This window comes from Nicotiana attenuata, unplaced genomic scaffold (genome assembly GCF_001879085.1).
Source record: "Nicotiana attenuata strain UT unplaced genomic scaffold, NIATTr2, whole genome shotgun sequence".
NCBI lineage: Eukaryota > Viridiplantae > Streptophyta > Magnoliopsida > Solanales > Solanaceae > Nicotiana > Nicotiana attenuata.
Window position 1 is genome coordinate 40,466 of NW_017673856.1, and position 70,437 is coordinate 110,902.

General features: G+C 40.3%; 3 protein-coding genes and 1 pseudogene across 3 annotated transcripts; 2 read left to right on the forward strand and 2 right to left on the reverse strand.

Moving 5' to 3' along the window:
- The first annotated feature begins 10,589 nt into the window (after positions 1 to 10,589).
- On the forward strand, positions 10,590 to 12,620 carry LOC109217465 (annotated as a pseudogene).
- An 8,490-nt stretch (positions 12,621 to 21,110) lies between these two features.
- On the forward strand, positions 21,111 to 22,472 carry LOC109217463 (zeatin O-glucosyltransferase-like). The gene has a single exon (XM_019381719.1). It carries the CDS (start codon positions 21,111 to 21,113, stop codon positions 22,470 to 22,472), a length of 1,362 nt encoding a protein of 453 aa, XP_019237264.1.
- Positions 22,473 to 30,893: 8,421 nt separating this feature from the next.
- Positions 30,894 to 34,574, reverse strand: LOC109217464 (IQ domain-containing protein IQM1-like). The gene is made up of 9 exons (XM_019381720.1): positions 34,457 to 34,574; positions 33,068 to 33,567; positions 32,867 to 32,981; positions 32,705 to 32,770; positions 32,386 to 32,474; positions 32,209 to 32,296; positions 31,873 to 32,103; positions 31,687 to 31,788; positions 30,894 to 31,576 (listed from the first exon to the last, which is right to left on the reverse strand). Exons 2-9 carry the CDS (start codon positions 33,502 to 33,504, stop codon positions 31,142 to 31,144), a joined length of 1,563 nt encoding a protein of 520 aa, XP_019237265.1. The 5' UTR covers positions 33,505 to 33,567; positions 34,457 to 34,574; the 3' UTR covers positions 30,894 to 31,141.
- Positions 34,575 to 42,503: 7,929 nt separating this feature from the next.
- Positions 42,504 to 43,959, reverse strand: LOC109217462. The gene is made up of 2 exons (XM_019381718.1): positions 43,485 to 43,959; positions 42,504 to 42,937 (listed from the first exon to the last, which is right to left on the reverse strand). Exons 1-2 carry the CDS (start codon positions 43,957 to 43,959, stop codon positions 42,504 to 42,506), a joined length of 909 nt encoding a protein of 302 aa, XP_019237263.1.
- Between the last annotated feature and the right edge of the window lie 26,478 nt (positions 43,960 to 70,437).

Here is a 70,437-nt window from a genome sequence, read left to right on the forward strand (position 1 = left end):
AGCCTTTCATACATTGGAGAGGGCCGTAGCCTTTCATACATTGGAGATGGCCGTAGCCTTTTCATACGTTGGAGATGGCCGTAGCCTTTCATACATTGGAGAGGGCCGTAGCCTTTTCGTACGTTGAAGATAGCCGTAGCCTTTCATACATTGGAGAGAGCCGTAGCCTTTCATACATTGGAGATCAAGCTAGTCCAGTCCCTTTATCATGTCGGCCTGGAGGTCGTAAGGAGAGGTTGATATGATAAACTTATTCCGCAAGTATCTCCAAGTGTCCCCTCTGCCGCCTCGTTAAAAACCTCCCCGAGAAAACCCAATTGGGACAAAACTCGGGTAAGGGAAAAAGAGTACGACTCGGGAGACGCCTTTCAGAAGTGAATGTTCCAGTTGTTTTGGAGTGTTTTCCCTTCCATTGTTTCCAACTGGAATGCGCCTTTGCCGGCTACTGCTGTGATTTTGTAGGGTCCTTCCCAGTTGGTGCCCAGTTTCCCTTCACTTGGGTCTTTGGATGCCAATGTCTTGGCTTTAAGGACATAGTCTCCCACCTTGAGTGGTCTTATTTTGGCCCTCTTGTTGTAGTATCTTTCGACTTGTTGCTTTTGGGCCACCATTCTGATATGGGCCATTTCTCTCCTTTCTTCAGCTTCGTCGAGGTCTTGGAGCCTGTTTGTGTCATTTTCTGTTCCACTGGTGTGTGAATATCTTAGGCTTGGTTCGCCGACCTCGACGGGTATGACCGCATCGGTTCCGTAGACCAGCGAGTACGGTGTTTCCCCCGTGCTGGATTTGGGTGTGGTCCTGTGTGCCCATAACACTTCGGGTAGCAGCTCGGGCCATAGCCCTTTGGCGTCCTCAAGTTTCTTCTTTAGTATGTTTAATATTGTTTTGTTGGAGGATTCCGCTTGGTCGTTGGCGGCAGGGTGATATGGCGTGGAGAGTATCCTCTTGATGCGCCATTTCTCGAAGAATTCGGTTGTTTTTTGGCCGATGAACTGTCGTCCGTTGTCACAACTGATTTCTTTGGGGATGCCGAAGCGGCATATAATATTTTTCCATATGAAGTCGATCACTTCCTTTTCACGTATTTGGGCGTACGCACCTGCGTCCACCCACTTGGAAAAATAGTCAGTTAAAACTAATAGAAATCGTACCTTTCCTCGTCCCGCTGGTAGGGGACCGACTATGTCCATTCCCCATTTGATGAAGGGCCATGGGGAAGTGACCGGGTGAAGTGGTTCTCCTGGTTGATGTATCATGGGGGCATACTTTTGGCATTGTTCGCATCGGCGGACATATTCTGCTGCGTCTTTCTTCATAGTGGGCCAATAATAGCCGGCTCGTATTATGCAACGCACGAGGGCGCGGTTGCCTGTATGGGCACCGCAATGTCCTTCATGTACCTCTTCGAGCACTGGCCGCGTTTGTTGCGGCCCTAGACACTTGGCCAGGGGTCCGCCAAACGTCCTTTTGTAGAGCTCGTGATTTATTAGGCAATACCGGGCGGCTTGTACGCGGAACTTCTTGGCTTCTTTTTTGTCGAGGGGGAGTGTTCCATCCTGCAGATAGGATACAAATTGGTTGCGCCAGTCCCAAGTCAAATTTAGAGAGAGTACCTCGGGGTGATCAATGGCTGAATGGAGGAGGGTGACCACGCTTTCTTTGTTGAAGTCTTTAGTGGCTGCGGCTAATTTTGCTAAGCCGTCTGCCTCGACGTTCTGTGTTCTTGGAACTTGTTCGAAGCGGCACTCGTCGAACTCGGTCATTAACCTGTGGATTTCTGACTGGTATTTTTGCAACCTCTGCTCCTTGATTTGGTAAGTCCCTGTGACCTGGTTCACCACGAGCTGAGAGTCGCAATGGAGAACGAGTCGTTGAGCTCCATACTTGATGGCTAGTTTCAAACCTGCAATAACAGCCTCGTACTCGGCTTCGTTGTTAGTCATCTCGGGGCATCGTATGGACTGGAAAATTGTTTCGCCCGTGGGGACCTCGAGAACGAGTCCCAGTCCCGATCCCGAGGCGTTAGCGGCATCATTAGTGTAAAGAGTCCATAGGTCGGCATTGGAAGGGGCACGGCGTGCCTCCAATGCCGCCTCTGGTAGTATCTCTGCGCTGAAGTCGGCTATGAAGTCGGCAAGTACCTGCGACTTGATGGCGTTCCTTGGATGATATGAGATATCGTGCTCACTGAGCTCTATGGCCCATCGAGCGAGTCTGCCTGATAACTGAGGCTTGTGCAGGATACTTCTCAGGGGAAAGGTCGTTACTACCTTTATGGGGTGGCATTGGAAATAGGGTCGGAGCTTCCGTGAAGCTACAACCAATGCCAACGCTAATTTTTCAAGGTGTGGATACCGTGTTTCGGCGTCCACTAAGGTTTTTCTAATATAGTAAATAGGAGATTGCGTACCTTCATTTTCACGAACTAGGACTGCGCTAACGGCGACCTTTGATACGGCTAAATATACCAGCAGTGGCTCGCCTGGGTTGGCTTTGGCTAGCTGTGGCGGTGAGGATAGGTACGCTTTCAATTTCCTTAGGGCCTCGACGCATTCCTCATCCCACTGTAACCCTTTGTCCTTTCTCAGCACATTAAAAAACTTATGGATCTGTCGGAGGACCGTGAGATGAACCTAGACAAGGCGGCTATTCGCCCCGTCAGCTTTTGCACCTGCTTTTTGCTGTTCAGTATCTCCGGTATTGCGTCTATTGCCTTGATCTGATCTGGATTGACTTCGATACCTCGTTGTGATACGAGAAACCCTAAGAATTTTCCTGATGCCACGCCGAAGGCGCATTTCTCGGGGTTCAGTTTCATCCCGTATCTTCTCAGCATCTCGAAGGTTTCTTTCAGATGGTCGATGTGGTCCTCTTTTCTTGTCGACTTTACCAGCATGTCGTCGATATAGACTTCCATAGTCTTACCGAGCTGCTCTTTGAACATTTTGGTTACCAGTCTCTGGTATGTAGCCCCCGCATTTTTGAGCTCGAAGGGCATTACCTTGTAGCAGTAAGTTCCTTGGTAGGTGATGAAAGTTGTCTTCTCTTGGTCCTCCTCGGCCATCATGATTTGATTGTAGCCGAAGTAGGCGTCTAGGAAGCTCAGTAGCTCATGTCCTCCAGTGGCGTCGATCAGTTGGTCGATGTGGGGTAGTGGGAATGAATCTTTTGGGCACGCCTTGTTCAGATCGGTGAAATCCACACACATTCTCCACTTCCCGTTTTTCATTTTGACCATGACAACATTGGCGACCCACTCGGGGTACTTTGATTCTCTGATGGAGCCGTTGGCCAGTAGCTCGTCTACTTCCTTACCGACCGCTTCATTGATGGCGGCGTTGAATTTTCTCCTCATCTGTCGCACGGGCGGATGTAATGGATCGACATTCAGCTTGTGGGTGGCGATGTCTCGCGGGATTCCCGGCATATCTGAATGGGAAAAGGCGAACAAATCTGCATGGTTAGTTAAGAATTCACAATACTTACTTGGGTTGGCGAGACCTTGCCCGATATAGGCTTTCTTCGTAGGATTGGTTTCGTCCAATTAGACTGGTCGAGGTCTTCGACCGTTGCTTTACAGGCTTCCACGATGTCGGGGTCTTTGATGACGTCCGTTGTCGGGTTGACCTTAGTTCCCGACACGGCTAATTGCTATGCCTCCGCGCTCGCCCCCTTTAGGGCGCAGTCTTGGGCTATTTTGTAGCATTCTTGTGCGGTGCGTGGCTCGTCTCGAATACTGAATACTCCCCATGGGGTAGGGAATTTGATCACTTGGTAGAGGCTTGAGGGGACCGCTCGCATGGCGTGTATCCACGGGCGTCCTATGATGACGTTGTACGCCGTTTCTTGGTTCATCACGTGGAAAGTTGTTTCCAGCGTGACTCCTCCCGCTAAGACGGGCAGTGCTATTTCTCCGGACGTCCGTTCCACTGCATTGTTAAAACCGGTTAGTGTTATGCAGTGCGGTATTACCTTATCCTCGAGTCCCATTTGTATGAGGACCCTTGGGTGGATAATACAGGCGCCACTTCCGTCATCGATCATGATTCTTTTAACATCCGTATCAGCGATACGTAAAGTGATAACTAAGGCATCATAATGAGGGAAAGACAAACCGTCGGCATCAGACTTATCGAAGGTGATACAATCTTCGAAGTCCTCATACCGTTCATGGGCGATGGTCCGCTTTAGTCTGTGTGGTGGCGAGCTTGACGTGATTGATCGCTGACTCGTCGCCACCTCCGACGATCATGTTTATCGTGCGCGCTGGGGAAGGTGGCTTCGGCGGCCCGTAGAGTTGTTCCCGTCCGCGTGCAAAGTTGATTTTTCCTTTGTCTGAGTAGCTCTCTCAGGTATCCCTGGTTCAGCATCCTGACCACCTCTTGCCGTAGGCCTATGCAGTCTTCGATTTTGTGTCCTCGTTCCTGATGGAACTCACATAGGGCATTTGATTTCCTTGTGGCGGGGTCTGATTTCATCTTCTGCGGCCAATGCACCTTGGTGCCTAGCTTCTCCAGTGCGTACACTATCTCTGAAGGAGATACACAAAAGTTATGGGCAGTTAATAAAGGGGGCGTACCTCTTTCGTTTCGCAGTGGGGCGACGTGTCGCTGTAGCGCGTCTGTATGCCTTGGTGGCGGATGGGAGGATCTGGTGTATGGCTGATGTCGATCTCTGTTGGAGCGGGGGAGTTGTTCTCGTCGTCCTTCGTTCCGTCGATCTCTCCTTGTTTCTGAGTGTATCGCTGTTAGCCATTGGGTCGGCCCATTAAGATCATCCTCGTCCGCTCGTACCTCGGCGCAATAGGCGTTGTGGATTTCCTCCCATGTGGTAGGGGGATATTTCATGAGGCGGCTCAGCAGCTTCTTGGTTGCCCTCGAACCATCTCTGCTTAGCCCGTTCTGGAAAGCGGCGACTGCCAGACCTTCCGATACGTTTGGTAGACTCATCCTTACCCTGTTAAACCTTGCCAGGAAGTCCCTGAGTCCTTCTCCTGCGTTTTGCCTGATGGCGAAGATGTCGTTGACCCTGGCCTCCGCTTTCTTCGCGCCTGCATAGGCTGTGACGAATTTATCCGCCATTTCCTCGAACGTTGATATTTCCTTAGCCGGTAGCTGAGAGTACCATGTTAAGGCCCCTCCTGTCAACGTCTCGCCAAACTTCTTCAGCAGTACCGACGGTACCTGTTCTTTCGATAGGTCGTTGCCCTTCACAGCGGTGACGTAGTGGATTAGATGATCCTCGGGATCTGTGGTTCCGTCATATACCCTTAAGTAGGGTGGCATCTTGAAGGTTTTTGGGGTGGAGTGAGGAGCAGCTTCTTCGGTGTATGGTTATTCAAGAACCTTCCCATGTCGCGTTTTGGTAGCAACTTGGGAGCATCGGGGATCTTGTCGACCCTCTCCTGATGTTCCTTCATCTGACCACGGAGCGCCTTGTTTTCGTTTTCCATTTCTTCCATCTTCTTTAGGATGGCTGTTAGCGTGCCATCGTTGGTCTGGTCTCGATGGGTCTGTTATTTACTAGTGTAGCTTCCGGTTCACCCACGGCAGCAGTGGTACCCACCGTTGGTGTACATACAATGTTATTTTGCGGTGACCTCTCAACCAAGCCACTTAGAGTGCTTGTTAGCCATCTTTCCAGTAGCCCTTTGACCACTGAGGGTGCTTCCGTAGCTGCAGATATGGAAGCTCCTTTTTCGTGCAAGATCGTCAGGCCTTCGGATGGGGGAGGTGAGATCTCTGCACCTGGTGTGATGCTAGGGGTTGCATTCAGGATGCCACCGTTACTGGCCTCGTTGAGAGGGCCCAGGAGATTGGTAGTGACACCCAATATGGCTTTCGATCTTGTGCTATTTTCTGCCATTTTTCTATTTTTGTGTAGTGTAGAGAGTGGTAGTTGGTTGATCTCTAGGTGGATACTATGATTTTGATTCTCGAAATCCCCACACACGGCGCCAAATTATTTTGCTCAAAAGTTAACGATATACTTTGTAAGCGATAAAACAATCAAAAATAAAAAAAGGGGTAAATCGTAATCAAATATAATAAGCCTAGAGATGCCAAGATGATAATATTGTTGTAGATCTGATATTGCAAAGTGATAATGTTTACCAATAAGATATTTTCGTTAGAGGTAGAGATATAGAGAGAGAAAGCCAGAAAAATGAGAGAGTTGTATTAGATCAGATCCCCCTTTTACAATGTGGAGGTCTCCTTTATATAATAGGAGACCTTCCTCGAAAGAATCAAAAAGTTACAAAAATAGGTAACGTCTCCCTATCGTGGACGCTGAGTTCTAAACGATGTCGCTTTTGTCCTCGCGGCCGAGTCGTACCCGCTACGTTGGTCGGCGTACACTCATTGGGCGTACCCACTGGCGTAGAGATACTGAGGGCCAAATTTGACCCTATACACTAGCCATAATTAATTCGATTCAGTCAATACAATTTATAGGAATCAATTCCACATGAAAATACTAATTTTCCAGCAGAATCTAAAATTTAACTCAAAAATCGCCTGTGGGGCCCACATCTCGGAATCTGACGAAACTCTCAAAATCCAACAACCCATTCGATTACGAGTACGACCATACCAATTTTATCAAATTCCGATAACAACTCGACCTCCAAATCTAAAATTTTCATTCTTGAAAAGTTTTGCAAAAATCTTGATTTCTTCCATTTAAATTTGAAATAAATGATGAATATAACCATGGATTATGAAATATAATCACTTTTGGATATAGGACACTTACCCAAGTCGAAGTTGTGAAGAAATCATCCAAAATCGCCCAAGAATCGTGCTCCAAAAATCCAAAACGAAATGAAGGAAATGACCATTTTCGGTCCTTAAGTTTCTGCCTATCCGTCAGTAAAAGTCCATTTTTCGTCACTAAAGTCCACACCAGAACTTGCTTGCACCAGCAGTTATTTATTTTCACTAAAAAGGCTCTAAATCCATCATACGAACTCGGAATTCGATGATCCTTGTTCCTATGAGTCACAAATAATAATACGAACCTAGTCATTCAATCGAAACTCAATTCGGAGCTCATTTGCTCAATGTGATACCAATTTCGCTCGTTAAACAATTAACTCATGTTTCGCGCTAAAAACCCGATCGTGACTTTATGCAATTAGACCAAACTTTCCAGATCACTCCTATAATTCATTATCAAAATTATGAAAGTCTCGAAATCGATTTCGATCTCTAGAACTAAAAATGGACCTTTAGATCATTACATGCTTATGCTCAAAACACCAAACTCTTCCAAAAACTCTTCCAAAACTCATCCGAGCACATGGGACCCCAACCAAGTATACTAACAAGTCCCATAATAAGACACAAACTTAGTCGATGCGTCAAGTTATATTGAACAACACTAAAACACGAATCGCACCCAAATTCAAGCCTATACAAAACTAACAAATTCCAAATTCTACATACGATGCTGAAACCTATCAAATCGATTCCGACTTACCTCAAATTTTGCACACAAGTTATAAATGACATAACGGAGCTGTTCCAATTTCCAGAATCGGATTTCGATCCCGATATCAAAAAGTCAACTCCTTGGTCAAACTTTCAAACTTAAATTTTCTATTTTAGCCATTTCAAGCCTAATTTAGCTACGGACCTCAAAATAAATATCCGGACACACTCCTGAGTCCGAAATCACCATACGGAGCTATTGGGATCATCAAAATTCTATTCCGGGATCGTTTACACATAATTCACCATCCGGTCAATTATTTCAACTTAAGCTTCCAAAACATACTTGTTCTTTCAATTAAGTCCCCAATCATTCGAAAACCAAACTCGAACACCCTCGCAAGTCATAATACACATTTCAAAGTTGCTCGAGACCTTAAGCCACCAAACGGAATGCAAATTCTCAAAATGACAAGTCGGGTCGTTACAATTACAGATATACAATATAATAGAGGAAAGAAAAATATAAAAAAAAAATAACAAATGACAAATAGAAAATTGGAGGTAGCCGAAAAGGAAAATAGTTGGACAAAAGAAAATAAAAATCACAAAGAAAGGGGAAGCCAGACAAGGTTCACGATAAATTCGAACTTGAATTTTACACACGAGAAAAGCTTTCACAAAGGTCTACCGGCCATGACACCTTTATCTAGTTTGCGAGTGGAGCGGTAGAATCAAATATTTAACTTAATTTAAGAATTTTTTTACATAAGTATATGATAATGCTACCAACCTAGTGGGTGTCATACCACCTCACCCTAAAGGGTGGATCCGCCTTTGATTGATTCACATGATATTAACTCAAGTTTTTTTTTTTAAGACGAGGGTCTATCACGGTAGCTTGCTATTGAACCTAACGAAATCAAGGTTGATGATAAAGTATAGTCCGCCACTAATTAAGAGGGAGTGAGTGCGAAGAGAAGACAGGTGACAGGGATAGATTAAGACATGTTTTACAAGTTAATTTCTGCACTATCAATTGCTTATGGTATAAACCACACATTTTCAAAAGGTCTGGATTTGCTGGCCTATTCTTTTTAGTTTTCACCTACACAAAACGCATGTAAGTCAATATGATATATTGGTTGAAGAAATTATATTTAGGTTTTAACGAAACAAACGTACACAATGGCGGAGCCACATTCAATCAAGCAGTGTCAATCGACACCCTTTCGCCAAGAAAATTACACTGTATTAATAGATAAATTTTTTGTTTTATATATATTTACTGTATGTTAACTCTCCTTAACTTTTCGGTGTATCTAGTTTTTTATATTTTGATACCTTTTGATGGAAATTCTGGCTCCGCCATTGAACGTAGATATCAATTACTAGTAGCTAAATTTTCATATACTTGAGCAAAAGTGAGACATTGTTTGTTACAAATAAACAAACAAGGCAACATAGTTTCTTCCTAAGATGAGCAAGATTCTCAAGTGGCACAAGTTTGTAAGAACTACAATAACTTCAAGTGTTACACAAGACTTAATAAAGTAATAGACCATCCATTTTTACACAAATAGCCGGCCGAATTCACTTTTTACTTTTTTTAGCTCGGTATGCATAAATGATCCAATAATTATATACGTTTATACACATATTATACATCACCGACAATTTTTAATTTAAGTTGTATGAGCGACTGTAGGTTAATTCTTCTTTATGTGTAAAATATAGAAACTGAAACTCCAATATTGTAACAATTCGCAAAAAGAGTAAAACAGTTATACATAACACATGACTAAAAAACTGTTTGACCAAAAAATAACATTATTGGTTTAAATAATTAAATTTATATGATTATGGGTTAAACCTAGTAAATAATAATTTTTCTAGATGCAACTTCCGATGAATTGACTAGTGCGGAATGGGCCGGACAGAGTGACGAAAACAGTATGCAATAACTATTCTCTAAAGCATGAGCAATAACATGACATCTAGAGCTCGATTGGCTTAGCTGATTTAGAGTAGCTGATTAGCATTAGGTGCTGAAAAGCACTTTTAAGTGCTGAAACTGATTTAAAAAATAAGCAGTACGATAAAAGTGCTGAAATTAATAATATGCAGCTGAAGAACTGGGTATACGAAGAGTTTTGTTTTAAAAAGAAATATTTTAGGGATAGAATAGTAAATATTTTAGTCAAACTTAAACTCCTTATAAGCTGAAATTTGATAAGTTGGGGGAGACCAACTTATGACTTTTGGCTTATTTTTAGCTTATAAGCTCTTAACTTATAAGCACTTTTAATTTTATCAAACGCGTAAATATGCAAAAAGTACTTATAAGCTAGTTTGACCAGCTTATAAGCTTAGCCAAACACCCTCTTAATAGGAATGAATGACAATAAATGGAATTAAAGTAATTAAATAGGAGGGGTGATTCGCCCAATAAAGGGTGAACTAAACAGTTGCTTCTCCTGACAATAATGAATGACAAATGAATCCTTGATTGATTGAATTATTCTCGGATCTGATGGTTGTGTATGGAATAATATCGACAAAAATCTAATTGGAAAGATGATGTTTGTATCTTAGTAAAAGAGAGAGAATCTTTTGTCAAAGTCTTTTCTTACAAATGAATATCACATGCCCCATATCATTATCCCTTTTTCCTTTTATATGAGACAGATTTCTAGTAAACCCTAATATCACTAGAATATTCTCTTTAATATTCTACTTTAGAAAACTAGCCGTTACAGCTTCGTCAACGGTGCTCGACCCCGACCATTACTGACATCTTGACCACGGCTTGTTGTCGACTCTTCGGCTATGAGTCTTGTTGCTGCCTGGACCACCTCGACCAATTATGAGTCGAGAGTCCTTCCTTTACCGTTATCTTATCTTAAATATTCTTGGCTGGATTCTGACCCATACAGAAACAAGGACCTATTAGGTTGAACGTGGAGTGCAAAGCACTCATATATATGAATGGATATTATATTATGTCTCACAAGATCGAACAAATTGTATGACGTAACGATATACGACATATTATTTGTACATATCAATCATTGCCGATCGACTTCAACGGAAAAGGAACTGAGACAGTTTTTTTTTCTTATATATATAGAACACTTCAAGAACATAATTTCCAAGTCTTGTTCTGTCCACTTTTGTTCAATTCTCATAGACTAGATTAATACAAAAGGTTGAAATACCAAAAACCTGTTTTTTCTTCTTAATTCTATGGGTAGCTGTGAGAATTTACCAAACCATGAACTTATTAGCTGCTTGAAAAAAGATGAAGTAGCTATAATCATGGTTCCATTTCCAGCTCAAGGCCATCTCAACCAACTTCTCCAACTTTCTTGTTTAATCTCCTCTTATGATCTTCCTGTCTACTATGTTGGCTCAGCTACACATAATCGTCAAGCCAGAGTTCGAGCCAACGCCTTAAATCCTTCGGACATAGCCAAAATCCATTTCCATGACTTACCAACTCCTGAATTTGCCTCCCCTGAACCTGACTTTAATTCCTCAAGCAAATTTCCCGCACATCTTCAGCCATCATGGGATGCTTGTATGCTTTTGCGCGAGCCCATTGCTTCCTTCTTTCGCGATATTTCTTCAAAATCAAGACGAGTTGTTGTTGTTCATGATTCTTTAATGTCCTACAATGTTCAGGATGTTAAGTCCTTTCCCAATGTGGAATCTTATGTATATAATTGCATTTCAGTATTCACTTTGTACTGCTTGATATGTATAACTAGGGGGTTGTCTGTCCAACTTGAGGAAGAATTGCTTAAAAAGCTACCTTCCCTTGAAGGAATAATGACAGATGAAATCAGGGAATTTGGAGCTTCTCAGAAACCGTATATGGAAATCGGATCAGGTGATATCCATAATACGAGTAATGTAATTGAAGGCAAATTTCTTGATTGTTGGCAGAAGTAAGAAGTGAACAGAACAAGAAACAATGGGCAATTGGACCAATTCTCCCTACTAAACTAGATCATATCTCAAATGGGAATAATATATGTTTGGATTGGCTTAACAAACAACCTCCAAGATCAGTTCTTTATATATCGTTTGGAACAACAACTTCATTTCCCTATAGAGAAATCAAGGAGCTCGCGATGGGATTAGAACAAAGCAAACAGAAGTTCATATGGGTGTTGAGAGATGCCAATAGAGGAGATATCTTTACTGGAGAAGCTAGAAAAGTTGAGTTGCCAGAAGGGTTTGAAGAAAGAGTGAAAGAGGTAGGTTTAGTGGTTAGAGATTGGGCACCACAACCAGAAATCTTGGCTCATTCGTCGACAGGTGGATTCATGAGTCATTGCGGATGGAATTCTTGCATAGAGAGCATTACTATGGGAGTGCCAATAGCTGCTTGGCCTATGCACTCTGACCAACCAAAAAATGGTTTTTTGGTGACAGAAATATTGAAAATAGGAATGCTTGTTAGGGAGTGGGGGAAACGCGATGAGCTGGTGACTGCATCCACTATTGAGAATGTCGTGAGGAAGTTAATGGCATCAGAAGAAGGTGATGTGATTAGGAAAAGAGCAGAAGAACTGGGAGAGGCCGTAAGGCGGTCCACAGAGAAAGGGGGTGCTTCTCGAAAGGAGTTGGATTCTTTCATCGCGCATATCACAAGATAGACTCGTCTTCGTCTTTCACCAGAATCTTGGATGGCCAAGGTTTTTAGCTCTATCTTCTTTGTTTTTTTCCTTTTTCAAGTATTTTGGTTACTTTCTCAATTTTCTGTAAACCTGTCACTTGTCTGTTTCTTGGCTCGGACTATTGTATATTACCTTAAATTTCTTTGATCAATATCTGATTCTGACTATGCAGATTACAGGGTTGATGTGGAGAATAATCTTGTATTCTTTTGTCAGTTGTTTGCATATGCTAAAATGGCTATACCCCTATATGTCCTACATTGGACGGTTTTATGACAAAGGACTTGGTTCATAGATTCCTACGCACTGTGTTGGTTTTTTCTTTCTTTTTCAATGATGTTTGATTTACAGGTACCCTGTACTTAGATAAGTTTAATGTAAAACAATGTTGATACTTGTCATCTAGAATATAAGAAGAACATATATATATATGCTTTGAAAACTTCTGATATTGCCAACATTTCTGTTACATATATACTTCTGATAATAAATTATCTTTTTATATATATTCTGAGGACATGCATTTTACAGTTTGTTTGGATGGTTGTTACCTATTGTATTGTATCGTATTGTTACTTTAAATACAATATTTATTTTGATTGTTACTTAAATTTTATTGTATTGTATCGTTAAATCCAATGACGAAAAGTATCACTTTATGGAACGACGGATTTGGTGTTGTAGTGTCGTTACCTTACTTTTTTCTATCATCTTGTCCTTCTTTATTATTAAATAATCATTTTTATCCTTTACCATACTTTTTTATATAATAATTCTACTCCGTCTCCTATTTTTTCTTAGTAATATTGCAAGTTTATTTTTCATATTATTGGTGCGTGGCATCATGATACGAAGACAAACGATAACCACTACTAGAATTCCGGAAAAAAACGACCAAAATTTTGCGACCAACGTTGGTCTGTCAAGAAAAGCGACCAAAGTTGGTCGCTAAATTGGAGAAAATAATTAAATAATTATTCTAAATATATTAGCGACCAAGCTTGGTCGCTTTTTGGTCGATAATTTAGTCAAAATGTTGACCGGACTGGTCAGACTTGCTTGGTCAAAGAAATACAGAAATTAACGACCAACTTTGGTCGCTAAAGGGGGACCCACTTATAAAATTTTAATAATTATATTATTATTTAAAAAAATTTATCAAAATATAAATAAATATAATTCAAAATTAGCGACCAAAGTTGGTCGCTCACGAAGGGGAAGCAGATAGAGACCAACTTTGGTCGCTAATATGGGACCCAGTTATAAAATTTTAATAAGTATAGTATTAAAATTTTAATAATTATATTATTCAAAAAAATTATAAAATATAAATAAATATAATTCAAAGTTAGCGACCAAAGTTGGTCGCTTACGAAAGGGGAAGCAGATAGAGACCAACTTTGGTCGCTAATCTAGGATCCAGTTCTAACGTTTAACAATTATATTATTATTTTAAATATTATATAAAATATAAATAAATTTGAATTTAAATTTAGCGACCAACTTTGGTCGCAAATTTGAATTTCTGGATAATTAGCGACCAACTTTGGTCGCTAATTTTAATTTCTGGATAATTAGCGACCAAAGTTGGTCTCTTTTCAGGTCAACATTGGTCAAAATTAAAAATTACTTTTGTATTTACTATCTAAATAATATAAATGTAATCCGTTAACACTTTTGTAATACAAGGGATGAATACACTAAAATATACTCTAACATGCTATATATGTAGTTAAAGTAGTACAACGAAGCGTGTGTGTGTGTGTCTATATTATTATATATGTATCGTTACTTTTAAACCATAGGGCCGGGTTCTTTTAAGTTTCGACNCACTTGTAAATTGATTCATCGACTTATAACCTACTCAGATGCGTGTATATATATTAAAAACAAAACGTCTCGACTTATATCAATTAATATGTTATAATTGATTCATCGATTTATAACCTAGTGATGAATGAATGTAATTCATTAACTCCGTTAAAATAAGTCGATGAATCAATTATAACATATTAATTGATATAAGTCGAGACGTTTTATTTTTAATCAATACTATATATATACATACATACATACATATATATATATATATATATATATATATATATATACACACACACTATATTATACTATATATATCGANATTGATTCATCGATTTTTAACCTAGTGATGAATGAATGTAATTCATTAACTCAGTTACAATAAGTCGATGAATCAATTATAACATATTAATTAATATGAGTCGAGACGTTTTGTTTTAGTCAATACTCTCTCTCTCTCTCTCTCTCTCTCTCTCTCTCTCTCTCTATATATATATATATATATATATATATATATATATATATATATATATATATATATATATATCCAAAAAGAACCAAAATAGTAAAAAAAGTTTTAAAATATTTTTTTAGAAATAGCGACCAACTTTGGTCGCTATTTTGGTCAAACGGTCAAAAAATAGTGACCAACGTTGGTCGCTACTTTGGTCAAACAGTCAAAACTTAATTAGCTACAAAAATAGCGACCAACGTTGGTCGCTTTTTGTAAATCCAGAGTCAAAAAACGGGTTCCCCTTCCCATTCTCTTATTTTCTTCCCAAAATTCCCCAAACTCTCTCTCAACACTATCCCCTCCCCATCTCAATCCCACCACTGCCCCGCGCCACCACTGTGACCGCGCCACCACCGCCGCCACTGTCCGCGTCACCACTGTCCGCTATCACCACTGTCCACGCCACCACTTCCCGCACCACCACTGCCCGCGCCACCACTGCCATTGTTGTTCAAGGTTAGTAATCTACCTTATTAGCTTTTTTTATTTTTATTTTTGCTATATAATTTTATGTAATTTTTTTAGAGTTTTTGTCTATTTAGTATTAGGGTTTTTGGTTTGAACTACATTAGATTTAGAATTAAAGTATAAAACTCAAATTAATGAATTTAAATTATTTAATGTATAAATTATGAACTTAAGGTAGAAATTATGAACTACCTTAAATTATGAACTTATGGTTCTTAATAGAACTCAAATTAATGAATTTAAATTATTTAATGTATAAATTATGAACTTAAGGTAGAAATTATGAACTACCTTAAATTATGAACTTATGGTTCTTAATAGAACTCAAATTAATGAATTTAAATTATTGAATGTATAAATTATGAACTTAAGGTAGAAATTATGAACTACCTTAAATTACGAACTTATGGTTCTTAATAGAACTCAAATTAATGAATTTAAATTATTTAATGTATAAATTATGAATTTAAATTAACTAAATTAATTTGTTCTTGTTTTATTTTTATAGATGGAACATCGTACTTGGATGTACAATAGGAATTATCCTAATCGGCAGGGATTGCGGGAGGATTTTGTAAAAGGGGTGGATGACTTTATTAGACATGCAATGTCACTTCCACCATACCTAACTGAAGGAGTAATTAGATGCCCTTGTGTTAGGTGCGACTGTATGAAGTTTGGAAAACCCGCGGAAGTTAAGCATCATCTTTATAGAAAGGGGTTTATAGCAAATTACTTTGTGTGGACTAATCATGGAGAGATCGATGGTAGCCATGGGATATTTCATAACATGGTTGTGGGTGAAAGTAGTAGGTCGGTGGAGAATACAAATCGTGATTCTGGAATTCATGATATGGTTGCGGATGCTTTTGGGATGCACTTAGGGGGTGAGCCCAATGAAAATGTTGAACAAACTCCTAATGATGACGCAAAATGTTTTTATGAACAGTTAGAGGATGCTAGTCGTCCACTACGTAATGGAAGTCCGCACTCTGAGTTGTCTGTTGTAGTTAGATTACTAAGTATCAAATCTGATTGGAATATTTCTCAAGCAGCCATGGACTCTTTCATTGACCTTATGAGTGAACTAGTTGACCCGGATATCAAATTACTTGGTGATTTCTATAAGGCAAAGAGATTAGTTTCTAAGTTCGGACTTTCGCCAATGAGAATTGATTGTTGTGAAGATGGTTGCATATTATATTATAAAGATGATGCAGCTTTAGACAGTTGTAAATTTTGCGAAAAGGCTCGTTTCAAGAGGCTTTCCAGCGGGAATATGGTCGCTATCAAGTCGATGCATTATTTACCTCTTATACCTAGGTTAAAGAGGTTATATGCGTCGATGAGTTCTGCTCCTCATATGAGATGGCACTTTGAAAATAGAAGACCACCTGGTGTTATGTGTCATCCTTCAGATGGAGAAGCTTGGAAGCAGTTTGATAGGACATATCCAAATTTTGCTAGTGAACCAAGGAACATTCGGTTAGGTCTGTGTGCGGATGGCTTCATGCCTTTTTCTGTATCTGCGACACCATATTCATGTTGGCCTGTCTTTCACCTTATAATCTACCACCCGAGTTGTGCATGACTAGTCCATATATATTCTTAAATTGTATTATCACCGGTCCACGTAATCCGAAAAGTTTGATTGTTGTATATTTGCAACCTTTGATTGATGAGCTAAAACAATTGTGGTACGATGGTGTTGAAACATATGACATATCAACCAAGCATAATTTCAATTTGCGTGCTAATTTAATATGGACAATTAACGATTTTCCTGCATATGGAATGTTGTCTGGGTGGATGACTGCTAGGAAGCTAGCTTGTCCTTACTGCATGAAAAATAGTAAAGCGTTCACTTTAAAATATGGCCGAAAGCAATCATGGTTTGATTGTCATCGTCAATTCTTGCCTCCTAATCATGAGTTTAGAAGGATGAAAAATGCATTCAAAAAGAATAAAATGGAATATAATTCTCCACCTCCGATACTTTCAGGTGAGGAAATTTGGGAGAGGGTCCATAACTTCAGTAAAGTTACTGAAGCTCCACCTTATAGATTCCCCGGATACGGTGTTACTCATAATTGGACGAAACAAAGTATATTTTGGGAGTTACCTTATTGGAAGGATAATCTTCTCCGTCACAACCTTGATGTCATGCATATTGAGAAGAATTATTTTGACAATTTGTTCAACACAGTGATAGATGTTAAAGGTAAGACAAAGGATAACCCGAAGGCTAGAATGGACTTACAAGAATATTGCAGTCGGCCTGAATTATACTTGCAGACAACAAACAATGGTAAGGTGTTCAAGCCCAAAGCAAGTTACACATTCACTTTGGAGGAAAGACGGCAAATTTGTGATTGGCTAACGAAATTGAAGATGCCTGAGGGTTATGCGTCGAATTTTGGGAAAAAAGTTGATATGGAGGTAGGGAAGTTGAGCCATTTGAAAAGTTATGACTGTCATGTTTTCATGGAGACCTTAGTGCCTATTGCAGTTTGTGGTTTGCTTGAACGAATTTTGAAACCCATCACAGAGATTAGTTTGTTTTTCAAAGACTTGTGTTCTTCCACATTAAGGGAAGAAAACCTACTCCGGATGAATCAGAACATTCGTGTAACTTCTACTAAGATGGAAAAGATATTTCCATGTGGTTTTTTTGATGTGATGGAACACCTTCCAATCCACCTTGTACACGAGGCACGACTTGGAGGGCTTGTTCAATGCAGATGGATGTATCCCTTTGAGAGGTAATATTATAAGTTTGATGTAATTTTCTGTTTTATTTGAATGTTCTTGGCTAACCTGAAATTATGTAGGAAAATTGGCAAATGCAAACAATTTGTTAAGCAGAGGAATAGGATTGAAGGATCTATATGCGAAGCTTATCTTGCAAAGGAAACTGCTCATTTTTGTTCTTATTATTTTGAGTGTAATGTGTTATGTGCTAGGAATAGGCCCAATAGGCACACGGTCGAATGTGTGAATGATCCATTATATCCGCCTATGTCCATATTCAATCAACCAGGCCGATGTTCTAAAGATGTTAGAAAGAGAAGTTAAAGTGATATGGAGTTCAAGTCAGCTACACTTCATGTGTTGCTAAATTGTCCCGAAGTTGTACCATTTCTCAAGAATTGATTTAGTAGTTATCAAAATATAAAAGTTACTGTGATTACATCTCAATGCAACTACTAAAAATATTTGATGTGTCACAGTCACTTCGTGGGTCAATTTGGCCATGATGCTGTATATACGAGATTTGATACGTGGTTCAAACAATTTGTAAGTTTATCCTTAAAATAATTTAACACTATGTAGGTAAACAATGTTTTGAAGTTATGCTAACTTATGAATTTTTTTAACAATATGTAGGTAAATGATCCAAATAATGGTGTAAATCAATTTTTGAAAGATATATCTTGGGGACCTGGGCTTGAGGTCACAACAATGTCTAAGTACGTTGTGAATGGTTATAAGTTTCATACAGAGGATTGCTCTAAAAATAAAAATAGCAACAACAATGGGGCGTGGGTTTAAGGTGGTAATGGCAACCAAGTTGGAGATATTGATTATTATGGAGTGCTCAAAGAAATAATATAACTAGAATATACAGGTTGGCCATTTAACAAAAATTGATACTCTTTAGATGCAAGTGGTTTGACTCAAATCCAACAAGAGGTACAAGAGTACACAATCAATACAACATAATTGAGGTTAATCATATGAGGGAGTATGATCGCTATGATCCTTTCATAATTGCACATAATGTTAGGCAAGTGTATTATGCTCCTTATCCATTGCGGCGGAATAAGTCCGATTGGTGGGTTGTAATAAAAACTAAGCCTGTAGGTAGGGTGGAAGTCTAAATCTATTATATTATGTAGATGACAGGCAAGGGTCGAGGTAACAATGACCCTACTGGTTCTCGGGGTCGAGAAAAGGCTAGAAAACCAAAGAGGAGGGTAGAAGATAATACTCAATCTTTTCCACCCTCTTCAGAGATGCCTATGCCTATGCCTATGTCTTTGCCACCACCCCAGGGCTATTCTGAGCTGCCACAACATCATGAGCCCTAGACCTTCGTGCAGACACCAGGTCTTTCGTCACAGGACCATAGGACTATACGTCCGACATACAGTCCACCTGCCTCACGACTACGTGGATCGCAGCCATCTGCATCGCATAGATCACATCGATCCATGTCACATCCACATGGATCACAGCCATCACTGTCACAGCCACTCGGGTCACAGCCACCTCGGATCACAGCTATCAGTGTCACAGCCACTTGCGGTCCGTCCAGCTATGTCGCAGTCACAGGGATCGCAACCATCTTCATCAGGGACTCCATGTATTTCAGGCCTTCGCTTGTGAGATACTAGCTCTGACCCCCCTACACCTTCCACACATGCCTCTGATATACATGCTTCGGACGGTGATGCTGATGATGACGAGGAGGTGCATTATGATCAATATGGCAGGATCATCATAGTCCCTGAGGGTGATGGGTAAGAGTTATTTGTTATTTTTACGTTTATTGTTTTGTACAGTTTTTACTAAGATATTAATGTATTTTTTAATTAAATTGCAGGTTCATCCCGAGTAATATTACTACAAGGATAATCACCAAAGCCACCAGAAAGCTTTATGATGGCCCTTCTGCGACTTGGAGTGAATTTCCATTCTCGCTGAAGGAGCAAATTTTCAATCAATTTAAGGTATAAATGTTCTTTTAAGCAGTATAATTATTTATATTTATGATATTTCCATATAATACTTAACTTTTGAAATACAGAGCAAGTGTGTATGGGAACACCGCTATAGCGCGGAAGTGGCTGCAAATTTTCATCTCAAAGCTCGCAAGCGATTGTCGCATTGTTTCTCCAAATCTAGAAAGTTGAACCAGAAGCCTGACTGGTTGCTTCAGAATTTATGGGAGGATTTGCAAAGGCAATGGCTTACCGCAAAGTTCTTAGAGAAGAGCGAAAAAGGAAAGAAAGCTCGTGCATCTGAGAAGGGAGGATCCTTGCACACTGGAGGTGCGATCAACCTAGGGACAATAAAAAGAAGAATGGTACGTAATTGCTTAATTTATTTTAATTTTGAAAGTATATATATTCTGTTTATTAACTAAAATTTATGAGTTCTCCAGAAAAGAAGTTGGGGCATCCGATAAACCAAGATGAGCTATTCAAGGAGACTCATATTGTAAAGAAGAAGAAAGAGACGGATCAAGAAAGGTGGGTCGAGGGCCGAGCCTCGACTGTACATGTAAGTTTTCACTTTTCATTAAGTATTTTCATTTACTTTTATATAAATTTTGAAATACTAATTCATTGTAATTTTTCTTACAGGGTCGCTTCACAGCTGAACCGGAGGATTTCATTGTAATTTTTCTTATAGGGCAGTAACAAGGCAAGTTGTTACTGCATGATACTGAATATTTCAGAGATGAGAGTGTTGTTTCTTGATTCTTTAACTACACTGATATCAGTATCTGGCTTGTCTTGTTTAGCTATTGATTTCAATGGCAGCCTTTGGCCAGGATACTGAAAGATTCCCATATGTCAAGGAAATACAACAATTTATATACATAAAATTTTGCCTAGTAAGAAGACAAACAAGGAGTTGCTAGAAATCCAAAGTTTGCACATACTACTGCAAAATAGGTATATCCTGATGCTGATTGTTTATCAACTTTTTCATTTCAAAGATCCACATTCTTTTCTGTCTAAGGAAACAATTCTAGTTCATTAGTATCTACTTGCCTTAATTGCATTATTCTTGAAAATGGACAATAAAATCTAGAAAGTCAAGCCTTTTAACAAATGGTTGACTAATCTTCATTAGAATCAACAATACTACTCCTTTCAAGAGGTCTTAATCTTCATTTGATTATAACATACTTCAAAGGCCCAGATTTTATATATATAACATTAATTTCTGATTAATCCATTAGTTATATATGTTATCTTTAGATTATCTATGTGGTCAAAGCTTATTGTGATAGGTGCAAATGAGACTTCATTTATGTAACTAGAGTTCAAAAAGATTTCCTTGTACCTATATATACACTTGTATTGTCATATATGCAACCATGCAATTCTAAGATTTCTCTTCTCTAATACTTCTATTTCAATGGCTGACAAATGCACTTCAAATGTGGCTGTAATCATGGTACCACTTCCAGCACAAGGCCATCTCAACCAATTTCTCCACCTCTCTAGGCTCATCTCCATGTACAATATCCCTGTCCATTATGTTGGAACCAATGCTCACATTCAACAAGCGAAAACTCGTGTTCATGGTTTTGATCCTCTCACACTAACAAACATTCAGTTCCATGAATTTCCAACACCTTCTTATTCAACTCCCTCGCCAAATCCTAACGCTCCTCACAAATTCCCTAGCCAGCTAATCCCTTCATTTTTTGCAGCATCCCATCTCCGCGAGCCAGTTTGCTCTCTAGCACGCGAACTTGCTAGCACGACGAATATTAACAAAGTGGTTGTTATTTATGATAATTTGATGAGTGGGGTTGTTCAAGATTTGCCTGAAATGCCAAATACTGAATGCTACTGTTTCAATCCTATCTCAGCTTTTCATAGGTATTCGTACTTTTGGGAAGTGAAAGGAAAGCCTCTACTCCCTGGAACTGAACATTATGAGGATATCCCATCAGTTAAAGACTGTTTTTCTGCAGACTTTTGGGAATATTTGAAGGCACAAGTTGTTCCCTTTGTTGGTAAGATCAGCTGTGGTGAACTTTTCAATTCATCGCGAGTGATAGAAGGTTTGTACCTTGATCTAATGGCTAAAGAATTCAATAACCCGAAACTATGGGCTATAGGTCCATTCAATCCTGTGGTGCTAACTGAGAAGAACAAAGACTCCAACAAACGCCACCAGTCCCTGGATTGGCTTGACAAACAAGAACATAACTCAGTTATTTTTGTGTCATTTGGAACGACTACTTCATTGTCTAACGAAGAAATCAAAGAGATCGCGATTGGTCTAGAGAAAAGTAAGCAAAAGTTCATTTGGGTTCTTAGAGATGCTGACAAGGGAGATGTTTTTACAAGTGAAGTTAGAAAAATTCAACTGCCTGAAGGATATGAAGAGCGAATAAAAGGAAGAGGAATCATAGTAAGAGATTGGGCGCCTCAATTGGAAATCTTGGCGCATAGTTCGGCCGGTGGTTTTATGAGTCATTGTGGATGGAATTCGTGCATGGAAAGTATTTCCTTTGGAGTTCCTATAGCAGCTTGGCCAATGCATTCTGATCAGCCAAGAAATTCTCAACTTGTAACTAAGTACTTGAAAATTGGACTTACTGTTAGGCCATGGACGCGTAGAGATGAACATGTTACATCAGAAATGGTTGAAAATGCTGTGAAAACTTTGATGGATTCAACAGAGGGAAATGAGATGAGGAAAAGAGCAGCAGATTTGAGTAATGCTGTCAAGAAATCAGTGATGGATGGGGGCATGAACCGTGCTGAGATGGATTCTTTCATCGCTCACATTACTCGTTGAATTTAGATACATTGATATAACAAATATATAAAATAATAAAACTATTCTGCTAAGAATGGTCTAGTATATGAAAATATATCAGTACTCTGTTAAGCTGGCAATGACATGGCTATCTTTGTCGTCTTTATGGTAAAATAGTGCGGCAATTTCTGTTTTAAAGATGACAGACTTTGATGTCCTTGCCCAGGAATTGTTCTTGTTGCTTCATATATTCAACAATCGTACCGTGTCTTACTTAAACTATTTGATTTTATTACTATTATCTACCAAAAAAATTGAAAGAAGAATATGTGTATTGAATTGAATAGCGAAAGTAATGTAGTGACCACTATATGGCCATATACATTAGCCAATGCAGTCTACAACTACAACTACCCAGTAAAATCCCACCAAGTGGGGTCTGGGGAGGGTAATGTGTACGCAGACCTTACCCCTACCCCGATAGGGCAGAGAGGCTGTTTCCGATAGACCCTCGGCTCAGAAAGATGGAAATAAGAAAAACAAGAAAAGACAATTCATTAGTAACTCCAGTAAAAATCGTAATAGTAACAGAAGCATAACAATCAAAAGATGGATGACATGCAATAACAGTAACCAGGCCCGGGGCTCAGATAAACAGCAAGTATAGTGTGTATTCAACATAAACTGCAAGCCATCTAAGGCCAACCCTAATCCAACCCCGCCTCACCCCCGGAAAGAAGTAAGAAAAGTTCTACTACCCCCTAACCTACAACCCTAATACTTGACCTCCAGACCTTTCTATCAAGGGCCATGTCCTCGGAAATCCGCATCCGTACCATGTCCTGCTTGATCACCTCTCCCCAATACTTCTTAGGCCTCCCTCTACCTCTTCTCGTACCCACCACGGCCAACCGCTCACACCTCCTTACCGGCGCATCAAGGCTTCTCCTCTGCACGTGTCCGAACCATCTGAGCCTTGCTTCCCGCATCTTGTCATCCACAGGGGCCACACCCACCTTCTTCCGAATATCTTCATTCCTAATCTTGTCTATCCTAGTGTGCCCGCACATTTACCTCAGCATCCTCATCTCCGCTACCTTCATCCTCTGGATATGTGAGTTCTAGCCAATGCAGTCTGAGTTTTTAAAATTCGCATGAATAACCAAGTTGCAGCTTATATGGCTAAATAAGAGTGCGTTCCTGCTGCCTAGGATAACAAATTGTATTTTAAATATCTTAAAGACTTCACAAGACAATTATTTACAACAGCTCAGTAAACTGTTTGCAAATACCAAAGTAGCCTCAGGGAGTAAGCACAAAGTTGGCCGTAGCAAATACCATTCGAAGATGCTTTTCAACAGTTTCAATAGAGGCTCAATACAATTTAGAGTAAAATTGAAGAAAATAAAAAACAGCCCCTCGGGCAAACATCACAGTCACCCATATACAGCCCCTCGGGCATACCTCACAATCACTCGTAAATAGCCCCTCGGGCATAACATGAATCAAGAACAGCCCCTCGGGCAAAACATCATATTACTCATTCAGGGTACTCGCGCTCACTAGGGTGTGCAGACTCTAGAGGAGCTCCTACAGCCCAAGCGCTATAACAAGCCACCTCGTGGCATAATCAATCAGGTCATCGGCCTCTCATAATCATATATCAGAATCCGCATGGACAACTCACGTGCTGCACGGACAACTCACATGCCATAGTCTCAATATCTCACAATCAGGCACTCGACTTCACTCAAATGAATCAGTAACAACATGTTGCGACGTGCAACCCGATCCCATAAGTATTCTCACAAAAGAACACGCCATCGGCCTCACTCAGTCATAAACCTCTCAAGCCACTCGGGCTATCAGTAAAAACAGGGTGCTCAGCCCAAAATAACATTTTATATGCATCAAAACTGGTAATAAAGACTGAGTTATGAAATTAGTAACATAGCATGACTAAGTATAGATTTTTAAGTCAAAAACAGTGAGACGATAACAAGAAAAGGCCCCTAAGGGTCCAAACAGCATTGGCACGAGGCCCAAATATGGCATTCAACCCAATTTATAGAAATTCTTTCTAAAACACTTAAGTATCATATAGTTTCAGTCAAATACGCAACTTAATAGTTACTACGGGACGGACCAAGTCACAATCCCCAACGGTGCACGCCCACACGCTCGTCACCTAGCATGTGCATCACCTTACAATAGTGAAACGATGTGAAATCCGAGGCTTCATACCCTCAGAACAAGGTTTACAATCATTACTTACCTCAAACCGGTCAAATCCCTACTCTGCGACGCCCTTGCCTCTGGAATCGGCCTCCAAACATCCCGAATCTAACCAAAGCAATAAAATGCAATCAATATAGGCCAAGGAACCAATTCCATACAAAAAACTATCAATTTATACAGAAATTCCAAAATTTACCCAAACCTGCCCCCCGGGCCCACGTATCAGAATCCGACAATAATCACAAAACTAGAAACTCCTTTCACTCACGAGTCTATACATACCAAAAATATCGAAATCCGACATCAAATGGTCCCTCAAATCCCCAAATCAAACTCTCCAATTTCAAGCCCTAATCCCCTCAATTTCATCCCTAATTTCTACTAGTTTCATGCTTAAACAACTCAAAATTACCATAATCACAAGTATTAAGCTCAAGTAACTTACCTCAATGTAAACCCCCTTGATTCACTCTTCAAAACCCTCGAAAAAGCTCCAAGTCCGAACAAGAATGGTAGAAAATAACCCAAATTTTGCGAAGTCTCCAATTTATAGGTTCCGCGGTCCCATTCCCGCATCTGCGGGACCGCTCCTGCGAAAACCTTTCCGCTTCTGCAGAATTTCATTAAAAGCCCACTTCCGCTTCTGCGATATCCTGACCGCATCTGCGGTCATCGCAGATACGGGGACCAAGCCGCACCTGCGATCACGTCTGTGCACCTGCGCCTCATACCCGCTTCTGCGGACCTCACACCTGCGGTTCCCACTCCGCAGGTGCGGTTAAGACATAATCAGTAGCTTCAGCTGCATTACCAAATTCCCAAACTCTCCCATAACCATCCGAAATCATCCCGAGGCCCTCGGGACCTCAACTAAAAATACCAACAAGTCACATATCAACATTAAAACTTAGTCGAACCTTCATAATACTCAAAAAAACATCAAAACACCGAATCACCCTCCAATTCAAGCCTAAGAACTCCTAAACTTCTGAATTCCACAAACGATGCCGAAACCTAGCAAACATCGTCCGAATGACCTGAAATTTTGCACACACATCACAAATGACACAACAAACCTATTCCAACTTCCGGAATTTCATTCCAACCCCAATATCATAATTTTCACTGCCGACCGGGAAATGCCAAATTTCAAATTTTGCCAATTCAAGCCTAATTCTACCACAGGACTCCAAATCACATTCCGGACGCGCTCCCAAGTCCAAAATCACCTAACGGAGCTAACCAAATCATAAAAATCCAAATCCGAGAACGAATACTAAAAAGTCAAAACTTGGTCAAACCTTTCAAATTTAAAGCTTCAAGTTGAGGATCATTCTTCCATATCTGTTTCGATTAACCTGAAAACCAAAACCGACGATTTAAATAAGTCATAATATATATCACACGGGGCTAGTCATGCCCGAGAACTGGCGGGCAAAGTGCAAATGCACAAAATGACCCGTCGGGTCGTTACATCCTCCCCCACTTAAACATACGTTCGTCCTCGAACGTGCCTAGAGTTTTTCCGAAAACCATCAAATCGCTGTATAACCTTATCATGCACATACCAGGGGGTAATCCCACGTCACCCTATCCCATATAGGTCCGATAGCACAACAAACTGAAATTTCGCAATTCACCCTAGCCCATAACCTTAGAACCAAATTTCCACATCCGAAATTATCTATAAGATTAGAATCTCACATCTATACACTGAATAAGTCTGAACAAATTGTATCAAGCCATAACCGCAATTCAAGATGAAATCACATGATATACCACACAACTCAAACACTCATAGCGATAACTTCTAATCACAGCAGTTGCTCGAACAACCCATCACCGTTAATAAACCTCTTATCAAACCAAGCCTCATTCCAACACTTTCGCATACTACCAATGATGAAAGAAACACGTAGAAATCATAATCATTCCTCCAATCAACCAGTCATGGAGTTCCCTCTCCGTCGGCAAAGAGTGTAGTAAATTTCAAAGCCGAATTTCGATATTATCCTTCCAACATGCTGGAATCGAATCCGATAGTATTCATTCTAGGTTTAATGACCCCATCTCATCTAACACGACTACTCTGGTGACATGACACATCAATACGATCTAAAGCCACAATCCGTGCACCAAAAAGCAACATTCCAAATGTACTCAACTCATGGAAAATGACTCAAATGAGAGAGATGTACCGCAAGCTCACCAGTACCACCTCAACACAATGCTAAGAACCCATCACACACCGTAGAACCAGAACACACGAATCTAACCCGAAGGATCATACCTCCACATAACTTCGCTGCAATGCGCGACCCTATCCAAACACTGGTCCACATGAGACACCTCAAGTCACCATGCTCAACATCAACAACCACGTGCAATTTGATGTCTAGTACCAAAAGGAAATCGCCATCACCACGGAGAAGCAAATGACGCAATGCCATACTAGCCCGAAAGAACATATCCAATGTGCAATCAATCATGCAACCCCCAAATAACTGTCTCACTCAAACTCCGCTATAAAAACCCAAATAGAACCATATCATTTGTGCATATAACCAATAAATAATAACTTCTCGTAATACAGAAGAGTAACTCACAAACAAATCTCGGGGCACGAATAAGCTTATCAACAACTAAATGGCACCTTCCTCAACAATAGCAGTCTAGAGTCAACATATCTGACTCGATGTAGAACACATCCATATTGGCCTACCAATGAACCCCAAATCAACTCTGGTCACCCACAATAGATAAATAACTCTCCGAAAGCTCACAATGACTAAATCATGGCACATAATAACATCTGACTAGCTTTGATCATATCTTCACAGTCCACAACCATGAAATAACCTGTTTATGAGAACTCCCAGTCTCCCAATCCATAGAACATACCAGTTACCATCTCTGATCTCAACTCCACCACCTGAATGTCCACACTTCTCCAATCACACGGTCATCCCACGAGGAATACTTCTAAAATTCTTCTGTGCCACAAGGCAAACTTTGAACTCCAGCAATCGATCAAACAAGAGAGTGCTGCAATACCAATGAAGTATCCATAACTCAAACACGTTGCCCCTTTCTGAATGTATACTCTCATCCCACCATACCAATTAGTAATATCATTTACCTAGTCATCTGAACTGCCTATGCTGCCTAAGAAATTATGACCTTCCTTTCAGAACTGAACTATGACCTTACACATGCAAATCTCAATCCTACACAACATACTATGCCATCCTATGATAAATGTGAGAACTTCATAATCCACTCTGAGCCATAAGAAACTACATATTCAACTAGCCAAGAACTTTCCATTCGATCCCATATAGAAGAAAATCATTATACATCACATGCTCCTCACGCCAGTAGAAAATATACATCTCTAACTATTGTAGAAACCATCAAGAACTCTCCGAATCCCATTTGCACAAAATCGAACCGTCAGGACTGAATCCTTCTAACTCAACCAAGCTACGCATGTCACAAAAAACCCAAGAGCATTGCCAAGAAACACCTGTAGAAACTCATTACCTCATAAGCACCCAAAGAACTAATCATACCCATTACCTTGCCAATCCAACCTACTACCAAGCTGTCCTTCTATCTGAGTTCCTTCTGAGTTACCTTCAAATTGATACTTTTCCTCACCATAACACCATAGTCCTTAACCCAGACTTACCATACGAGACCCAAGCATAAAACCACACCGCCCTAAGGCTCATAAGACGACGAATACTCTCGTAAATATCCCCAAAAGTACCACATTCGAAATACTTACCCTGAAAGGACTTTTTGCAAACCTAAAGCCATTACCTTCACCTTCTTGATACCGATATGTAGAATCCATACCGATATAAAAATGCCACAAGTCCTGACACCCTCCAAAGTAAACCTCATTTTCTAGCGAAATACACATCCTGAAGATCCCCCACTTGTTACATATAAATCTTGAGTCCATTAGAACCATTCTCGGGAGTCATCCACTCTGCTCAGGTTTCAATTAAACTGATCAAACGAGCCGAACGACATGTGCCCCATTAGTACGACAACACCTAAGGAAGTAACCCTACCTTAATGCAACCAGATAAATTTCTACTCCAAGCACATTACATCCTTGACCAATAACAACTCAAATCCTTCCATGATTCCCATATACTCGTAAAACCCAATACAACTCGTATCCAAAAATCCCTTTACTCGAGTCATCCTCGACCTCAACCCATGTAAGCCACAACTGATTTACCAGTATACCTCAAAATGAACCCAATACGACACATAACCGTGCAATCAACTGATCAACAGCAGACTCCCCCGCTTGACTCAAAGCCATAGATCAAAACACAAAATAACTCATGTTACCCATACTCTATTATTGTGATACTGCCTCATAGTGAAATTCAACTAAATCCTTCATAAGCTCATGCAACAAAATCCGTCTAATACCTCAAATCATTTGCAAATCTCGCATTCACCCTCGTAACAGTCGAGGCAACTCTCATACGCGATCCAAACTCAAACTGCAGCACATATAATTCACTGGTAAAAGAGGACTTGCTACAAAACAACATAGGGATCACACGCCCTCAGGACACCCCGCAGGAGATAACCCACCCAGTTCGCCTCAAACTAACATCTCTTTATACCCTTCCACCGTCATAAACATCACGCAATCCCTTAATCTTCCTGAGTCGGAACTCATATCACGACATGAAATCTACTTCAATCCCCAACTAAACAACAAAAATACCTAGTATGACTAAACTAACCTTAATTAAATATTTAATGTGAGGAGTAAGAAAACTTTTTAGGGATATGTACATAAGGGTAATTTTGTAAAAACAAATTGAATTCTTTCTTGATTATATAAATGGACACTTATTTTGGACCAAAATAAAAAAACAAATTGGTCACTTATTGTGGACCGGAGGGGGTAATAGAATATGAAGTGCTCCATATTTATTGGCCTTAAATAATGGGTTGTATGATCACTTTCTCATCAAGTGTTACTGAAATACGTTTATCTCTTTGTTCTTCCATATTCATATCATATACTAAGATCTATTAAATTCTTATATCTTTTTCGAATGTGAAGTGGTTATTAATATTTAGGTATCATATTGATTTTTATGTTTAATTACTAATTCGGTTAACCTGAAAGTGTATATCAACGAAAATTATTGTCAGACGACTAAAAAAATAATTATTATGTGTTACTAATAGAATTATCCCATAAGAATATTTTAATTGATAATATGTTTGTCAATTTTTATATTTTTACTAAATAGATATATAAGTATCAAATATTTAACAAAGTAAGATTGAAATAATATGTAAGTAACAAAAAATCCGAAAACCCGAAAAATCCGACAAAATTGAGCCAATCCAAACCGATATAGCTGGTTTGGTTTGGTTTTGATAAAAACCGAACCAACCCGGTCCATGTACACCCCTAATTGCAAGTGCAAAGTCCGGCCAGCCTTCACTAGTAAACTTGTAAGAATAAGAAGGTTACAACACAACAGCTACTAAGCCTTAGCCCAAACAAGCTCAGCCTCAGCCCAACAGAAAATTGAAAATTTATAAAAAAATAAAAATAAAAATAAAATAAAATCGGGGCAACTAAGTAAATTTCTAGATAAGTTGGGTTGAGATCGCTTTGTTTTGGGTGAGTTTCATGGGTTGTATTCGGGCTGCTTAATGGGCCAGAATGGGCTATAAAAAATAATGGGTTAACTTGGGCTCAACCCAAATTGACCCATGAGCTAAAATGTTTGTAGCCCAACCCGTTAATCTCTGGGCGGGTTGGACGGGTTGGATGGGTTTGGACTCAAATTGCCACCCCTAAACTCAGCTAATGTTCCTTGATCAATTTCTTTCCCTGAGCGAGGAAACGAAGACCAGCCGAGAGCATCAATTATAATTTGAACGAGTCAATCTATAGAAAAGCATGCATACCTTTCTCGGCCTTTTGGCTAAGATCAAGTATAGTGTTTGTTCTTATCAGTTTAATATATGATATGTGAGTTATCGACTCACACGATATTAACTTAATTTTTTTAGGGAGAGAGTCTACCACAGTAGCTTGCTATTGGGGCTCTCAAGTGTTATCTTGGCGTTGCACTATTGCCTTGGCCTGACACACCTTGCCAATTCTAGTTCAGTATTGTCTTTAAACTAAAAGCAAGCTAGAGAAACAGTGAGAAAAAAATCTTTAACATAATCTTATGATTCTTATAAAGAACTTTATCTTATTCTGTACACCAAAGAGTTCAGGAACCAAAGACTGCAGCTATAACTAACAGTTAAAGTCCTAAAAAAACCCTGATCATATATCGTACAACACCGAATTAAGGAACCAAAGAATTTAACTACCTTAACACTAAAAGCTCTCTAAAACAACTTGATAGGGTCAACAAAATCAGTGAATAAATTATTCACCTTTCTTATGAATCCACAACCTAAGTACTGCTAGTAACAGAAACTCTTGGGCTTGGAAGTCCCATGTATGCAAGCCTAGGCGAGACATGAATTTTTGGGCTCGGTCGTGGTGAAGGGATTGGACAACAATTCTTGGGCTGAGACAATGTAACCCTTGGAGAAAGATTGACTTTTTCAAGAGCCTGAGATTGAAGATCAAGTGGATAGTCTCTCACACAGCCAATCCGGGGACCAACTCCACTTGTCCATTTGCAAGATAAACGCTTGGTCAAGTCAACAACTTGTGCCTCTGTCTGGTCTTTGCCGGTAGGCCTAAAATTTTCTTGATGAGCAGTTGTTATCGACACATCACTGACCGAGCCATCGTCCTTAGCTATATCTGCATCACAAGTTTGTGATAAAGTTTTTTCCATGTCTTTGTTAGATGAAGGTCTATCATCATCTATTGCACATCTCTGCAGATAAAAACATTAGTGAATTGCCCGTTAGCATCATTACTACTTGCTAAATCGGCACTAAACTGGACATGAACATGTGAATTGAATAGCAAAAGCGGTGCAGTTACCTTAACGTTAGCCAAATCAACACGGTGCTCCTCAAGGAAACTGATGAATTCCTTGAAATTATCTTCTGTAGGAAGATAGTGACCACTGTATGGCCATATTGCCTGCAGGGGAAAATGGGACTAAAATCAGTGAAATGATACAAAAGAAAATCATATGCATATTTTAGTGCGATTTGAGAATGTTACCTCAAGAATCCCGTCTTGAGAAACCAATCTACCAGCTGCTGTTGTAGCACCACCAGATAGAAAACTCGAGTGTTGGAAAACACCCTTCTTTTTCTTTCCCACATAAAGAGTTCGCGAAGTGCTAAGAACGAAAATCCACTTCGATCCTTCTGTTGTATTCAAGAGCATCCCACTTTGCTTATACACCAACTTGCCATCCTCCACGATTACTTCATAGGCTTCCCTTTCTTTCTGCAACAATAAGGCATGAAAAAGTTGAAAATATTATCATCCATCTAACATATACAATGTAAGTGCAACAATAATAAAAGAGGAAGTAGATTAGATTGGACTTACAGGTCCTAAATACTTGATGCATTGACGTTGCAAATCAACTCTTTGGCAACGCTCAAGATTTACTTCTTTTCCATCACCCACATCCAACCTACAATAAAGAAGCGGGCTTGAAATGTAAGCGGAAACTTGACATGTGAATGAAGCTAAACTACTAGTGCTTTCGAGAGGTGATCTTACCAATAGAAGAAAGGTTGTGTGCTTTTGCTGTTGGACCATACATCATAGTAGAAGTGTAAGTTGTGTCCATAACGATGACGTGGGTCAATCTGCAGTTAAAAAAAACAGCAAATTAAAACGCCATCTTCCTAAGCAATCAGTTTAGAGTTAATTTCTTGAGTAAAAAGAACCATTCCAAAATTTTGACCATACCAGCCAATAATGTGTTAAACTTCTAAAAACTAGACTTAATAGACATGAATAAGTTCTCTACTGTATGTTTGATACTTCATATAATCGATATATATGCATAAATAATCAGATAGCAGCAAGGCCTTACAGCTTCCAGCCAATGTTGTAGAGCCAGTTTTTGAGCCTTTTCATCCTTCAACAAACCTTTGCCTACCTGTAGATCATGAACACGATTTTGCTCAATTCTTGAGTAAATTTTTTGCTATCAAAATTCAGTAATGTGACCTATATTTGGTTCTCGTTAACATACCTTAGCAGCTCGTGTTCTGGCACGTGACCACCGTGACACTGCAGCTTCATGTTTATTGACATCAAAAAATGATATAGAGCTTTGTTTTAAAGCTGCAGAATCCAAGGCCTTCCACCTAAAATACATGAAGGAGAAAATCAGAAACCAAGATTACAAACATAACCGATTTTACATAACAAAAAGGCGGCAAAAGAAACAAACCAGAGTTCTTCAACAACTACAGCACAATCAGCAAGGTTCCTTCTTGTCCTATAACTCTTGTACACAGTCTGGAGCTTAGTCGCAGCAGCGTCAAGCTCAGTAACAGGTCGAGGAGAAGAGAACACAAAGGGTTCTGGAATTGAGAGTCTTGGTACTGAATCCATTTTTCCATTGTAAATAACCAAACTATTAAGTGGAGTACAAGTTTTAACCTTTTGTTTCTCATATTTTGGACTTTCTTCTGAATAATCAGACTTTCTAACATTCTTAGCATCTTTTGCTTTGAAACTGAGTGTTCTCAAAGATAATTCTCCAATTTTTCTCTCAATGCTTACTGATCTGACAATAGATCTTCCCATTGTGTCTGGAAAAATAAGATAACTATGCCTTATAATTTCATTCCATGCTGATAACAGTATTGAAAGAGAGAGTCCCATTCACTGAATCACTGGACAAACAGCAATGAGAGCTCAGATTTCTTATGGTAGTGATAATGAACCCTGCTAAAATAAACCATTGATTTTGTTACAAATTAAGAAATTCTTAATAATTCAAAGTCACTAAAAACTCCAAAGGTAAATACAACACCATCCTTTTCCCAAAATCCCACGAAGAAAAGAGGAAAACTCTTTACAAAAAAATCAACAATAGCATAAAAACAAAAGAATTCAAGAAAATTCTGTAACTAAAGAAGAGACAGTGGGAAAATCAACATGTCTTTTCTCCAAACAGAAAAAGGGCACTTCAGCAACATTATTAATATAAAAAACAACTCAAAATACAAATTATCAATGGATAAAAAGCCAGGGAGAGCAAACTAAGAGGGTGTTTGGCTAAGCTTATAAGCTGGTCAAACTGGCTTATAAGCATTTTTTGGCTTATCTACGCGTTTGGTAAAATTAAAAGAGCTTATAAGTTAAGTGCTTATAAGCCAAAAGCCATAAGTTGGTCTCCCCCAACTTATCAAATTTCAGCTTATAAGCGCTTTAGGTTTGACCAAAATATTTACTATTCTATCCCTAAAATACTTCTTTTTAGAACAAAACTCTTCGTATACCCAGTTTTCAGCTGCTTATTATTAATTTTAGCACTTTTATCCAAACACGTAACTGCTTATTTTTTAAATCAGCTTCAGCACTTAGTGTTTTTCAGCACCTAATGCTTATCATCTACTCTAAATCAGCTAAGCCAAACGGGCTCTAACACCTCTAGTTGTTTTCAAAATTGATGAAAAATGCAAGGTCTGCAATTCATTTCATGGAATAGTTTCAAGCAACAGTATCATCTGCTTAATTTAAGCAAAACAAAATAGCTCAAGAAATTAACACTGAACCTACAAACTCTACCCAAAGCAGTAAAAAACAACCCATAATTGTGGTAATTTCTCACCTTGAAAAACAAAGGCAGAACCTTGAATTCTTCCCTTTCTTTTTCCTCTCTAATGAAAAAGAAGGATTTTTAGTTTAAGGGATAAGTATAAGCAAGAAAATAATGTGTAGGAGTCTGACTTGTTAGTAGTCACATATTTATAGTAGGAGTAGTTTGAATATTCAAAGTTTAATTAGTAGAAAAGTAGGTGGTTTGCTATAACTAGGGTCCTACTGCAGAAAATTTAAGTCTTGCATGGACTTTCATTGAAGGTAAGAGGAAATGATCAAGAAGTAGGTAACTGAGACTCGTGAAATGAACTTTAGATTTTCTCTGGTGTCGAAATCTAGGAAAAATGTGCATAAACAAACAAGGGTCATTAAAGAAAAAAGGAGTATGTGACAATTTCAGTTGTGGGGCTTTGCCTCATTGCCAATTGCCATCATGCGCTTTTGTTAGATGAATGCAATTATTAATAGGTAAAGCTCACTTTTAGCCCGCGACTAAAATTATGGATATTTAATAACTGTAAATATATATATATATCGATTATTATTTTAAGAGTGGACATATAATATCATTTACCATTATTATTATTTATTTAATGGGAGATACTACAAACCGGAGCCGGCTTCATGATTTTCTAACATCTTTGGATTTTGATAAAAAGAATTCGCAACATAGTTAAATAGTTGCACTAATATTTTTGTTACATGAATAATTTGACCAAAAAGTATTAGGCCTTTTTTGTTAAACTAATTAAATATGAAGATTTGGGGCAAATCCTAGCCAGAGATAATTGCGATTGAACATAAAATTTGATAAACAAGCATAGCTGAACATAAAATTTGATTAACATTGCGATTGAACTTCATAACATAAGAAAATGATGATTGCTCCAATAATATCAAATAATAATGAAGAATACATAAATGGAAAGAGTCACCATGCTTGAACAAGACCGACCTTCATACATTTGATAAAGTTGAATTACAGGTGAATACCGAGATTCTTCTCTTTTTTCGGCGAGGAGCCTAGGATCAGGGAACATCTTCCCCTTTCGAGAGATGTATCGGTTTGTATGTATCTTTCTATCCCCCTCCCGCTTACTCTCTCCCATGATATTTATACAAAATACTTTTCTTACCCAGCGGTCCTTAACCGGAGTACCTAAATTCTTGAAATATCCCGTGGAATATTCCTCTAAAATATCTAAGTGTTGAACTAGCCGTTTAGGCCGAATTGAGTACTCGACCTCGACCGTAGCTAAGTCACTCGCTGGTATATTGCTTCCTATACGTGACTTCAGCTTGGTTGATTCTTGGTCGTTCTTCCTTAAATAGAATTCTTTTGATCAGATTTTGACCTATACAGTTAGTCCCTCCGCCCATCGGGGTTGCCTTTGGTCGAGCTCGGTGGGCAGACTTCGCCAGTTGTACCTTTTGAGAAATTTGAGCACATTGGCTGAAGAGTGACCCTTCATAGCAAGATAACGATGTGATGCTTCGAGAGTCGTACCTGACCGTTATGTCAGTTTGAAATGACGCCAATCTGTCATGCGTCATTACGGCGCACGTTCCCTATACGTTACGTCGTTTCCCGTGCCTCCTCTGCTTCGGAACTAATGTGGCGGCATTTGGTTTTCCCACTCAGGATGTTTGTATTCTTATAAATAGAGAAGAGAACTCCTCATTTGGGGTTGCTGTGTTTCCTATATATTTTTCGAATAACTCCAGGCTTCTCTTTCCTCCTTCTTCAGATTCTTACTTCTGCATCTCTCTTCTTTTGAAGTTTCTTGCCAGTGTTACTCCCTCTACCTTAGCACTTATCATCTACATAACCAAAGAAAACATGGCTAGTGCACCTTCTACCTCTGATAGAGTCGCCAGTACCGTTGCATCGGAAATGGATGTGCCTTCCCATGAAGAAGGGACGACCATTGTGGAAGATGAGAATTTTCCCACCGTCGATGAGATAATTCCACACTCGGGGAAAGCCAGGACCGACTTCAAGAACTCACCTGACGCCGATCCTGAGCCCGTCATTTTCGTAATGGACGCTGCGGCACTTGCTGTGCTTAAAGCTAAGTGGAGGATTCTTGACCATGTTAAACTCATTCTCGCGGGTAACGACGTCATACAGATACATCGCCCGGGGTACTGCGCATTTTATGCGTACCCATTTGTCATCGGTTATACACTTCCCCTTCCTTACTTGGCGAAAGACTTCTGTCGCTATTATGGGGTGTGCCGGGCTCATCTCTCTCCGTATATATACAAGCTCTTCCTCATGCTTACCAAGTACGCGGAACTGGCCGGCCGGGGGATTTCTGTTAGTCACTTGCTTCACCTCTTCGTACCCAGTTTTTACAGGGGTACTATGATACATCTTCATCACCGTGGGACCAAGGGCTTGGTGGTAAAGATGGACGATAAGACCAAATCGCCGCTTTTGGGAGAGCTTCTTCTTTTTGAGGGCGGAGCACGTGGTGTCAAATACTAACGGATTTCCCGAGGAGTGGAATTATGTCCGTAGATTTTTTGTATATACATTTTTTTTAAAACGGCTTCTCGTTGCCCCCTTCCAGTGATCTGATTATTCTTCTTTTTCCCTTTTTCTCCACTTTACAGCCGAGAAGGCGCCTCCTCTACTAGTCATCGATTTTCAAGAGTGGGTGAGCCAACGATGGGGATTCGTGAATGGTCACCGTTTCACGAGAGATTTGGGCGTAGACCTTCTACCGTTGAGTTATCTCGTCTTGCCCTTAGTCGCTTTGCCCTTTGCTCTGTATTTTCCTCTTTGGTTTAAGCTTCTCTTGCTTGTAGGTCGACGGGTCACTAGAAGGGAGAGGGCTCCTATACCCGCTTTCCCTCAGTCGAGTCTCTCGACTGGATCTGCACCAATTGCGGCTAAAAGTGAGAGCGTTAAGACCATTGCTACTTTACAGACTACGGCCCCTCCCGGGCTCGGCCGTCATGAGGTTTCTTGTTAGGCGAAGGATTTGATTCCCATGGTTCATTTGGTGGACGAATCGTCTCAGGACAATGAAGACGAGGCTCCATTAAAGAGGCGACGAATAAGGGCCGATGTGGTACCTAGGACCGAGGGGCCTTCGAGGGGTGATCCCGTATTGGTAGGGTATGAGCCTGTTGGTGATGCCAATTTAGATAAGGAGACCGTGTCCCCCTCGCACGTGGAGGTGGTGCCCGTTTCTAGCGTAGGGGAGTCTACCGTGTAGGGGGTAGAACTCGGAGGCCGCTACGATCATTCCAAGTGGTCCATCGACTTCTCAATAGGCCTATGCTCCCTCTTCGGCCAACGAGAGGGAAAAGGGCGTAGTTGTAGATTACTATGAATCCGGTTCAGATATTGAACCCGAAGACATAACTATGTTTGAGGCGCTTATGTCTTTGGCGGGATTCACTCGGGTGGAGGCGGGAACAGATGATCCCTCCCGCGTGATTGAGATTGCTTTCGAGTGCGATTTGTTGGAGGACACGGTGAGCTTGGTGCCCCAATTTGCCCTTCTTTGTTCTGCTACCGAAAGCAGGACCCTTCAGGAGATCAGCGATGCTGGCCTATCACGGGGCGTAGCCGGAATGGCTTTGGGGGAGAATCCATTGCTTTCTTCGTTTTACGTCTTCTACTCTTGCTAATTTTCTCTTTATATTCTCTTTTCTTTCTTCAGACTTTTATTTTGTAGATGGAGAGTATCCACCGCGAGAAGAGGCGGGCTGTCGCTTTTCAGAAAATGGTTTCAAAATAGCATCGATATCGTGATAAGTGCCGCGAGATGCATGCACGACTCAGGGCAGACGGCAATCCTCAGTCCCTTAGGGAGGAGTTGGAGCGGAAGGACGAGGACCTGATGCGGTCTATGAGGAGATGCAGCAAACTCGAGGGGTTGCTTAGGGCTAAAGAAGAAGAGCTCGAGGTGGCACGGGTGTTGTAGCTGAGTGTGTTGATCTTTAGGCGAAGGTGGTGGCCCTGCGGGCGGAGATCAAACAGAGTGACATTAGGGTTGCCGGTTTAAGTGTTGAATTAGCGGAGAAGGTGACCGAATTCGAAGGGAAGGCGACCGAGCTGGAGAGGACTAAGGGAGCCTGAGTAGCAGCCTTGGTGAGGGCTTCGGCATTGGAAGATTCTATCTGCGTTCTCAGGTTTGAACGTGCCACTGAGATGGGGATGGCTGCTCTGAGGGAGGCACGACTTGATGAGCGAATTGGCGAACTTGAGAGAGACGTCTCAAGCCTGGGTGATCAAATTACTGCCCTCGAGGCGGAGAGGGCGCAATTGTTGGCTTCGACTCCTCCTGCACCCACCTCTATTGACGTTCCTCGCCCTTTGTACGAGATGTGGGTCCACGCTGAGGCTCAGCGGGATATATATAAGGGCTTGTTGGCAGCAGAGAATGTCTCTGAAGCCGCTTTCAAAGAGGTTCGTGTTAAAGCCTGTGAGGCCCGGCTTGCTTGCAGCTATGACCCCACGACACTGGAGGCCGGTGCAGATGATGAGGCCGAGGACGGGCTTTTCTTTGATTATGAGCACTCTGATGGAGAGGGTGACGTTGGAGGCAAAACCGCTGAACCTAACGGGGAGAGAGATGACGACGTGGATGGGGGTAATGCTGAGTGAAGCCTTTGTACTTAATTTTTTCCTCCTGTATTTGGTTAGTTGGACGGGGACCCCCTTTTGGCCCTTTGTTAGACGCTATTTTCCTTTTGAATGGAACTGTTGATTTGTCCTTGATTGTATGCCTTTAGCCTTTCTTTTTTTCTTTTTTTTTTTGAATTTCTCGGATCTTTTCGCAATGAGTCCCTGACTTTTGGTAGTTAATCCGAGCGAGATCGAATTTAGACTATTAATTCGAGAGAGGTCGAATTTCAACATGGCGATTCGAGCGAGGTTGAATTTTAACTTGCTAATTCGAGCGAGGTCGAATTTTAACTTGCTGATTCGAGCGAGGTCGAATTTTAGCTTGTTGATTTGAGCGAGGTCGAATTTTAACTTGCTAATTTGAGCAAGGTCGAATTTAGACCTGTTGATCCGAGCGAGGTCGAATTTAGACTGTTAATTCGAGTGAGCTCGAATTTTAACTTGTTGATTCGAGTGAGGTCGAATTTTAGCTTGTTGATTCGAGCGAGGGCGAATTTTAACTTGCTAATTCGAGCGAGGTCGAATTTAGACTTGTTGATTCGAGCGAGGTCGAATTTGTCTTGCTGATTCAAGCGAGGTCGAATTTTAACTGCTTATTCGAGCGGGGTCGAATTTAGACTTGTTGATTCAAGCGAGGACGAATTTTAGCTTGTTGATTCGAGCGAGGTCGAATTTTAACTTGCTAATTCGAGTGAGGTTGAATTTAGACCTATTGATTCGAGCGAGGTCGAATTTAGACTTGTTGATTCGACCGAGATCAAATTTGTCTTGCTGATACGAGAGAGGTCAAATTTTAACTGTTAATTCGAGCGAGGTCAAATTTAGACTTGTTGATTCGAGCGAGGTTGAATTTGTCTTGCTGATTCGAGCGAGGTCGAATTTAGAAACGACCATTATGGGTCCTAACAATATCAGCATAAAGCCTAGACATGATATCCAACATGATTGACAGCTCAATTAATAGGGCCACTAAACAGTACCAGGGAAAACAACGAAGTCACAACTCACACGGTGCACGCCCACACGCCCGTCATCTAGCATGTGTGTCACCTCAATATCAATCACACAACACATAATTTGGGGTTTCATACCCTCAGCACTAAGTTTAGAAGAGTTACTTATCTTGAATAAGCCGATTCCACTACCGAGCAAGCCAAGCGATGCTCCGAAAATGCCATCACGCGCGTTCCGACCTCCGAACGGCTCTAATCTAACCAAAAGACAAATCAAATACATCAAACAATGCTACAGGAACCAATGCCAATCGAAAAGGGTCGAATCTTTAATCAAAAGCCCAAAATCGGCCAAAAAGCCCAACCCGGGCCCGCAACTCGGAACCCGACAAAATTTACAAAATCTAGCAACCCATTCAATTACGAGTCCAATCATACTAGTTTCATTCAAATCTGACTCCAAATCGGTGTTCAAAACTCCAAAATTCACTTTATAAAATTTTAGACAAAACCCCCAAATTTTACTTTGAAATCATCAATCAAATGCCAAAAATAAAGATGGATTCATGAAATATAAACAAAATCGAGTATAGAACACTTATCCTAATCCAGATGGTGAAAATCGCCTCCAAAAATTGTCCAAATCCAAGCTCCCCAACTCAAAATATGACCACATGAACAAACCTTCCATATTAAGTAATTTTGCCCAGTTGTTCTGCCTTGTTTTGCGTGTCAAACAATCTCGAAATTTACTTTTGATGCCTCCAATAGATTTCTTATGAAATTTCAGTCAAGATAGGCTTTTTAATCACTCCATTTGACCTTATAATGATGGAGATATGTTGGTTTCAATATTTGGAAATAATGGAAATTTTTAATTACGAAGAAGTGGTAATTTCGTAATTAATCTGAAAAAATCTGGCAACCCAATTCTTAGTAAAATGGCCATAAAATCTTCATGTGATGTCCAAATTCAACGATTGTTTTTGATATGCCTCCGTAATTACAATACGGATCTATTGCTTCAATCAAAACAAAAATTGGAGGTTATTTGCTTAATGTGGTACCATTTATGCTTGAAGAAACGACGCCGAAACATAAGAAAACAAGCGCAACACAGCCCAAACCTATCTGAAACTTACCTGAGCCCCTCGGTACCCCGTACGAACTACCAACAAGTCCCATAATATAAACAGACCTACTCGAGGCCTCAAATCACGTATAACAATATCGAAACGACGAAACACACTTCAAATCAAACATAATGAACTTTCGAACTTTCGACATCCAAAACTCGCGCCGAAACATATCAAATCAACTCAGGATGAACTCAAATTTTTGCATACAAGTCCTAATACATCATACGGAGCTACTCGTACCCCCAAACTATCGAGCGAAGTGCAAATGCTCAAAATGACCGATCGGGTCGTTACATGCCATAAGCGAGAATGAAGCACCCTCAAAGATTGTTAGGCAAATCACAGATTCAAATACTTCTGTGAAGATAGTTTTAGAATAGTTTTCTGTGAAGATGTATTTTGAAGTGGTTTCTCTTAAGATAGTTTATGAAGATAGTTTTTTGAACATAGTTTTCTATGAAGCATAGTCTTCTGTGAAGATAGTTTTTGAAGATTTTTAAAGAATACATTATGGTTTTAGTCAACCTATTTTATTTTTAGAATACATAACTTTTTTGTCTATAAGATGTTGCTGAAGGAATACATAAACAACCTTTAAGTTATGCTGTCTTTGGTTTATTCAAGTTATCTAAAGCTTCAATGTGTTCACTGAATTATCCGGCTATATGTATTCAACAGTATGTATTCAGTGTATTTCAATATGTATTCTTATGTATTCATATATATTTTTAATTAATATTAGTTATGTTATTCCCATATATGTTCGGTAGTAAATTTGAAATGCAAGTCATGTATTCACTTTATGCACTGACTGTAGTTATTGTATTCTATGTTTTCAATTTATTCACTATATTTTCATTGTATTCAATATATATCTCTATATTCCCTGTATTCACTGTCTTTAGTGTCATCTACTTTTTCAACCTATTCACTGTATTTAACTATATGTAATATAATTCTATAAATTCAAAGCTTCACTCTGTTCCACTATTTTTTCCAGCAATATATCTTCAGCAGTATGTCTTCAATGAATTGTAGAATGTATTCATATCTTTTTTTAATTAATATAATTTATGTATTCAGATGTATATGTGTATTTAACTATATCTACAGTATGTATCAATGTATTGCTCTATTGATGACCTGTTATACCTCATTTCTGTATATAAATCAATTTGTAAAGATATCACTAAAAAATATTTTTAGTGATCTGAAACTAAAAAATTTGATACACCAAAAATCAATACATAATATAAAACTTGAAAAAAATCTATGACATATCGTTATTGCAGCAATTGAAATCAAAACATGAACTGATTTCTACGTGGGAGCATTTCTACAATTACGCTTATTATGTCTTCCCTGACCATATATACTACACGAATGTTGATTTTTCTTCTGAAATAATTCACTGAACGGCTTATCGTGTTTCTTCTTTGGCCTTCCAAGAGGTCTTTTCCATTTGGGTGGTAAGACAACTTTCTCTGATATATGTGCTGGTATATTCCGTTCACTTCGGTCAGGCAGTGGACACACCGGCACGTCGTATGTCGTTACAACAAACTTTGGTTTGTAATAGTCCGAGCAATAATCTTCCGGCATTAGAAACTTGCTTTTCAAGACAGCCCAAGTATGTGGGCATGGTAATTCGTCAACTTGGAACCGCCTACAACTGCACTTTTTCTCTAGGAGGCAAACAGTGTAATGCCTTCCTTCATCGTTCACCTTATGCAACTGTTCAGTCGATGTACAACCTACATTAAATAGAAAAATATAAGTTTTGGTCATTTGTAAAAAGTCATATATCACAAAGAATATACGTATTAATTACAGAATACATGTATACAATAAAAAAAAGTTTAAATATGCAGCATGTCAATAAATATTAAACTTTCAGAAATCTAAATATAATATATGTATGTATGAAATACAATAAAATGTATGGAATTCAGCGAATACTGACTATATTAAGACTGACAGACTATTGAAGACGAACACATTTAACTGAGGAATACAGTGATATACATTAAAATATGGTCTATCTGCTAGAAAATGCATCTAATTTGAAATAAAACTATTGAATACAAACAATTAAATGCAAATGTATAAACAAGCAATGTATACATATAATAACCAATTTTTAAAGTTGTTTCATACAACATAATACATGCACAAGTGCTATAATATAATGAGCATGCAGTATGTTAATAGTAGAAATTGTATCAGAAATAAATACATGTTATACCAGGTCTAAATACATGATGCAAGGACTTAAAGCAAAAAAAAAAATTACAGTCATACGTGTAAACATTGCCTCATTCAAAGTAAGCATCTCTTGGTATTTTTTCCCAAGCGTTGTGTAAGTGTGTGAAGCTTCCTTCCGATTGCTGCAATTCCAACGTCCAAACATCTTCCTAACTTCTTTTTGGAAGTCGTATATTGGCAATTCTCTTGCTGATACAAGTGCGGCATTGATTGATTCAGCAATATTTGACGTCATGGTCCATCCCCGGTTAACATGTGCATACAACCTAGCCCACTTTTCGTACGCAGCTAATCCCAAGTATTCTTTTACCCGAATATCTACCTTCTCCACCTTTTCCATTAGACTATCAAATTCATCCTGAGTGTATGCTTTCTCCATCGAGAAGTATATCTCGCTCAACTTTGAATGACTCTTTTTGTATTTCTTATACGTTGTTCCATAGATGCCATATGCAAGCAAGATGGGGTCCCGTAGGATACACTCTCGATACAGATTTGATGATGCTCTCATTCCTATCTGAAACGATGCACATGTTTTCTCTCCGCTTCCTTGAATTGCTCAAAGAACCGCGACCAAGCAGCATCGTTCTCTAAATCAATACCATATGTTAGTGGCATTATATGACCTGTAAATACAATTGCATACATATATAAAAAAAATCATTCAATCTGTATTAGGCAGAAAACTTAACAAATCTTACTATAATCCATATGTATTCTTTTTAACAAACTCACCTGCACCATCCAACGTGCTAGCCGAGACGAATGTCCCTGTGTATGCCGATTTTAGGTGGTTGCCATCCATAATCACGATGGGTCTGCAGTGATCGAACCCCTTTATAAAAGCATACAACGATATATACAAATACATGAACTCATTTTTTGGTGATTTTACCATTCCAATATGCAAACCAGGATATGACATATCTAGTGTATATAAGTACCATGGCAATTTATTATATGAATCAGCCGGTTCACCTCTCAAAAAATTCTTTGCCTTTTCTTTAGCCCACCACGCCAACATATAACTAACATCTACACCAAAGTATCATTTCACATCATCAATTATATCCTTTGGTGTGTATTTCCTCTTATGATTAGTAAATTTGGACACAATCATACCACCAATAAGGCTACTACTTACTTGACGTTGCTCATACACCTTATGATTTAGTGCTAGTAGCCTTAAATCACTTGAACATTTGTGATTTATTAATGCTAGAAGCCTTAAATATCCATTCACAATCATCTGAAATACATAATAATGTATAGCTGCAAATACATTTATGTAACACATACGATCAGCTATGTATGGATACAAAATATTAACAGAAACTACAACTGATTTGTCTACGTACACCCGGCAGTTTCATTTGGCAACAAAGTTGTCTATATGAAAACACACAGTGAAATACAATGTTTGTTTCTTGAATAGACTATAACTTCTTTTTTTTAATACATATGAATAAAGTGCTACATATGTATGCATGATTACAGAATACACTCATATACAAGTGAATACAATGATGCATATGTATACATGATTATATCACACTCATATACATGTTAATACAGTGATGGATATATATACATGATATAATTGTTTTAGAAAACTCAGGTGCAGAAACACTAATACATGAAAAATAGAATGAAGGAAATCATATATTATCAAATACATATATTATACATGCAGTAGTTTTAAAAATTCTGCCATGAATACATTATACAAAAATTCAGAATACATATCAATACAATTGAATAAACCTTGTTGTTCAACATGTTGTAAGTAAGAACACTCAAACCTGATAGCATTAGACCTATCAACCCGAAATTGAAACCTCTCAGCAATTGCATACTGCTCCATCACCGCTTTCAATGTGGCCTTATCCTTATATACTTGTCCAGCCATGACCTCTCTTTGGTTAGTTTTTGAAATAATCAAATTCATTTCCAGTTCGAACACCTCAATTGATTCACCTGAATTGACTGACTCAAGAGCAAATGTATCTGTCACAATCCAATATCCACTAGTCGTGATGGCACCTAACCCAACTTGCTAGGTATGCCAACTAATAACTACCCAATTCCAATGAAGTCAGTCAAGTAATTAAATAGAGAAGTTAACTGAATTTTATACATTTTCCAAGGACTGGTAGTACAAATCATGAGCTTCTAAGAATAGAGTTTACAAGCTGATATGAAGTAAATGCATCTTCTGTTTGAAAAGTACATAAATAGAGTTTTATAAATTCTACGGGTACCATGAAACAGAGGCAGCTACAACAAAAACGTAGGTACATCTTCAATCCAGCAACCATCGAGCACAACAACACAGCAGCCAACATCTGCACGCAATGTGCTGAAATGTAGTATCAGTACAACCGACCCCGTGTACTGAGTAAGTAACAAGCCTAATCTTAGGTTGAAAGCAGTGACGAGCTGGAGTATTGGTCGGGTCTAACACCAATAACCAATAGCAGTTCATAACAACGTAAAGCATATAAGAAATCAACTCAGAGATATAAATGCTCAGCTTTTTCACAGTTTTCTGAAAGCTTTTCAACAATATCAGTGAAAACTCAACTCCTATACCGAAATCATCGTAAAATATGAGATAGTTTGAAATTGTAATTTATCTAAAAATCCTTTTCACGTTAAATAAGATATTTCATTCTCTTTCCAGATAGCAAGTGTGAAATACCTCTTTATGCCCACATATCAATATGTATGAAGAATCATGAATGACGTGATACCGTACAGCATGAGAAAAATGCACCTCTATGCCTGTATGTCATGTGTGCATGCCAATGCCATGTATCTCAGAGATAAATTATGTACTCACACTCTTAGAGTACTCAATCTCACTGTCTCGCACTTTCCACTCATTATTCTCAACCACTCGATACTGTATATAGCTCATATGGCCCAGGGAAATCTATCTCGGAACATATACAACACTGACTATAAGTCACCCAGTACAGAGAAAAAAGGGCAATCCAATCCTGTGGAGAAATCCATCTCCAAGTATCAAGTACTTCGAACAAATCGATGTCCAGGGAAATCCATCACTCAATAATATCATCCGCGCTCACTGGGGTGTGTACAGACTCCGGAAGGGCTCCTTCAGCCCAAGCGCTATCATAATCATCAATATAACCACTGGCGTGCAGTCCGATCCCATAACTGTCACTGACAATCAGGCTCTCGGCCTCACTCAGTCATCAATCTCTCCAGTCTCACCCACAGACTCACAATGTCATGAAAACTGACCCAGAATAATGATATGATGTATCAATAAGTAACAATTGAGACTGAGACATGATATGAATGCATAAATGTGACTGAGTACGAAATATCAACGAAATCGATGAGATGACTGCAAGAAATGACCACTATGGGTCCTAACAATATCAGCATAAAGCCTAAAGAGGATATTTAGCATGATGTACAGCTCAATTACTTAATCACATAGTGAAACACAGATATCAACAAAATAGGGCCACTAAATAGTGCCATTAAACAACGGAGTCACAAATTCACAGGGTGCACGCCCACACGCCCATCACCTAGCATATGCGTCACCTCAACATCAATCATATAGCATGTAATTCGGGGTCTTATACCCTCAGCACTAAGTTTAGAAGAGTTACTTACCTCGAACAAGCCAATACCAACGTCGAGCAAGCCCAGCAATGCTCCAAAGATGCCATCTCGCACGTCCCGACCTCCGAACGGTTCGAAACTTATCAATAACAATTCAAATACATCAAACAATGCTAAAGGAACCAATCCCGCTCGTAAAAGATCAAATCTTAAATCAAAGCCCGAAATAAGCCCAAAAGTCCAACCCGGGCCCACGCCTCGGAACCCGACAAAATTCACAAAATCCGACAACCCATTCAATTTTCGAGTCCAACCATACTAGTTCCACTCAAATCCGACTCCAAATCGGTGTTCAAAACTCAAAAATTCCTATTATGACTTTAGGCCAAAACCCCCAATTTCTCCTTAAAATTCATCAACATTGCCAAAAATGAAGATAGATTCATCAAATGTAATAAAAAATGAGTAGAGAAGACTTACCCCAATCCTTGTGATGAAATTTTCTCCGAAAATCGCCTCAATCTGAGTCCCACATCTCAAAATATGAATACGACCAAAACCCTCGATTTTTATAACTCTGCCCAGCTATACCGCATTTGCGGTCAAATTGTCGCATCTACGACCACCGCTTTTGTGGTAATTCCTCGCTTTTGCGAAAGAGCCTCACTTAGAAAAACCTCGCACCTGCGGTCCTTAAGTCGCTCCTGCGATCGCACTTCTGCGCACTCTAACCGCATATGCACTTGCGCAGGTGAGTCCAAGCACCCGCACCTACGATCTTCACGCCCAGCTCCCTCTCTTGATTCTGCGATGGCACTGCCGCTTTTGCGGCTCTGCACCTGCGCTCAACACTCCGCATGTGCGGTCATACTAGAACTAGAAAATCTTCAGCAATGCAACATAGAATGAAAATTATCCGAACCTTGTCCGAAACTCACCCGAGCCACTCGGGACCCCGTCCAAATATACCAACAAGTCCCATAACATAACATGGACCTACTCGAGGCCTCAAAACACACATAACAACATCAAAATGACGAATCACACATCAATTCGAAATCATTGAACTTTGAAACTTCAACTTTCACAACCGATGCCAAAACCCATCAATCACGTCCAATTGACCTCAAATTTTGCACACAAGTCACATTTGGCATTACAGACATGCTCCAACTTCCAAAATCGGAATCTGACTTTGATATCAAAAGTCCACTCCCGGTCAAACTTTCCAAAATTCAAACTTTCGCCATTTCAAGCTAAATTCTAGTACGGACCTCCAAACCATAATCCGGATGCACTCCTAAGTCCAAATCACCCAACGGAGCTAATGGAACCATGAGAAATCCGATAGCGATAGCCATAACGCAAGATCTAATCACATGATACACCTCATAATCAAACACTCGTAGCAATAATTTCTAATCACAGTAGCTTCTCAAAACACCCAATGCCGGTAATAAACCTCTTATCAAACAAAGCCTCGTTCTAATACCTTCATATACTGCCAACGATGAAAGAAACACGCAAAAACTCATAACCATTCGCCAGATCAACAAGTTGTGGAACTCCCTCTCCTTTGATAGGAACTATAGCAAATTTCTAAGCCGATCAGCAACAATATCCTTCCAACCATGTTGTAATCAATTCCAATAGTATCCATTCTAGGCCCAATGACCTAATCCAAATGCTGGTCCATATTGTATACCTCGAGCCACCCTGCTCAAAATCCATAACCACTCAAAATTTGACATCAAGTACCCAAAGTGCATAACCATCACCACGGAGAGAAAATAACACAATGCCACCATTCGGAAAGAACATAGCCAACGCGCAATCAATCACGCAATACTCAAATACTCATCTTGCTCAAATCTCCGCTATAAAGCCCAAATAGAACCGCACCATGTGTGCATCTAACCAATGAATCACAACTGCTCGTAACATAGAAGGGTAACTCACAGATCAATTCAGAACACGAATAAGCTCAACAACAACTGAATGGAACATCCCTCAACAATAGAAGTTCGGAGCCAACCAATCCAACTCGATGCAGAACACACATCCATATTGGGCCTACCAATGAACCCTAAATCAACTCCGACCACCCACAATAGATATATAACCCTCCGAAAGTCCACAATGACTGAATCACAACACATACTACTCTCTGACTAACCTTGGCTACATTTTCACAGTCCACAACCATGAAATAATCCACTCATGAGAACTCCCAATCTCCAAGTCCATAGAACCCACGAATCACCATATCTGATCTCGACTCTACCGCTTGAATGTCTAACACTTCTCCAATACACGATAATCCCATGAGGAATACTTCTATAATTCTTCTGTGCCACATCACAAAATCTATCTATCAGCAGTCGATTAATTAGACGAGTACCATAATACCAATTAAGTAACCAAAAATTAAAACATAGGACGCCTCTTGAAATGTATACTCTCAAGAAATACCAAATTGTAATATCATTCGCCTAGTCACTTGAGATTGCCTATGCTGCCTAGGAATTCATGTCCTTCCCTCCAAAACTGAATCGTGACCTTACACATGCAAATCTCAATCCTACCCAACATACTGCATATATCATGCCATCCTATGAAAAATATGAGAATTTCATAATACACTCCGAGTCACAAGCAACTACATACTCAATTAGCCAAGGACATTCCATTTGATTTCATCCAAGATAAAATCACTATACATCACATGCTCCTCATGCCATTAGGAAATATACATCTCTAACCGTGGTAGGAACCATCAAGAACTCTCCGAATCCCATTTGCACAAAACCAAATCGTTAGGACTGAATCCCTCTAACTCAACCAAGCTACGCAGGTCACAAAAAACCCAAGAGCATTGCCATGAAACACCTGTAGAAACCCACCACATCATAAGCACCCAAAGAACCAATCATATCCTATAATGACCCAGCCGGTTGTTTTGAGAGTTTTAGCCCCGATACCCTATTAACTGCTTCCCCCATATCTTTTTCTCCTTATGTGACGTGCTGGGAGGTTTCTTTTTAGTTTTCGTAGTGTTTTGGGACACTTAGTCCCTAAACGGAGGCTTAAGTCTTAGGATTTAGACTATAGTCAGAACTGTATGAAGACAACTCCGGAATGGAGTTTCGTCGATTCCGTTGGGTGATTTTGGACATAGGGACGTGTACGAATTGTGTTTTGGAGGTTTGTAGCTTATTTAGGCTTTAAATGGCGAAAGTCAATTTTTTGGAGATTTCGGCCGGTAGTGGACTTTTTGATATCGAGGTCGAAATCCAATTTCGGAAGTTGGAGTAGGTCCATAATGTTAAATATGACTTGTGTGAAAATTTTAGGGTTAATCGAACGTGGTTTGATAGGTTTTGGCATCAGTTGTTGAAATTTGAAGTTTCAAGTTCTTTAAGTTTGAATTGGAGGGTGATTCGTGATTTTAGCGTTGTTTGATGTGGTTTGAGAGCTCGACTAAGTTCTTATGGTGCTTTAGGACTTGTTGGTATGTTTTGTTGAGGTCCCAGGGGCCTCGGGTGAGTTTTGGGTGCTTAACGGATCAAGATTGGAATTTATGGTATTGCTGAAGTCTTCAGACTTTTGGTGTTTTCGCACTTGCGGTGGGGAGGCCGCAGGTGCGGGACCGCACGTGCAGAAGATTGAGCACAGAATCAGATTTGGAAGGAGCGGTCAGGGGTCATAGGTGCGAGGTGAATTCCGCATATGCGATGCCTACAGATGCGCTAGAGAGATCGCAGGAGCAGTGAAGGACCACAGAAGCGGACATGGGTTCGCAGGTGCGACCATATGATCGTAGAGCGGGCACCGAGTTTTAAGTGAAATCCACACCTGGGATGGAAATTCTGTAGGTGCGGGACCGCAGATGCGGTGGACCTCTCGCAGAAGCGAGATCACTGACAAAAAAAGGGCCAAGTCGAGCGTTTTATCCCATTTTCAATTTTAGGACTTCAAGAGCTCGGATTGGGCGATTATTTGAGGGATTTTTCAAAGAAAGCTTTTGGGTAACGATTTTTAACTCCTTTATGGTTATAATACACTAATCTATGGTTAAATTCATCATCTAATTAAGGAATTTGGTTGAGAAATTTGGGGGAAATGGCAAAAGTTCTTCAACTAAGATTTTGGTTTTTGATTGAGATTTTGACATCAGATTTGGATAATTTTTGTACGAGTGAACTCGTGAGTGAATGGGTGTTCATATTTTGTGACTTTTACTCGATTTTGAGACGTGGGCCCGGGGAGACTTTTTAGGGCGCTTTTCCAATTTCTTGCTTTAGCTTTGATTTCATTAGCTAGATTAGTTTCTTGTGGTTATATTTATGATATGTAATTGATTTTGGATAGATTTGGGTCATTCGGAGTCGGATATTCGTGGAAAGAGCATTGTTACAGATTGATTTGAGCTTGGTTCGAGGTAAGTGGCTTGCCTAACCTTGTGGGTGGGGAACTCACCTTAGGATTTGGTACTGAGCTGTTGGCTTTCTTGAATTCTATTCATGTTAGATTGCCGTAATTAGTTTACTGTAATACTTCTTTCTATTTTATTTCATTATATTTATACCAGTAGAGCCCTAACCTGATCTCGTTACTACTTGACCGAGGTTAGGCTTGGCACTTACTGGGTACCGTTCTGGTGTACTCATGCCCTTTCCTGCAAAAAATTTTCGTGTGCAGACCCAGGTTCATCGTACCAGCCTCATCACTAGTTGTAGTCGATGCTGCTCATTGGAGATTTCAAGGTACATCTGCCCACGCCCGCAAATCCTCGGAGTCCCCCTCTATCCCCTTAGGTTCATTCCTCTTTCTTTCCATAGAGATGATGTATAGAACAGTAAAACTTCTTAGTAGAATGTGACATTTCGACATTTCGGGTTTTGGGAAGAGTGAGTATTGTATATGCCGAGCGGCATCGTTTCTGCTTATTAACTATATTTTTAGTTGTTATCCTTGTGTTTTCATTTCATTTCCGCAATAGTAGGCTTACCTAGTCGTAGAGACTAGGTGCCATCACGACTGTTCACGGAGGGAGAACTTGGGTCGTGACAAGTTGGTATCAAATCTCTAGGTTCATAGGAGTCGTGAGTCACAAGCCAGTTTATTAGTCTTGCGGATCGGTACGGAGACGTCTGTACTTATCTTCGGGAGGTTATGAAACTGTTAGGAAAAATTCCACTTCATTTGATTCCTTCGTGTGAGATTATTGATTTCGAAATTATAAACTTCTGTCTTCTATACTCTCACAGATGGTGAGAACGCATGTTACCAAAGATGACCAGGCACCAGCGCCCCCTGCTAGAGCCGCCCGAGGTTGGGGCCGGGGTAGAGGCCGAGGACGCACATGTGGTGCAGCCAGAGCACCCGAGCGAGCTGCTACAGAGGAGACACCAGTAGCTCCAGTCAGAGCACAGGCACCTGATACACCTACTACTAGTACTCCAGCTCTTTAGGAGACCCTTGCATAGTTCATGAGCATCTACACCACTCTAGCTCAGGCAGGGTTTATTCCCCTTGCTACAGCCACATCACAGGCCGGGGGAGGAGTACAGACTCCTGCCGCCCGTACCTCAGAGCAGCGTGTTCAGGTTGATCAGCTTCTAGAGGCTAAACTGGTACCACATGTAGCCCCAGTTTATCCCTAGGGTAGGGCAGCAGTCTCAGAGGAGGAGGAGCGGAGACTTGAGAGGTACAAGAAGTATGACTCTCCTACATTCAGTGGTCTAGCATCGGAGGATGCTCAAGGATTTTTGGAGGAGTGCCACCGTACCCTCCGCACTATGGGCATAGCGGAGTCGAGTGGGGTATCTTTCACTGCTTTTCAGCTTCGAGGAGCGGCCTACCAGTGGTGGCATACTTACGAGTTGGACAGTCCGGCTGAGGCAGCTTCCCTTTTATGGACTCAGTTCCCGGACATGTTTTTGAGAGAGTATGTCCCTGAGAGCCCCAGGGACGTATGGTGCACGGAGTTTGAGAAGTTGCGCTAGGGTGCTATGACTGTTTTTAGAGTATGTAATCCGTTTTAGTGACATGGCTAGACATGCACCGGCCTTGGTTTCTACAGTTCGAGAGAGCGTTCATCGGTTTATTGAGGGACTCATTCCCATCATCAGGACTAGCATGGCCCGGGAGTTAGAGATAGATATCTCGTATCAGCGGGTATTGAGTATTGCTAGGAGAGTGAAGGGCATGTTTGCTGGGGATAGGGAGGAGAGAGAGGCCAAGAGGTCACGAGGGTCGGGCCATTATTTTGGTGCCCGTGCCCCAACTACAGTTCGTCATGGTAGGGGATATGTGAGTCGCCCCGTTCATTCAGCTCTTCCAGCCGCCAGTGGTATTCCAGCTCCTCCTAGACCTTAGGAGCCTTATTATGCATCACCAGTATCTAGTGTGCCCCCTGCACGGGGTGCTTTTAACGGTTAGTCTAGCAGACCTGGCCGAGCCAGTCACAGCCGCCACGCCTTCCCAGAGCTTGTTTTGAGAGTGGCGACACCCATTATATGGTGAGGGATTTCCCCAGACTTAGGAGGGGTGCGCCTCCACAGACTTCTCAGCCACAGCGTGCTCCACAAAGCTCCCAGGCTATGATTATAGCACCAGCTAGAGGTGGAGGTCGGGGAGGTAGAGGTCGCCCTAAAGGGGGAGGACAAGCCACATACTATGCCCTTCCTGGTCGTATAGAGGTTGTTGCTTTCGATTCTATCATTATAGGTATTGTTCCAGTCTGTCATAGAGATGCATCGGTTCTATTCGATCCAGGCTCCACTTATTCTTATGTGTCATCTTATTTTGCCCCACATTTGGGCGTATATCGGGATTATTTGAGTTCCCCTATTTATGTGTCTACTCTTGTGTATTGTGGACCCGTATATCGGTCGTTTTTTATTACTCTTAGTGTTTTTGAGACCAGAACTGAATTATTATTGCTCATCATGGTAGATTTTGATGTTATCTTGGGCATGGACAGGTTGTCGCCCTATTATGCTATTCTTGATTGTCACACCAAGACTGTGACACTGGCTATGCCAGGTTTACCGCGATTAGAGTGGAGAGGTACCTTATATTACACTCCCAGTAGAGTTATTTCATTTCTTAAAGGTCAACGAATGGTTAAGAAGGGGTGTGACGCATACCTAGCTTATGTGAGAAATGTCAGTATTGATACCCCTATAGTTGAGTCAGTCCCAGTATTGAGGGATTTCCCTGATGTGTTTCCAGCTGATCATCCGGGCATGCCACCCGACAAAGATATTGATTTTGGTATTGATTTGTTGTCGGGCACTCGGCCCATCTCTATTGTTCCTTATCGTATGGCCCTTCCTAAGTTGAAGGAGTTGAAGGAACGATTAAAGGAATTGCTTGATAAAGGGCTTCATTCGCCCAGTGTGTCACCTTGGGGTGCTCCTGTTTTGTTTGTGAAGAAAAAGGATAGTTCTATGCGTATGTGCATTGGTTATCGCCAGTTGAACAAAGTTAAAGTGAAGAATCGGTATCATTTGCCTCGTATTGATGACCCATTTGATCAGTTACAGGGTGGCCGGGTGTTTTCCAAGATTGATTTGCTTTCAATTTATTATCGGTTGAAGATTCACGAGCCGGATATCTCAAAGACTGCTTTCAAGACTCGGTATGGTCATTACGAGTTCCTTGTGATGTCATTTGGGCTGACCAACGACCCAACAGCATTAATCCATTTGATACACAGTGTATTTTGGCCTTATCTTGATACAATCGTCATTGTCATTATTGATGACATTCTGGTGTACTCCCAGAGTCAGGAAAATCATGAGAACCATCTGAGGACTATGCTTCAGACCTTGAGAGAGAAGAAATTATATGTAAAGTTCTCAAAATGCAAGTTCTGGTTCAATTCCGTGGCATTTTTGGGTCACGTGGTGTCAAGTGAAGGGATCAAGGTGGATCCGAAGAAAGTGGAAGCGATGCAGAGTTGGCCCAGACCGTCCTCAGCTATAGAGATCCGGAGTTTTCTTGGTTTGGCGTGCTATTACCATCGATTTATTGAGGGATTCTCATCTATTGCAGCACCTATGACCAGGCTAGCCCAGAAAGGTGCTCCGTTCAGGTTGGACGGAGGAGTGTGAGGAGAGCTTTCAAAATCTCAAGGCAGCTTTGACTACAGCCCCAATATTGGTATTGCCTTCAGGTTCGGGTTCTTATACAGTTTATTATGATGCATCGCGAGTTGGCCTGGGCGCGATGTTGATGGAGGACCGTAGGGTGATTGTCTACGTGTCCAGACAGCTGAAGGAGCATAAAAAGAACTATCCTATACACAACCTTGAGCTAGCATCTATTGTTCATGCCTTGAAGATTTGGAAGCACTATTTGTACGGTGTCCCTTGTGAGATCTATACTGATCACCGGAGTTTGTAGCTTCTGTTCAAGTAGAAGGATCTTAATTTACGCCAGAGGAGGTGGTTAGAGCTGCATAAAGATTATGATATCACCATTTTGTACCACTCGTGGAAGACCAACGTGGTGGCCGATGCTTTGCGTTATCGGGTAGAGAGTTTGGGGAGTTTAGCATATCTCCCAATAGCAGAGAGGCCCATGTCATTGGATGTTCAGGCCTTAGCCAGCCAGTTTGTGAGATTGGATATTTCTGAGCCGAGTTGAGTGTTGGCTTGTATGGTCTCTTGGTCTTATCTTTATTATTGTATCATGGAGCGTCAGCATGATGACTCCCATCTGCTTGTCCTGAAGGACACAGTTCAACACAGTGATGCTAAGGAGGTCACTATTGGGGGTAATGGTGCATTGAGGATGCAGGGTAGGCTATATGTGCCTAATGTGGATGGTTTGCATGAGTTGATTCTTCAGGAGGCTCACATCTCGCGGTACTCTATTCATCTGGGTGCCGCGAAGATGTATCAGTACTTGAGGCAGCATTACTGGTGGAGGAGGATGAAGAAAGATATAGTGGAGTATGTTGCTCGGTGCCTAAATTGTCAGCAGGTGAAGTATGAGCATCAGCGGCCGGGTGGATTGCTTCATAAGTTGGAGATTCCGGAGTGGAAATGGGAGCGGATCATTATGGATTTCGCTGTTGGACACCCACGGACTCAACGGAAGTTTGATGCAGCTTGGGTGATTGTGGATAGGCTGACCAAGTCAGCTCATTTCCTTCCTATGATGACTACCTATTCTTCCGAGCAGCTGGCTCGAGTTTATATCCGCGAGATTTTCTGGCTTTATGGTGTGCCGGTATCTATCATCTCTGATCGGGGTACGCAATTTACATCACGGTTCAGGAGAGCCATACATCATGAGTTGGGTACTCAGGTGGAGGTGAGCACAGCATTTCACTCTTTAGACGGATAGGCAGTCCGAGCCCACTATTCAGATTCTTGAGGATATGCTCCGTGCGTGTGTGATGGAGTTTGGAGGTTCTTGTGATCAGTTCTTGCCCCTTGCAGAGTTTGCCTACAATAACAGTTATCAGTCCAGCATTCAGATGGCTCCGTATGAGGCTCTGTATGGTAGGCAGTGTCGGTCCCCAATGGGTTGGTTCGAGCCGGGCGAGGCCAGATTATTGTGTACGAACTTGGTTTAGGATGCCTTGGAGAAGGTTAAGGTGATTCAGGATAGACTTTGCACAGCCCAGTCTAGACAGAAGAGTTATGCGGATCGAAAGGTTCGCGATGTTGCATTCATGGTTGGAGAGCGGGTCTTGCTCCGGGTTTTGCCAATGAAGGGCGTCATGAGGTTCGGAAAGAAGGGCAAGCTGAGCCCCAGGTTCATTGTTCAATTTGAGGTGTTGTGACGTGTTGGGGAAGTTGCTTATGAGCTTGACTTACCTCCCAGCCTAGCAGGAGTTCATCCGATATTTCATGTCTCGATGCTTCGGAAGAATCACGGTGATCCGTCTCATGTGTTAGATTTTAGCACAATCTAGTTAGACAAGCATTTATCTTATGTTGAGGAGCCAGTGGCTATTTTGGACAAGCAGGTTCGAAAGTTGAAGTCAAAGAGCATGCATCAGTAAAGGTTCAGTGGTGGGGTCAGCCGGTTGAGGATGCGACTTGGGAGACCGACCAGGATATGTGCAGCCGTTATCCTCATCTTTTCACCACTTCAGGTATGTCTTTATGCTCGTTCGAGGACGAACGATTGTTTTAAGAGGGGGAGGATGTAACGACCCGCCAGTTGTTTTGAGAGTTTTATCCCCGATCCCTTATTAATTGCTTCCCACGTATCTTCTTCTGCTTATGTGACTTGCCGGAAGGTTTCGTTTTGGTTTTCAGAGTGTTTTGGGACACTTAGTCCCTAAACGGAGGCTTAAGTCTTAGGATTTGGACTAATTTCGGAATTGTATGAAGATGACTCCAGAATGGAGTTCTGTCGATTCCGTTAGCTCCGTTGGGTGATTTTGGACATAGGGGCGTGTCCGGATTGTGTTTTGGAGGTCTGTAGCTTATTTAGGCTTGAAATGGCGAAAGTCAAATTTTTGGAGATTTCGACCGGTAGTGGACTTTTTGATATCGGGGTCGGAATCCAATTTCGGAAGTTAGAGTAGGTCCATAATGTTAAATATGACTTGTTTGCAAAATTTAGGATCAATCGGATGTGGTTTGATAGGTTTCGGCATCGGTTGTAGAAATTTGAAGTTTCAAGTTCTTTAAGTTTGAATTGGAGGGTGATTCGTGATTTTAGCATTGTTTGATGTGGTTTGAGAGCTCGACTAAGTTTGTATAGTGTTTTAAAACTTGATGGTATGTTTGGTTGAGGTCCCGGGAGCTGTGAAGGACCGCAGAAGCGGACGTGGGTCCGCAGGTGCGACCTTTTGAAGCGGGCGCCTAGTTTTAAGTGAAATCCGCACTCACAATGGATATTCTGCAGATGTGGGACCGCAGATGCAGCAGACCCCTTCTGAGCTTGTAAGAATACAATTTACAAGCTGATATGAAGTAAATACATCTTCTGTTTGAAAAGTACATAAATAAAGTTTTATAAATTCTACGTCTACCATGAACAAGAGGCTGCTACAACAGGAACGCAGGTACATCTTCAATCCGGCAACCATCGAGCACAGCAACAACAACAGCCAACTGTGCAGAACTGTAGTATCAGTACAACCAACCCCGTGTACTGACTAAGTAACAAACCTAACCTTAGGTTGAAAGCAGTGACGAGCTGGAACATTGGTCGGGTCCAACACCAATAACCAATAGCAGTTCATAACAACGTAGAGCATATAAGAAAGCAACTCAGAGATATAAATGCTGAGTTTTTCACAATTTTCCGAAAATAGTCCCGCTTTCAAGAATATCAAGGAAACTCAACTCCTATACCGAAATTGTCGTAAATATGAGATAAATTAAAAACTGTAATTTATCTAAAAGTCCTTTTCACAATAAATAAGATGTTTTATTTTCTTTCCAAATAGCAAGTGTGAAATACCTCTTTATGCCCACATATCGATATGTATGAAGAATCATGAATGACGTGATACCATATAACATGAGGAAAAATACACCTCTATGCCTGTATGTCATCTGTGCATGCCAATGCCATGTATCTCAGAGATGAATTATGTACTCACACTCTTAGAGTACTCAATCTCACTGTCTCACACTTTTCACTCATCATGCTCAACCACTCGGTACTGTATATGGCCCATACGACCCAGGGAAATCCATCCTGGAACATATGAACACTGACTTTAAGTCACCCAGTACCGAGGAAAAAGGGCAATCCAACCCTGTGAAAAAATCCATCTCTAAGTATCAAGTACTTCGGACAAATCCATGTCTAGGGAAATCCATCCCTCAATAATATCATACGCGCTCACTAGGGGTGTGTACAGACTCTGGAGGGGCTCCTTCAGCCCAAGCGCTATCATAATCATCAATATAACCACTGCGGCATGCAACCCGATCCCATAACTGTCACTCATAATCAGGCTCTCAGCCTCACTCAATCATCAATCTCTCTAGTCTCACCCACGGGCTCACAATGTCATGAAAACTAACCAGGAATTAGGGGTGTCAATGGTTCGGTTCGGCCGGTTATTTTATAAAATTTGTACCATACTAATTTTTCGGTTATTCTATTATGCTTAACCAAAATTAGACTTTTCAAAACCGTACCAATCATGTCGGTTTCACTTCGGTATCGGTACGGTTCGATTAATTTTTGGTATTTTTTTAAATGTCATGTAAAATTCACCAGTAAAAGTAGAATGCAATAACATACGTTCTTTTATAGGACTTAGCAAAATTCTCCAGACATTTTTATGGTTTGAAAGGTGATGACTTAAAAAACATGAAAGATGGCTAGAATATATATACTTTAACTATTTGATAGCAATGTAAAAGAAACCAAGTAAAAGCAAAGAAAATATAAATCTCACGAGTGAAAAGATATTAACCAAGCTGGGACTCAAGAATAAAGTCTATATTAAATATTAAAAAAGATAAATCTAAATTATATGAAGGGAAACACATTCAATACATTATAGTTTGCTACTCATAATCACTGGAATACTCTATGTCTTGCTAATAAAGATACCTGAAATAACTTAGTTTAAGTATAAGTAGGATAGTAGGTTTTAGGAACTAGTATTTTGAGTTTAATTACTTGTTGGCTTGTAACAGTTTTTATAATTCCAAGGTCCAATGAAAAATTTAATGCTTTATTAGTTTTAAGCTTACTATATAAATATATTTTTCACATGTAAAATTTATTCGGTACGGTTCGGTATTTTTTCGATTTACTTTTATAAAATAAAAAACCTGCCTAGTTATCGGTACAGTTATAGATTTATATAAAAACCTACGGTTTCTTTAAAAGAAACCTAAAAATCGGTTCGCTGCGGTACGATTCGGTCTGTTTAGTCGGTTTTCAAATATCCATTGACACCCCTACCAGGAATAATGATATGATGTATCAATAAGTAACAACTGAGACTGAGACATGATATGAATGCATAAATGTGACTGAGTACAAAATATCAACGAAATCGATAAGATGACAGCAAGAAACGACCACTATGGGTCCTAACAATATCAGCATAAAGCCTAAACAGGATATCTAGCATGATGTACAACTCAATTACTTAATCACATGGTGAAAACACAGATATCAACAAAATAAGGCCACTAAACAGTGCCATTAAACAACGAAGTCACAAATTCACAACGTGCACGCCCACATGCCCGTCACCTAGCATGTGCGTCACCTCAACATCAATCACATAGCACATAATTCGGGGTCTTATACCCTCAGTACTAAGTTTAGAAGAGTTACTTACCTCGAACGAGCCAATACCAATGTCGAGCAAGCCCAGTGATGCTCCAAAGATGCCATCCCGTGCGTGCCCACCTCAGAACGGCTCGAAACTGACCAGTAACAATTCAAATACATCAAAAAACGCTAAGGAACAAATATCGCTCGTAAAAGATCAAATCTTGAATCAAAGCCCAAAATCGACCCAAAAGCCCAACCCGCCCGTGCCTCGAAACCCAACAAAACTCACAAAATCCGACAACCCATTCAATTACGAGTCCAACCATACTAGTTCCACTCAAATCCGACTCCAAATCGGTGTTCAAAACTCAAAAATTCCTATTATGAAACTTTAGGCCAAAACCCTCAATTTTGTCCTTAAAATTCATCAATCAATTGCCAAAAATGATGATAGATTTATGAAATGTAATAAAAAATGAGTAGAGAACACATACCCGAATCCTTGTGATGAAATTTGCTCCAAAAGTCGTCTCAATCCGAGTCCCACATCTCAAAATATGAATAAAGACCAAAACCCTCGATTTTTATAACTCTGCCCAGCTATACCGTATTTGCCGTCAAATTGTCGCATCTACGACCACCGCTTTTGCGGTAATTCTTCGCATCTGCGAAACAACCTCACTTAGCAAAACCTCGCACTTGCGGTCCTTAAGTTGCTCCTGCGATCGCGCTTCTGCGCACTCTAACCGCATATGCGGTTGCGCATGTGCGTCCAAGCACCCGCACCTGCGATCCTCACGCCCAGCTCCCTCTCTCACTTCTGCGATGGCACTGCTGCTTTTGCGGCTTCGCACCTGCACTTAACACTCCGCATGTGCGGTCATACCAGAGCCAGAAAATCTTCAACAATGCAACATAGAATGAAAATGATCCGGACCTCGTCCGAAACTCACCCGAGCTACTCGGGACCCCATCGAAATATACCAACAAGTCCAATAACATAACATAGACCTACTGGAGGCCTCAAAAGATACATAACAACATCGAAACGACAAATCACACCTCAATTCGAAATTATTAAACTTTATAACTTCAACTTCCACAACCGATGTCGAAACCCACAAATCGCGTCCGATTGACCTCAAATTTTGCACACAAGTCACATTTGACATTATGGACCTTCTCCAACTTTCGGAATCGGAATCCGATCTCGATATCAAAAGTCCACTCCCGTATCAAACTTTCCAAAATTCAAACTTTTGCCATTTCAAGCCAAATTCTACTACAGACCTCCAAACCATATCTGGAGGCGCGCCTAAGTACAAAATCACCCAATGGAGCTAACGAAACCATCAAAAATCTGATCTGAGGTCAAATACTAAAAAGTCAAAACTTGGTCAAACTTTTCAAATTTAAAGCTTCTAGCTGAGAATCATCCTTCCAAATCAATTCCGAATAACCTGAAAACCAAAACCGATGATTCACATAATTCATAATACATCATACAAAGCTATTCATGCCCTCAAACAACCGAGCAAAGTGCAAATGCTCAAAACGACCGGTCGGGTCGTTACAGTATCAAATGTATCAAATTTACTCACCCCATCTATTTTGTCTATTCGCATTAGGTCGCACTGAATTAAACTACCTCTAGCTACAACTTCTTTGTCCATTGTTGTTATACATAAAGGATAAATCCTGAATTCTCTGTTCTCTTTTTCAACTCTACATACACCCTGTAACCCATGTGGATGTGTATTTCCATTGGTGTGCAATTTCCTTCCACTTATTATTCCATTTTAATTGACTTTAAACTCAAATCTATGGCAAGTTGCTTTGAAATTGATGCAACCAAATCATTATACGTCGCATACTCCTTTATTAGTATCCCCTTAATCGAATAGTCAACATAGTTATTCTCACTGTTCCACTTGCTAGATAGACGAAGTAGCACTGTTAAACTTGCCATCTGTAAAATTAAAATTCAGTATATTTTTGTATACACTTGTATGAATTTTGAACAATATCAGCTGTAGACATGTGATTTTTGACCCTCCCCAAGATTTTTCATATTTTAGCATGTAAATATTTAATTTAGGCCTAATAGTGCTATTTCAATTAATTTTGACTCTCTTACTTTATTTTAGTACAAGAAAAATGAAAATTACAAAAAAATATTTTAGTTTATGTATTTTTCATAAATTTTGAAAAAAATATAAAAAAATAGTACCCTATTTTTATCTTTATATAATTTCGAAAATAAAAAAAATATATAGTTTCATGTCTAGTTCAATTAATTAGGATTAGCTTTGGCATTGTGTAGTATCTCTATCTTATTTTTAAAAAAAAATACAAAATAAAAGAAAAGAGTCATTGTGTAGTCTAGGGACCCTTCTAGACTCTTTTTTTTTGGGATAAAAAATAAATAAAAAAGATCCTAAAGATTTAACACAAAAAACCTAGGAACTAATGGGCAAAATACACAAAAATACACCTAGACCTAGACTCTACCTATAAATAATACCTAAAAAATAAACAAGGGGGACTCTGCAAAAAAAAAGCTGCGCAATACACAAAAAAGGAGACGGAAAAATCTGGGCAGCCGCAGAGCAAAATAGGCGATCCCCCCACCCCTTGAGGTTCATCTTCTTCGACCCCTCCCATCATTTTCAGCATAATACACAACAGCTAATATCTAACCTAGAGACAAAAAGCCTTCCGCCATTCTTCAGCCAAGCACAAACGACCCTCCATGAGCTTCTTCTTCATGAAGCTCTAAGATCCAACGCCACCCGCAACTCGCCGGAACCAGCCGCAACTCCCAAGAACAACCAGCCCCTCAACGCCTTCTTCTCCTTCAGATCCACGCAAGAACCAGTAGCCATACACACACACGAAATCACACAGAGTTTCGGTCATTGAGTTTTATTGCTGCTTCGTTGGTTCGGAGGTGCTAGTCGAGGTCGAGTTCGTTGGTTTAAGTCCCTGTAGCGATTTGCTGCTGTCTTCGTTCAAATTTTCATTGTCGGATTCATGTGTACCTGCTGATTTTCACATAGGGAAAGAGTTGGTTTCGACAGCCCTGGTTTCGTTTTTTTGCTTGTGTAACTGTTGAATATTTTTGAAGAAATCGAAACATCCATTTCAGTGATTCTTGCGCAACCGGTATCTAATTCTATTTGAAGTATTCATCTGTCACATGTAATTTGTTGTCTATGTTATTGATTTGATTTGGAGCAAGTAAGTCTTAAATTGCTGTTTGAGCTTATGTGTACCCTTATTTGACTTTTTTTTTTTTTTTTTTTTTTATGTTGACCTGATTGGTGCTGTACTATTATGCGGGATTTGAACGGGACTGTAATTGATTGTTTTCTAACCATTCATTTTTGTGCTTTATGGATTAATATAATTCGGAATTGAGATTCATTTGCAGTGGTGGTATGATGTTTGATTTGGGCTTTATATTGGATAGTTGTGATGTTAGTCGTATTTTCTGTTTATTGATGTTCTTTTCCTTGCTCTTTGTTTGCAAGAATTTAATTCATTTGAATAAGATTATAATGGTGGTGCAGTGAAAGATTTTTTTTGTGTGAATTTCTCATCTTCTTTTGGAATATTTTTGGGATGCCAATTTGAAAAACGCCCCTCTCCCTTTATGTAATAGTTGCGTACCTCGGCCTTAAATCATGTTAGTTCAATTATTTGTGGCAGTTAATTTGAGGTGTGCCATATTAGCCAAACATATAATTAATGGCCCTCACGAGTAGTTTAGAATTTCTTTAGTTAGAATAAATCGAGGTGCGCCGTGCCAAGCAAAAATCTCAATTGCATGGCCCTTGTTTAATTAATCTTTTTTATCCTTAGAATTCGGGGCGTCCCATTTAGTCGAATTTCCATGGCCCTCGCAAAGTTGCAAACGCGTAGTTGCTTTAGGCGCGTTCTTTAATAATTTACTTTCCTAAATTCGGGTGCACATTTATGTGACCCAAATCCAAATCCCAACGAAGTCGAAATGTGTCAAAAATCGCGGGTGCATTTATGTGGCGCGGTTCGAGACGTGTTTTCACGACGTTGCAATTCTCTTAAAATAATAATAAAAGCGGTTCAAAGTTAAAAGCACATAGATTAAAACGTGTACTAAAATCAACCAAATAAGCCAAATATGACAGTTGAGCGATCGTGCTAGAACCACGGAACCCGGGAATGCCTAACACCTTCTCCCGGGTTAACAGAATTTCTTACTCGGATTTCTGGATCGCGGACTGTTAAACAGAGTCATAATTTCCTCGGTTCGGGATTCAACCGGTGACTTGGGACACCATTAATCTCCCAAGTGGCGACTCTGAATCTCTTAATAAAATGAATCCTGTTTCAATTGTCACTTCAAGTTGGAAATAACTCCCTTATTATTATACCCTTTACGGGGGTGTAGTAGGAAAAAGGAGGTGTGACATCAGCGTGCCAGAAATTCCACGAATTATACCACAAAAAAAAAGGATTGATTGAAGCTCTGAAGATTGCTCTATTTTGTGGTGTTTTTTAGCTAAGAATCTTTTCTATAACTAGAAATACAAGTTTTGCGTGTTATAATTAAGTTTGTTGAGTTATATTAGGAGTCTACCGCATTAATTGATTCACTTACCATTTTTAAACAGCTGAAGGGACCTTTATTCCGCTGATTTACATTACTATATTCGCGAATACAACTCACCAATACATATGAATATAGTCTATGTGTTAGCTGGAATTTCCTGATTTTCACCGAGTTTTGCTACTGTATTCGTGAATACAGTAGTTTAAATACATCGAATACACTCTATAACAAGTGAAAACATAGCTATAGGAAGTAATTTAGTAAATGGTAGCTATAGCAAATTAATAACCGCTAAACAATAATGATTTCTGAAAATTTCTCTAAAAATAACCTATTGTAACACTGATTTGGACTTAATTTCTTCTCGCACGCTACCCGTTTCGTACAAACACTAGATGCGTCACGTGCGCCCAATAGATGATATTTATAGAAGAATTGTTTTGCACGGAATACAACCTCACTTCTCAAAAATTACATATAATAAAACTTAATTTAAAATTTTACCTTTTTAATTAAATTATACATAAATTTTCATCCCTAATATTTCTCTCTTAAAACTCATTATTGAACCTAAAAAATAGGAATTATACCAATTAAAGCATATCACTACATTAAATTTAAAATTATCAGATTTTCTCTCTCATCAAATAATATGCCACCAGTCTCTCCGACGTCAATTTCCACTTCTTCTTTCATTCTCTTTGGAAACGGTGATGGAATTGAATTAGAACCATTATGTAGGATATTGTAAAATAACTATTTATCGTTATACACTTGATTATAAATTAATATTTGTATATTGTATCTATTTGCAAAGTGTTAATTAATATTTATATATTGTCTAGTTATATATGATATATGTATTATATATTGTATATTATTATTATTATTATTATTATTATTATTATTATTATAATATACATAATATAATGTACATGTAATATATATATATATATATATATATATATATATATATATCAATGTCTTAACCAATCAATGCACCGCCGCTTCAGAGTTTCCAGGGCCGTTCACCGAGGGCTTGTTTTACTTGTGGCGACACGAGGCACATTGTTAGGTATTGCCCTCGAGCTTCGAGCAGTTCTCCGCAGCAGCAGGGACCCCGTCCTATGATTCAGGCACCAGATGTTCCACAGCCTGCCCAGCCAACTAGAGGCGGGGGTAGAGGTGCTAGAGGTGGAGGTAGAGGTCCTAGAGGTGGAGCTCAGGCCGCTAGAGGTGGAGGCCAGCCAGCAGCAGGNATAGTCCGAAGGATCTCATGGCAGCTAAATAAGAAGTCCTATGGATCCTCTGAAGAAGTACCGCTGAATATGGTGGTTAAGAGCTTGGAGAACCTATCAAGCCTCCACAAAGCATCTGAGGACATGGCCGCTCCATCGCCGGTCTAGGTCACAATACCTGGCTGAACCACTAGAACCTGAGCCTGGGGAGCTACCTGCTCCGGAGTACGTGTAGTAGGAGTCTGAACTCCTCCCCCAGCCTGGGAAGTGGCTGGTGACGTTGGAAGCAAACCCGCTCTAGTGACGCTCTCCATAAAGCCTGCCAGTCTGACCAAAGCGTCCTGAAGATCTGGGGTGACTGTGAACCCTCCTGGGACCTGAGCTGGGCCCACCGGAGCTGCTGGGGCTGGGACTTCCTCATCATAATCAATATGATGCTCCACCTCTGGGACTGCTACCCGGGGCTAAGCTCTGCCCCTGCCTCGGCCTCTGGCACGGCCTCAGCCTCGCCCTCTGCCCCTTGTAGGAGCTGCTGCTGGGGGCTCGGGCTACTGCGCAGAAGAAGAGGAAGCACGTGTTCTCGCTATCTGCGAAAGAATAGAGTAGAAAGACAATCAGTATTTGAGAAACAGAATCGCACGACAAGAAAGAACAAAGTGGAATTTTCCTAACTCTGTAGCCTTTGGGGGATAAATACAGACGTCTCCGTACCGATCCCTCAGACTCTACCAAGTTCGTCCGTGAGTAGCGAGACCTATGTAACCTAGTGCTCTGATACCAACTTGTCACGACCCGGATTTTCCACCATCGGGGGGTCGTGATGGCGCCTACTATCGCAGCTAGGCAAGCCAAGCAGTTAGAACATTTTCTGATAACATCTCGACAATAATGATAATACGAGTCATTTAAAATAAGCGGAAGTCTTATAAACATAGATATCTGAAAACCAAATGCGAAAGTTTAACATTTCTCTACCCAAGACTGGTGTCACTAACTCACGAACTACTAAAGAGTGCTAAAAACAAGTCTGAATAGAAGTACATCAATGTTTGTCTCGGTACAAGGAAAACAAACTAATAACATAGAAAGGACTCCGGCATGCGGACGCCAGCTAGGCTACCTCGAAAGTCCCTGAACTGATGTCAGCTCCCAATCAACTACTGCTGTGATCTGAAAGCTGCTCCGGTATCGTGATCTGTGCAAAAGATCACAGAAGTGTAGCATTAACACAACCGACCCCATGTGCTGGTAAGTGCCTGGCCTAACCCCGGCGAAGTAGTGACGAGGCTAGACAGGACTACCAAACCAACCTGTGCAGATCAATATATATGTGTGCAACAAAAGGGAAGAATATAAACATTTAACAGTTAAGAGGGAGGGGAACATACTATGGGGGAATACAGTCCGAATATACAGCCAGCAATTTAAGCAAGAAACCGTACAATAACAATAATTAATGAGAGCAGGAAAAATTAACAGTTGCATGGCATCAACCTTCGTGCTTTTACTCTCGTTCTCACCAAAACAATCAAATAAAGTGCACGGCATCAACCTTCGTGCTTTTCCTCACATAACTGTTATATCATGGCACGGAATAATCCTTCGTGCAATTATAATCAAATCAGGGCACGGAATGTTCCTTCGTGCATAAATAATCAAAACATGGCACGGAATGACCCTTCGTGCAAATATAATCAAAACATGGCACGGAATGACCCTTCGTGCAAATATAATCAAAACATGGCACGGAATGACCATTCGTGCAAATATAATCAAACATGGCACGGAATGACCCTTCGTGCAGATATAATCAAACATGGCACGGAATGACCCTTCGTGCAAATATAACATGGCACGGAATGAACCTTCGTGCAATTATCACTCTTCCTCACCCAAACAGTAATCACAACCAAACGGGGCGAGGGGATAGACAAATAATAAGAAACGTCCCGGTAAGGGAAAACACAAGTAAACAGCTAAATCCCGGCAAGGGAGATATTCAATATACTCAAACCATCCCGGCAAGGGATTAATCATATCTCTTTCTATTTCTTTCATTTCTTACTTACTAACCATGTCATAATTTGAGCCAACGCTCCAAGGGATTTACAAATCACATTTCCTCTTCATAATATACATATTATATAAAGACCATCAATTTAACAAGGAAGAGTCACTACAAAATCCCAAATAGCACAAATAAGGACTCACGGTAATGCTAGACACCGGTGTATAGATACTCGTCACCATACCTATACACCGTACTCAACATGTAGCAATTAGCAAATAATGCTCTAATCCTATTCCCTCAAGCCAAAGTTAGATCAAACACTTACCTCGAATGCTCCAAACTCAACTCAATCCTCTAGTATAGCTTTACCCCTCGAATTCACCACAAAACCGCTCGAATCTAGTCACAAATTACTTGAATGTATCAACAAATGCTAATTGAATCAATTTGAATGCATGAAAATGAATTTCCCAAAGTTTTACTCAAAAATTCCCAAAATGCCACCGGGCCCATGTGGTCAAAATCCGAGGTTCGGACCAAAACCCGGTTACCCATTCCCCCACGAGTTCATATCTATGATTTGTTTTGAAATCGGACCTCAAATTGAGGTCCAACTCCCCAAATTTAAGAAAACCTAGGTTCTACCCAAAATCCCCATTTTTACCCATGGAAATCTATGATTCTAAGATGAAAACATGTTTAATGATGATAAAGATTGAAGAAGTTGAGTAAAAATTGACTTACAAATGATTTGGAGAAGATAGGTTTCTTTGAAAATCGCCTATGGAGCGTTTGAGTTGAAAGGATGAAGAAATGAGGTGAAAAATTCGTCTAAGTATGAAAATGCAGGCCTCAGATGTGGGAATTGCGAACATGGGTTCGCAATTGCGAACCCATCAGGCTTGGAAATGCGAGAAAGTCGTTCGCATTTGCGAACACCGGGCAAAAGGGGAAAGTTCGCATTTGCGAGCTGAGTTGTCGCATTTGCAACCAGCTCTAGTTCGCATTTGCGACCCAGATGGTCGCATTTGCGACCAAAGGCAGAAATTCCCTTTCTCGCATTTGCGGTCCTGGACTCGCATTTGCGAGCTCGCATTTGCGAGAAATCCTTCGCAAATGTGAAGATACCAGACCTGACCTGCAACAGTTTTTCCAAAGTCCAAAAATGCAACTTGTGGCCTATCTAAAACTCACCCGAGCCCTCGGGGCTCAATCCCGAACATACACACAACCTCAAAAACATCCTACGGACTTACTCGTGCGATCAAATCGCCAAAATAACATCATATACATAGAATCAAGCCTCAAATCACAAGATTTCTTCCAACTTTTTCATCAAACACAAGTTTTCCATTTTTAAGTCTGAAACACGTCAAACGACATCCGTTTTCAACCAAATTTCACAGGAAGCGCTTAAACCATATATAAGACTTGTACCGGGCGTCGGAACCAAAATACAAGCCCGATACCACAGTCTTTTAATAAATTTTCATTTCCAATTTCCTTAATAAATTCAGAAAAACAATTTCATAGAAAAATTTATTTCTCGGGCTCGGGACCTCGGATTTTGATTCCGGGCATACGCCCGAGTCCCATATTTTTCTACGGACCCTCCGGGGCCGTCAAATCACGGGTCCGGGTCCGTTTACCAAAAATGTTGACCAAAGTCAACTTTAATCATTTTAAAGCCATATTTTGAAATTTTTCACAGAATTTAACAAATAATCTTTCCGGCTACGCGCCCGGACTGCGCACGCAAATTGAGGCAAGTAAAAATGAGGTTTTCAAGTCCTCGGTTGCACGGGATGAAAGAAAAAATTGGTGATGACCCTTTGGGTCGTCACATTCTCCACCTCTAAAACAACCGTTCGTCCTCGAACGGACAAAAGAAAGAAGTACCTGAGTCGGGAAATAGACGAGGATAACGGCTCCGCATATCAGACTCGGACTCCCATGTCGATGCCTCAGGAGGCTGACCTCTCCACTGGACACGCAATGAAGGAAAGCTCTTCGACCTCAACTATCGAACCTGCCGGTCTAGAATAGCTACCGGCTCCTCCTCGTAAGACAGATCCTTGTCCACCTGGACAGTGCTGAAATCTAACACATGGGCTGGATCGGCGTGATACCTCCGAAGCATGGACACATGAAACACTAGATGCACGGCTGATAAGCTGGGCGGCAAGGCGAGTTTGTAAGCCACCTCTCCCACACGATCGAGAATCTCAAATGGCCCAATGAACCTAGGGCTAAGCTTGGCCTTCTTCCCAAATCTCATCACGCCCTTCATAGGCGACACTCGGAGCAAGACCC

Coding starts and splice junctions, on each gene's coding strand:
- LOC109217462 (XM_019381718.1), bottom strand. CDS start 43,959: ATGAGAGCATCATCAAATCTGTATCGAGAGTGTATCCTACGGGACCCC. Junction 42,938..43,484: donor GAATGAGGCAATGTTTACAC/GTATGACTGTAA, acceptor TATTTAATGTAG/GTTGTACATCGACTGAACAG.
- LOC109217464 (XM_019381720.1), bottom strand. CDS start 33,504: ATGGGACTCTCTCTTTCAATACTGTTATCAGCATGGAATGAAATTATA. Junction 32,297..32,385: donor ACACAACCTTTCTTCTATTG/GTAAGATCACCT, acceptor TCTTTATTGTAG/GTTGGATGTGGGTGATGGAA. Junction 31,789..31,872: donor CTCAAGACGGGATTCTTGAG/GTAACATTCTCA, acceptor TTTCCCCTGCAG/GCAATATGGCCATACAGTGG.
- LOC109217463 (XM_019381719.1), top strand. CDS start 21,111: ATGGTACCACTTCCAGCACAAGGCCATCTCAACCAATTTCTCCACCTC.